At 41.3% G+C, this 72,089-nt stretch overlaps 2 protein-coding genes and 2 pseudogenes across 3 annotated transcripts; 2 read left to right on the top strand and 2 right to left on the bottom strand.

Annotated features, from left to right (window-relative positions):
- Positions 1-6,960: 6,960 nt before the first annotated feature.
- LOC101436345 (DLA class II histocompatibility antigen, DR-1 beta chain-like) lies at positions 6,961-21,172 on the top strand. Of its 2 annotated transcripts, XM_004465517.4 has the most exons (6): positions 6,961-7,120; positions 15,952-16,221; positions 19,101-19,382; positions 19,999-20,109; positions 20,524-20,547; positions 20,843-21,172. In XM_004465517.4, the coding sequence occupies exons 1-6, from the start codon at positions 7,036-7,038 to the stop codon at positions 20,854-20,856; spliced, it is 786 nt and encodes a 261-aa protein (XP_004465574.1). In that variant the 5' UTR covers positions 6,961-7,035; the 3' UTR covers positions 20,857-21,172. The 2 variants fall into 2 exon arrangements, with proteins under 2 accessions (XP_004465574.1, XP_004465575.1); XM_004465518.4 differs by lacking the exon at positions 20,524-20,547.
- A 7,529-nt stretch (positions 21,173-28,701) lies between these two features.
- LOC101441645 (N-alpha-acetyltransferase 50 pseudogene) lies at positions 28,702-35,129 on the bottom strand (annotated as a pseudogene).
- A 5,082-nt stretch (positions 35,130-40,211) lies between these two features.
- LOC111758671 (mamu class II histocompatibility antigen, DR alpha chain-like) lies at positions 40,212-41,559 on the bottom strand (annotated as a pseudogene).
- Positions 41,560-42,060: 501 nt separating this feature from the next.
- Positions 42,061-56,826, top strand: LOC101437028 (DLA class II histocompatibility antigen, DR-1 beta chain-like). The gene is given in 7 exon segments (XM_071218703.1): positions 42,061-42,180; positions 48,241-48,479; positions 48,481-48,554; positions 51,274-51,555; positions 52,168-52,278; positions 52,721-52,744; positions 53,040-56,826. Coding segments are annotated over 7 exon segments (864 nt in total). The 3' UTR covers positions 53,054-56,826.
- Positions 56,827-72,089: the final 15,263 nt, after the last annotated feature.

The following is a 72,089-nucleotide window of genomic DNA, read 5'->3' as shown; positions in this document are numbered from 1 at the left end:
CAGCTGCCTTTCCCCACTCGAGCTACTTTTAGGACATTCACTTTGTCTTCAGCAGTCTCTGGTTTCACTCGGATACTGCTGTGCTTTCCTTTTGTCTACTCCGCTTGTGTTACTGTAAGCTTCTTGAAATATGTGAATTTGTGCTTCATCAGGTCTGGAAACTTTTTCAGGGAGGTAGTCTGGGTCACCAAAGCTCACGAAACAGCCTTTATTAATGAGAACACTGTGAGAATTCTAGTCGTTCTTTCTGTGACTAACCAATAACAGACGTTCTGGTTCTATTAAAAAGTGCTGTATTAAGTTGTTATAAGGCATTGATAAAGTAAGTTAAAAACGATATTCCAAAGTTGAAGAAGCCCCATCAACTGAGAGACAGGCAGTGTCCAGTGACCTGACTAGTGGAAGACTCCACGGAGGCCGCTCAGGGAAGGGCCCTTTCAAGCCTGCGACGGTAGCAGGGCTGCTCAATGGCCCGGTCTCCCACTGAACATACGTGCTTTCCACGGTAAGGAGAAATTCCTTGTTATTTTTATAGTTTTATTTGATACAGGTGCTAGTGACCTGCTTCTCACTCTAAGTTCTAAAGTTCGGTGGAGGCAGTGCTCAGAAAATTCCTGATAATTTTTTGAGGCTGCTTGGACAAGTCACAGACTTTCTATGCCCTATATGGCCACTTTCCCAGACGTGCTGTAGACGCGCAGGCTCACTGTAAGAAAGCCCCATTCTGTGACAAGTGATAAGACTCAAGATGTTCTCTAAAGCTACAAACTTCAACCTGCCTGTTTTTCAACATAAAGTTTGTGCTTCTAATTTCACTTGTTTGTTCCCAACTGTTGTGATTATTTCCAATAAATAAAAACATACAGCCTGATGTAGCAAAGTTTGGAGACTGTAGTCCTTCTGTACTGACAACCACTTTCTTCCAGAAACTAACGTGACTGTCTTCCCCTCAGGAAATAAGCCCTTATGTGGCAGCTCTCACACTCAGCAGGGTTGAGCACCTGGGGAGCGAGTTGCTACAATTGTGCATTCTAAGAACATACTTCAGGACAAAACTGACACTTTCAGCAAATGATCCCTTTACTGCTTGCACAGAATAAAGAGCCCAGAAAGGGCAAATAACCTCTCTGCCACTTACACAGCACAAAGAGTCTAAAAGAGCAGGGGAAGACGTCACAGCCCTCTTTCCATGTGGACAGAACTGCTCCTGGCCGGGGTCTGTAGGAGGCAGCTCTGCACGGCCCGCTTGGCCTCGCCTGCCCTGAGAGTCCTGTTCTGATCAGCGCCTGCAGCCGCTTGTTTGTGTGTAAGGACTGGCCGGGCCTTTTCTCTGGACTTAACGTCTCCCCAGGTCGAGGAACAGCACACGATAGAAACGGAGGTGGGGGGAGTGGAAGGTGGAGGAGGCCACTGAGCAAGTGTTGGTGACTTCCCAAGCAGGAGGTGGGGTAGGTGAGAGCTGGGGGCGGCCGCTTAGCAGGCGTCTGTGATTTTCCTAACAAGCAGATTTGTTTCTCCTCCCTCTTTCAGAGAAGTTCAGCCTAGAGATCACCACCAGGGCTGATGATTCAGTGACTGTTGCTACAAAATTTTACCTGAACGATCCTTTTTTAGAATTACTATTGAAGAAAACTATTGGAATATTACATGTTAAGCAGCACATTTTGGTAGTTATAAATTTATACGCCTTGGGTCACAATGGCCAGAACATCAGTTTATACAGAACTTGGGTCTTTTGAAAAATAAAATTGAATGATTTGCAAATCATTCAAATTTATGCAAACAAGTTTTGATAGAATTCTCTTTAACTGCATTTCAGCATGTTCTTGGAATAGAAATATGTTTCTTTGCCATCCCCTTTAATTCTATAACACTACAATGAGCTTTGACTTGGCTTTCCCAGATCAACACACATTACCATTAGTTTCTGAGTAAATTCTGATTTTCCGTTTGTCAAATTATTGTTGGAGTTGGTGTCTAGGTTCTTGGCTTTGTAGCAAGAAAGAATTCAAGATGAGCCACACATTAATTAAATAAAGAATTTATTGGGGGGTAAAGCAAGAAAACAGAAGTACACCCTCAGACATGGGGGCAGGCATTCTCCAGGGAGTTCTACTCTGGGGTCCCCTGTTTTATGTGTACAGGACTCCAGGGTCTGCACTGATAAGCAAGAGCTTAGGGGTACAGGACCCAGGGGTGTGGAAGACCTAGGGGTGAGGGGGGATGCTGTCCAGTGATGATTGGCTTCTGGCTGCTTTCCCTGACTTCTGCAGGGTGTGTGGACTAGTAGTAACTGACCTCTGGTCACTGCCCACAAGGCCTGAGGCAACCTGAAAACTAGGTGTGCAGGTGGTGGTAATGACCCTTTTGCCCTGCTCTCTTTGCTGGCTGCTTTCTGATAATGCAGCTTTTGGTGTGTGCTGTGAGCTGCAGGGTGTGTGCTGTGAGCTGCAGGGTATGTGCTGTGAGCTGCAGGTCGTGTGCTGTGAGCTGCAGGGTGTGTGCTGTGAGCTGCCCCTTCTTAACTTGCCTGTGTGACTCAGCAGGTTAATGCTGGCCAGCAGGCCACTGCCTCAGTTTTTCTTACCAGGTTTATTAGGCTTTCTGTCCCCTTCCTCCTCAGGTCCCTATTCTATCCTGCCTCAAAAGGAAAGGTGATATCCTCTTGGATTTATGCCACTGCCAACAGTCCTGACTTGCCATGGGGTCTAGGGAAAAAGAGTCTTCTCAAGTCCAGGAATAATGGGGACTACTACCCAACCTGCGCAAGAAATTTTGTATTTTCCACATTAATGAAAATATTTTTCCAAAGTAAGTGAGACACTATTTTTATTTTAGTCTTAGATAGTATTAGAGGTTCCCTCCCACTAGGTTTGCAATAATTAACAAGCTGTGATTCAGTTCCCGCTAACATGCATTGAGGAAAGTCAATCCCACCCCTCACCTGCCAAAGCCTACATGTCTGAAAGCACACACTTTCCCAAAGGTCGAATAAGGAAACCACATTTCCTTGGAGCAAAGGGAGATAGAGACCTTCACTCCCTGCAGATCAAAGCATCACCTGCTCTTCCAGCATTCCAAGAAAATATAACTTCCTAAGCCCCTACCCTCTAACCATACAAGGGAAAATTTTCACTTTTAGGGCTTCCTGTTGGCCCCTGCCCCTCTCTCAGACCCTCGACCCCCTCCCACTGACTATCATTTCCCCACCTAGGTAGGTGCTCTATAAATTCAAATCCCCCCTTTCCAGAAGTGGGCTGAAGTCCGTTCTTTGGACCCCCCTCCATTCTTCCTAATAAACTTTCTGCCTGCAATCAGTCTCTGTGTCCCAGTGAGCACCTTCCCCCTTTTTCTCCAACAGGTAGTCAAGTACACTTGATGTATTGCACTACATTATGTTCAGTAATCTGAAACAATGGTTAAGAACAATCATTGAACTTAGTAACATTGGGGTCACTATTAATCTTTAATAAGGAGCCTTGTGTGGGTTATATTGTAACCATGTAAGTACTGTTGTCACCAGGTAGCCCTCTTCCCTTGGGAAAAGTCTCTGTTACCTTGTAAATCATAGCCACCCCCCACAAGGTTTTGATTGTCGATGTTGTTTTGTTTGCTTTCATTCCTTTTCTTGTTATCTTGTATTTCCCAACATTGCTTTAACTATAACTATATTTGCCCCACCTGGCTTTTGTCAGGTCTTACAGCCCATTTGTTTAACTTAGTTTCCTTACTTGCTATCTTATGTTGAGTGAACTATTTACGAGTCTGCTGTAACTGCATGAACTGCCCCTAGTGGACTTTGTCAGTTCTTAGTAGCCTGTAACCTGTGACCCAATACTTCTGCTGGCTTTGGTCCATCTTCCAGAGCAGCTTCTTGGGCTCCAGTTAAAATCAAACAGTATCTACCGATGTCACTATCTCTACCCGCTTTGTTTAAATCCTGTAAAAGCCTGGAGCTCTTTAGACTCAGGGAGTCAGAGTTGAGCTTACTTAGTTCCTATTACCAGTGTAATAAACCTCTTTCTCTCTTTGAAACCCTGGTGTCACAGAATTGATTTTTGTCTGCACTGGGCTGCGAGCCCATTTTGTGCAGCATCAATATGAATGCCGTTATATAAATAAATGCAGATGTTGCCCCTTCCATGAGAAAATAACAATGCTGATGAGAGGAGTTTTTTTTTTTTAATGAATTAGAATTGCTACAGAGCATCTCCCTAAAGGATCTAAAGTACTGTCATTCATTAAAGGGAGTGGTCTTACTGACAGTTGAAATTCATGAATTAATGTGATAAATTATTTTTAATATCAGGGACACTATTTAGAAATTGAATGTGAGGTAATGATGTAATGGCTGAACTGGTGGACTGTTGAATCACATATAATTTGGTTTAATCTGGAGTGCACTGTTTACTATATTTGTATCTAAAGTTGTTTAATAGCTATCATATTGTTCTCTCCATCAGTGGGATGTAAAGGATACTTATCTCATTGGGTTGCATTAAAAGCCTTTAATACAACTCTGGGTACAAAGCAAATTGCTCAAAAATAGCTCAGCACGTTTTGTCATTTTTATTATAGGAAGTCACTGAATGTACTACAGCACTCAGAGAATAACTGCTTGTCAGACTGTGGTGTAGTGTGAATCAGTGCCAAATTACCAAATTAGTGTAGTAGTTGTCCTTCAAAGTGCACCTGAATCTGAGATATTGCATTTACAATAAAAGAATGCTTAAAAATTTTCTGAAAGTAGTGTTATATGTTTAAATTTATATGGTGGAATGGAACGTAATTCAGTTTTCCACATTATGCTAGTTCTTGACCATTCTTTAACATATTCACTAGCTAAGTCTTCTTATGTCTTTCTTAGGAAAAAGCATGAGAAGGGCATCAATAAGGGGGAATATAACGACCCCCAATAAAGTGAGAAAATCATAATGGGAACCAGGAAAAAAGGATTTAACACTTTTCCACATAAAATATTGTTGTAAGCAGAGTTGCTGTGCCAAAGGCTGACTTTGGGTCCTTTATCAGTCTCTCTGCCCCTTGCACACTTTGATTTAGACAGTTGTCCTTATCACATAAAATTTTTTTGTCTTTATTTATTTTTTTAATATTACATTAAAAAAAATATGAGGTCCCCATAACGACAACCTCCTCCATCATCATGAGACATTCATTGCATTTGGTGAATACATCTCTGAGCATCGCTGCACCTCATGGTCAATGGTCCACATCATAGCCCACACTCTTCCACGTTCCACTCAGTGGGCCATGGGAGAACATACAATGTCCGGTAACTGTCCCTGCAGCACCAACCAGGACAACTCCAAGTCCTGAAAACGCCTCCACATCTCATCTCTTCCTCCCATTCCCTACCCCCAGCAGCTACCATGGCCACTTTCCCCACACCAATGCCACATTTTCTTTGATTACTAATCACAATAGTTCATGAACAGATTATCAGTAAGTCCACTCTAATCCATACTCTATTCCTCCATCCTGTGGACCTCAGAATGGTTGTGTCCACTCCACATCTGTATCAAGAGGGAGCTTAGATTCCACATGGATGCTGGATGCAATCCTCCTGCTTTCAGTTGTAGGCACTCTTGGCTCCATGGTGTGGTGGTTGACATTCTTCAACTCCATCTTAGCTGAGTGAGGTGAGTCCAATAAACCAGAGTGTAGGAGCTGACGTCTGTCTTATCACATAAAATTAAGTGCCACACAAAGGTGCCTTTCAGGCCCTACCATCCACATAGACTACATTTTCTAAGCCTTTAAAAAAAAAAAAAGATAGATTTATTTATTTATTTATTTATTTATTTATTTATTTATTTATTTATTTATTTTCCTCCCTCCCCCTCATCCTGTCCTGCTGTTTTTCCTCTCTGTGTTGTCTTCTCATTTTCTCTCCTCTAGGATTCAATCCTGGACCTCTGATGGGGAGAGAGGTGCCCTGTCAACTGTGCCACCTCAGTTCCTGGTTTCAGCCATGCTTCACCTTGACTCTCCCCTTGTCTCTTTTGATGTGTCATCATCTTGCTGCATGACTCACTTGCGTGGGCACTGGCTCACCACACGGGCACTCGTGCGGGCACTGGCTTGCTGTGCACATGCTTTCTCTTCTTCTTTTTCACCAGGAGGCCTCAGGGAGTGAACCTGGTTGCTCCCATATGGTAGGTGGAAGCTCTATCACTTAAGCCACATCCACTTCCCATCTAAGTATCTTATCTGAGTGTATTCTGGAGATGTCACTAAATTCAGTAAAGGCACCAGGAGACTAACATGATAAATGTTTTCACTCAGGTTAAATTATTACTAACTTCCAATTTCCTTTAGTTTACCAGAGAAATTCTTACTTCTAAGGAAGTACTGCTGTACTCTCCAATTGAAAGCATCCGGGGGATGCTGCTTCTTGCAGAGGCCCCTACTGTCCCCAGAACCAGAGCACTTTCCAGTGCTAACCTAAAAGGTTGCAATGCCTTGACGTTGCCTGCAAGAGGTTAAGTCATTTCCCAAATTGTACCCTGTGTTACAGTGGCATAAAAAAGAGATTAAAAGGCTCCTGACTTGCAGTGATCTTTTTCCACCCCCTTTGCTACTAAACGCACTGACACATACAATTACCCAAACAGCTCTGTCTTCAACCATGAGAAAGATGAGGGTCCTGAAGGGCTCAGACTTGTGTTCACAGTGTGTCCACATCACCAAGCAGCACAATAAGGACCCGATCAAAATGTTTCAGGTACAGTTGGATCAAACTTTTAAAGCACTAAATTAAAACAATCCTTTTAATAAGAAGGAAATTCTAAGTTTCAAAAGAGGACCTTCTCACTGAATCTCTGACCAGTAACTGATGATGCTATTCCTCTCTTGTGCTGATTGGCTCTCCAACACTGAGGTTACCCAATCCAGGGTCAAAGAAAGGAGTTCCTTGTTTCCTATATTTTGGGATGTGGGGGGAGGAGAGTCATTTGTCTCACTGAGTGAAGCTCGCCTGGTTGTCTCACGGCCTGTGGGCTCCTGGTGTCCAGCATGGTGGATGGCCCCTGGATGGCAGCTCTGACCTTGACAATGATGGTGCTGAGCCCGCCCCTGGCTTTGGCCAAGGAGACCGAAGGTAAGTGCACACCTTGGGTGAGGAGCTCTTACGCGGTGGGAAATGAAGGGAAAAAGCTGACTTTGTCACTGTTGTAGGCCACGAGAAGTCATGTCCTTCAAAAAATTGCCACATTTTCTTTAGGGACAATTATTCTTTATTGTGTGGAACCCAAATTCTTTTCATAACTATAAGAGCTTGGATTCTTGTCCTCCCACTATTACTGCTTAAGGAGATTCCTTAAGGGACCTGTCTTCTCACTTCTCAACGCTTCTCAAAAAACTTCTCCAGCTCTGCATCCTATTCCCTCAGGATCTTGAATGGGCTTAAGAAATAATGGTGGTAAGATAATTTGCCATCCAGCTGTTCCCATTATTATGTTGAGCAGTGCTTAAAAAAAAGACAATGTTTGATATTTTCATGGGGAATGAAAGGACAATAGAAAGGCCTCTGCTGGAAGATCCTGTGATGTATCTTCAATGGTGTCTTGATATTGGTGCCTCTCCCTAATATGTGGGGTGCGATCAAGAGGACTCCCCCTTATCTCCTCCCCTTTCTCCCTGAATTCCAGTGATTACAAGGCTTGTATCCCTGACTGGAAGTTTTCTCACAGAATCTGGGTTGGTGCTGTCTCTTTGCTGATGCCGAGCAGCTTCATGCTGGGAGTGACCCTATAAATATGGAGCATCTTAAAGGGCTTAAGGCACCTTCTGCAGCTCTGTCACAGGCTAGTGTTCATTAGGAATCCATTCTGAACCTTTCTATGCTATCAGCTTCTCTACTTCTCTCATTCTTTGGTCTAAACCTACAAGAAGGGATTCAACTAGTACAAGATTAATTACATAATTTTTTTGGTAAGAAAGTGAAAAAATAGTCAAACATCAGCAAATTAATATGGTTCAGCCTATACATCCTGAGCTGGGGCACAGGGGAAATATGAAAAGTGTTCCCATCCCATAAGGCTGAAACAATGAGCAAGTGGAGGGAATCTATTGGCCATCTGGTGTCTTGGTCCCAAATTTCATAGGGTCATTCACTATGGCCACTGTTTTCCTTAATTAGCCATGTCTGGCTACTTTACTTCCAGTTCCTCCTTTTCTTTCCTTGGTTATGTCATCACCATACTTAAAGTTCTCAGAGCTTGCAGAATATCAGTACTATAAGAGATCTACCAGACAAGATAAAATACAACAGAATTCTGCATTTCTTAAAATCAACTTTTCCTTACTTCTGGATGCTTCTTCCAAGTAAGGGACAAGAGAAGGGAAGATTTGTCTGTATTTCTTACAGGAGTTGGAAGAGACATAATATGTCATCAGGATGTGAGTGTTGGAAATTGAGTTCCAAGTACTTTTTCAGGATAGATACCCACTGTGGTGGTTTGGAACTGTACATAACCCAGAGAAACATGTTCCTAAACTGAATACATTCCTGTGGTGTGGGCCATTGTAAGTAGGACTTTGGGATGAGGTCACTTCGGGTAAGGTGTGCCCCAGCTCTATCAGGATGGGTCTTAGTCCCTTTACCTTAGTCCTTCACAAGAGACTGAGATTCATGCACAGAGGGAGCAGCCAGAGCTGATCATCAGTGGACCCAAGAAGAGAAGGGAGAGTCCAGGAAATGTCGCCATGTGCTTTGCCACATAACACACTAAGACCAAGGAGAGCTGGCAGCCAGCCCCCAAAAGCCATAGTCCTAGACACTGGACTTGATTTGCACTTCTATCTTAGCCTCAGAACTGTGAGCCAATGCTTTCCCATTGTGTAATCAAACCCATTACATGGTATCTTTTTGAGCAGGCAAGGAAATTAAACAGCCACAATGATTAGGTTTCAGAACTCTGGTTTATTCATTTAGACCAAAAATTTTCTTAGCAAATACTATGTACTGGACTCTGACATAAGTTTTAAATAATTCAATGTGCGTAAGATAGAAAAGACCCCTAATCTCATGGACCTTACCTAATGGCAGGGGAGAAAGACAATAAAAAAATAAACATTTAACAAAGGAGAAAGTTTCAGCATTAAATAAGTGCTCTGAAGAAAATATGTCAGGGTAGGACAGAGAGCTCAAAATAATAATTACTGATAAAAATGATGGCAGACAATTGCTGAAATCATATAAATCATATAAAGATATTATAGGCTTTCGGAATTTAAGGCTTAGAAAGATCTTATGAGGGTGCATTCAGAGGGTTATAAAAATTAAAATGGTAATAGAGTAATTACTTATGTGATCAGTATTATTTATTTTTATATATATAATAACCCTTTAATGACTAATGTTATTAAATTCATTTGGAGAATAAGAAAAAAAGACTCATAGGCTAAAAAGTGAACCTTAGCAGAAGAACTCATATTCAAACCCAGGTATTCTGGTTCCAGAGCCTGGGCTCTTAGCCACTCTCAGGGCACATGGCTAAGCAGGTCTGAATTATTGGTAATTTTTCTGATATTCACATGTAACAGTATATTTTTTAGGGTGGGGAAAAGATACTAGGCCTACTAGTTAGAATATATAGGAGAAGTTGTAATTTGCTTTTGAATTTATTGTTTGACAGTTTCCATACAGTTCATACAAAACTGATCACAGTCAATTTTGAGAAACACAAAGGAGTATAAAGCTTATTCCTCTGTAACTGATATATTATTATAAACTTGGGCCAGGGCTGCTGAATAAAGACAGGAGCTCAGTTGAATTTGCATTACACATAAACAACATATAATTTATCTGAAATCCAACTTTACCTGGGCAGTCTATATTTATATTCTAAATGTGTTGACCCTAAATTGGGCTTGTGGCCCATATAGACAGAACACAAGTGTAGACAGGGAGCTACCCACAGGAGTGGCTTATACAAGCTAAAGTGAGCAGCAAGTTCATGCGTTTTTATTCTTTAACATTCTCATCTGTAAAGACATTCCTTAGAGAATGTGTGAATAGTGAGGTGGATCCCCTCTGCTGCAGAGCACACACTTACCTGACACCATTTCACAGGGCAAAGAGAGCTTTGAGATGGTCATTACTCAGAGGCTGGATTCTGGTCATATTTAAAGCTCTCTAGATGAGAATGTCACCTAGTTCTCAGTCTCACCTATTCTGAGGGAATTGACTACAGAAAGGAGACTTCTGCACCTGCCCAAGGCTGGTAATTTGATGCTTACTGGTAACATAGGGAGTAGGAGACTAAAAGTTAGAAAATGAGTTATCAGGGCTACTAAACAGGAAGGAAATGGCTGTGGCTGTAGTTTGCTGTTATAGATAAGTAGTGGATAAGTGACAGAGAAATCAAGAAGGAATATTATGTAAGGGATAAATTAATATAACTTCTTAACTGGGGGGAAAGGCAAAAAAATCAATTCTATGATTACAGTTTTATACTTTGTGCAACTGAATATATGCGCGTGTGTGTGTGTGTGTATATAGCATAAACTTAAGAGTAAAGAGAATAAAAGAATAGAAAATACAGAAATAATTGTGTAGAGTGAAATTAGCAGAGCTTCTCCATGAAACACGTATGCTACATTATGGTATACTACTTTACACTTTGGGAGAAAATAAGGCAATAAAGGAAGAGTAGGGAAATAATATAGCAAAGTCTAAGTATTTTAAAAAGATGGGGGGAGATTAGAAGTGGGAGTAGTCAGAATTATTAAAAGCTGCTGAGATATCTGAAAGGATGACAGAAGAGTCTTGGATTTAGGAATTTTGAGGTCTTTGGTATCCTTTTCTAAGAAAATATGCATGGGAACCGTGGTGCAAACACAGAACATATAATTAATCACATGAAGTATTAGTATAATGTAGTGGTGCACTGAAGGATGCCAAAGCTAGAGTTCCCAAGTTAAATCCTTGCTCAATTTACTATGAAATGAGTGACTTTGGGCAAATCATGAACTCCTCTGTGCTTTAGTTGCTTCAACTGTAAAATGAGGAAAACCATATCTACTTTACAGAGTTGTTTTGAGGGTTGAAAGAGATCATTTGTGTAGATTTTAGGAACAGTGCTTGCCCCAGTTCCACTCAATATGTGCGAGTTGCCAACAGACCCAAAGCAGCTCTCGTTGCCCATCCCCTTCTTGGTGCAGGTCCCTGCCCTGTCCAAGCTACTCTCATCTCATTCATAGATTATTCCAGCAAATTCTTCTCTTCCCATCCACACTTGCCTTTTTATCCAATTCACTATCAGCACTGTTGTAAGTAATGCCTAAAAACATATGCAGATCCACAATTCCATGTCTGAAACTCTATGGCCAGATGAATTTGGTAAATTCGCTATTTTACTTTAGGAATGTAGTAGTGCATTTTCCAATTATTAACTAAACAACTTCAGTTAGAAAAAGGGAAGTAACCAATATTCAAACACATCTGTATTTCTATACCCAAACCCATGAACGAATATTCACACTTATGGAATAAAGACAATAAACAGTGTTCTAGATAATTTTTTATTAAGAAAATGATAAATGAAATAGTGGAATAAACATAATGAAAATGCAAGTACATTTTTTCTGAATGAAAATATTGAGTAATACCCTGAATGTACATGCAGCTCACATGAAGCCTTATAGTAAGCTAATGAACATCCACACATATTATATCTGATGACTTGATGGTCTCAAAGAATAGGTACATTAGGGTCCTTATTGTCATCAAGTTGGGGTGATCATTTCATGATTTCAGGGAATGAGGTTCACAGAGGATGCAATAGAACTCTCCCTGGATTTCCATTTTAAGACCCCTCTCAGTGCCATGACCATTGTCTCTCAGCAGTGTCTCTCTGAAACTGCTACATGGTGAACATACTTTGGTCAAGGTCACTAGGTGTAGCAGTTTGATATGGTTATGAATTCCAAAAATAGATATTGGCTTATGTTTGTAATCTGGTCTGTACCTGTGATTAAGTTATGATTAGGGCTTTGATTGGGCCATGTCATTAGGGCATTGAGTCCCCACCCCTTGGTGGGTGGGGACTCACAAATAAAAGGCAAAGGAGAGTTGAGGTTTTTTGATGTTGGAGTTTGATGCTGAAGCCTTAAGCTGGAGTCCTGGGAAGTAAGCTCACAGAGGAAAGAGAAGCCAGCCCCAGGAAGAGAGGAACCCTGAGCCCAGGAAGAAGCAAGCCCTGGGAAGACAGGAGCCCAGGAAGACTGTACCCTAGCAGACGTCGGCAGTCATCTTGTTCCAACACGTGAAAACAGTCTTTGGTGAGGGAAGTAACTTATGGCCTGGTATCTGTAAGCTCCTACCCCAGATAAATACCCTTAATAATGGCCAGTAGGTTTCTGGTATTTTGCACCTTTGGCTAACTAATACACCAGGTAACCGATCCCCTATTCTCATCATGTCATCCTTGGGAACTTTCGTCCTGTGCACTCAGAGTCCCCACTGCCACGTTCCCATCCCTTCAGGAGCCTCATTGTCACAGCAGTTGTTGTCAGCTTCCTCTGACCTACTTAGAATTTTATCTGATAAACTAATGAGGTTTGATAAATTTTCTTCTCAATAGCTACTTAATAGTGAAAATTTAATCTGCTTGTTGATTTCCAAGCATCAGCATAGCCCAAAGTTTATGCCCAACAATTGTTAATGCTGATCGATTAATTATTAGCATCTGGATAAGCACTAGCAACTGGCTTCTTGGATTCCCAGGCCTCTGAGAATCGCAGCAAGCACAGAGGTTTAAACTGTGTATTCCTGCCCTTCATCAACAAAATATTCCATTGTGACAAGGCTTCAGCACAGCTGTCACAGTGGAGGCTATTAAAAGCCAAACGGTTTACTTTTAGCAGGACTTTCAGGAATAGGGTGTGAGGAACAGTTGAAGATACAATAAAATTTTACAGTTTTCTCACCACATAGCTTGCCTTTAATGAACTTAAGCCATTGATGAAAACTGATTATTAAACCAGTAATAAAAAAATCTTTGTTTTTTTTTATTATTTGGAAAATAATAGATAATATATGCTTTTTAGATAACCTGGGTTTGGGCTTTTCCATCTCTGCCCACTGTGTTTCTGTGAAACTGAAGCACATCAGTAGTTTGTGATACTCTCTCCTTAGACCTTATGAATACTTTTTAAGAGATCTGGTCTCAATACAGAGCAGTTCTTCCAGCAAAAATAACTATGTTCAGGGGAAGCGGCTGTGGCTCAGTCAGTTGGGCTCCCGCCTACCATACGGGAGGCCCTGGGTTCGCGGCCCGGGCTGGCTCGGCTGGACACTGGAGAGCCGCTGGCCTCGTGAACCGCAAGCGCTGCAGAGGGCCACCTGACCCACAAGCGCCTCAAGCGCCACCGAGGCCGCCATCCACAAGCGCCTTGGAGAGCCGACTCAGCCAGGTGATGCAACTAGAAGGGAGACAAGCAAAAGCACAGAAAAGCATGCAGGGAATGGACACAGAGAGCAGACAGAAGCAAGCCATGGGATTAAAAAAATATATGTTCAGGGACAAAGTGGTCATTAGGTAAAATATTGGAAAAACACTCAATGTAATTTTCTGCTACTTCATAATTAATAGAAGTGACAGAATAACAGATTTTTCAGATGGTTTATCACAGTGGTTCTCAGCTAGGGACATTTTGCTCTTCCAGGGGACATCTGCCATGCCTGGAACAGTGTTTGGTAGTCACATCTTCGGAACAGGTACTGGTATCAGTGCTAAGTTTGAGAACCCCCATTTATACAGTGAAGCTTCCAAAAATTCTAGGTACTCACATTATATACACACTCATCTTCCCGTTCATTTCTTCAAGCTTTATTTTAGCTTGCTTCAGTACCAAAAAGAATAGATAGTAGAATAAATTTACCACTCTGTTTTTTAATCCATTCAATCAATCCAGTCCAAGATCTTCTCTTTTGTCTTCTCTAATGTGTTTCACTATTTCATGAGTTCTTAGTCATCACTATTTCAGTTACCTTGAAATCACTTGCCATTTTTTAAAAAAGATTTTTAAAAAATTTCTTCCTCTTGTCTCCCATTGTCTGCTTTCTGTGTTCATTCACTGTGTGTTCTTCTGTGTCTGCTTATATTCTCATTAGGTGGCTCTGGGAGCCAACCCTGGAACCTTCCAGCGTGAGAGAGAGGCAATTATTCTCTTGCGCCGCCTCAGCTCTGTCTGCTACGTCTCTAATAGTCTCTCCTCTGCGTCTCTCTTTGTTGCGTCATCTTGCTGCAACACCTCTCCATGTAGGCCAGCACTCCTGCGTGGGGCAGCATTCCTGGTGGGGCAGCACTCTGGCACGGTGTAGCACCCCTGCATGGGGCAGCACTCTGTGTGGACCAGCTCGCCACACAGGCCAGCTTGCCTTTCACCAGGAGGCCCTGGGCATCGAACCCTGGACCTCCTATATGGTAGACGGGAGCCCAATTGCTTAAGCCACATCTGCCTCCTGACTTCCTTTACATTGTTAAGTCATTAATAGCATGACGGCCACAAGTGTTTTTCAGTAAAATGCTTTAAACTTTGGTGGTAGTTCTACATTCTCTAAAATTGATCATATCAGATGCTTCTATTTGTTCTCACTTTTAACCACATTTTGTTTTCTTAACTCTTTTTTGGCTTAATTTAACTTAAAGACAAAGCATTAAAATATGTATATGTATATGTGTCTATATGTATGTACATACACATGCAGATTAACATTCCATCCATGTTTCTATCTTTAAGCTACAGAAGCACATATAACTTGTAAGGTATGGCTGTAGATACATCTGACCCCTTACTTCATCAGTTCAGATTTGCTGAATGAGTTTTAGCACCTAACTTTGCAAGAAAGCTGATTTTTGTGAATTTAGAAATGTAGATAAGAAATTGTGGCCTGTATTGATTTTCATCTGCTTAAAACTCTTCAGTGGTTTCTCATTACATTTAGGATGAATCTAAAACCTAACATTTTCTACAAAGTTCTGAAGTACGTGACTCCATGTCTCCAGTCTAATCTTTACCCTCCTTCCCCTCATTGTCTGTTTTTCAGGGAAATGTTTTTTTCTGGTTTCTTCAAGAAATTCAATCCTTTCACGCCTTTGCACATGAAATAGGTCCCCCTTTTATTCCAGGTGTATTCACTCGCACTCCACCCTTCTAAGGTCTTTCCTGTCACATCTTAAATGTCGCTCTTCAGAGTTCTTCTCTGCTATTCTGACACGATCTAGATCATCCTCTTACTGTTATGGAAATCCACTCTTTTTGGACATTTCTGCTCCTGTATAAATTCTTGCGTGTTTCTTGTCTATCGCTTTGACTGAGTTAAACGCAGCAGAGGGGAGATGTCTGTTTCCAGCTGGTCTGGTTCCCAGTGGGCAGAAAAGTCCAGGCACAAGGTCAGCAGCAAAGTGTTCACAAAAGGAAAGGGGGAGGCCCGTGCAGGGCTCTTAACCTTTTGTTCCCACGGACCCCACTCGAGGCAGGTGAAAATCAGGAACCCACCCAGTCCACACTGCACTGTGTATTATTTAAGAAATACATCACACAGTGCTCCGAAACGTCCCCATGGGAATAACGTTGTTTGAATTTAAATTCAAGTCACGACCCTGTGTTAAGAACCCCTGATTTAGAGGAAAGGGTAGGGAGAGAGCAGGGTCCACTGGGTGGAGCTTCCAGGAGGGGCCAGGCCGCGGTGGGGACAGCCCCGCCCCCAGCCCTCCTGAGGATCCAGCCCAGCAGCCAGCCGGGAGCGGACCCCACAGGCTGCAGGCCTCCCCGCGGGGCGGGGCATCCCTGCCTGGGGGAGGGGCTTCGGGGCAGCCAATCAGAGCGTCCTGAGGCTCCGCCTGGCGCCCCTGATTGGTGGGTGTGGCCGTCAGTCTCTTCCCGGAGGCCGCCCTGTGACTGGCTGCTCCTGTCCCTCAGCCCACTTCACAGAGCAGGTGAAGTCTGAGTGTCGCTTCTTCAACGGGACGGAGCGGGTGCGGTTCTTGGAGAGATACATCCACAACCGGGAGGAGTTCGCGCGCTTCGACAGCGACGTGGGGGAGTACGTGGCGGTGATGGAGCTGGGGCGGCCGGACGCCGAGCTGTGGAACAGCCGGAAGGACCTCGTGGAGCAGAAGCGGGCGCAGGTGGACAGATACTGCAGACACAACTACGGGGTTGTCGAGAGCTTCACGGTGCAGCGGCGAGGTGAGCGCCCGGGCCTGGGGGCAGGACGGGGTTGGGGGGTCACCCAGTCACGGGGCTCCAAGGGGGTGGGGGTGGTCGGCGTGCACGTCACCTGTGTGTGTGTCAGTGTGAGTGTCACTGTGTGTGTGTGTAAGTGAGTGTATGTGGGGTGCGCTGGGGGCGGGCAGCGGCCTGGGGGCGGCCTGGGTTCCTGTGGCCTCTGCAGGGGCGAGGTGGGGGGCTGGGGGGAGGCTAGTGGGGGGGGAGGGGAGGAGGGCAGGAGGGAGGGGCTGCCGAGCCTGTCCTCACCTGTCCTCACCTGCGCTCAGCCCTGAGACCACGAGCTGCTGTCAGGTGTTTCCAGGACGGTTCACTGAGGACAAGAGGGTCTGGCTGATTTGGGGGCATGAGGGTGGGGGCACTTCCGAGTTTGCTTTTAGGTCTAAATCAGAAATTTTGGTGGTTGTTTTTGTACTGAATACGTTTTGATACCTTTGTGACACTAGCGTTTGAATTACAGATTTTTTCTTAACGTCCTTATATACCTCTGTTCTTATAATAATGTTACTATGTTTATAGTAAGGCTCATAGCATTTAAGTAGTCATTCTCTTCTATAGTTTTAACACAACTTACCACACATTCATCTCTGCTAGAACTTATGTCGAAAATATATATTTGTCTTACTTATATTCCTTTGCTTTCTGAGGTTCTTGAACATTGTCACATATTCATTAGCCAATCATAATGACTACCCTAAGAATTATTTGATGTCTATTTTCTCTGGGGTCCTAGGGGTTTTTTCAGTGATTTTATGAGTTCTCTACTCAGTAAGATAATTAACAATTTGCTGATATGTGACTCAGTGTTTTCTGCAATTTGTGGTCTGTATTTTAATTCTGCCTTTTGTTTTCAGTGCAAAGTGTATTTTTTTCTTTTGTGCTCTCCTCATGATAAGAATTTCAAGTTTTGGGAAGTGGACTTGGCTCAATGGGTAGAGCGTCCGCCTACCACATGGGAGGTCCAGGGTTCAAACCCAGGGCCTCCTGACCCGTGTGGTGAGCTGGCCCACACACAGTGCTGATGTGTGCAATGCGTGCCCTGCCATGCAAGGGTGTCCTCCGTGTAGGGGAGCCCCACGTGAAAGGAGTGTGCCCCATAAGGAGAGCCACCCTGTGCGAGAAAAGCGCAGCCTGCCCAGGAGTGACACTGCACACATGGAGAGCTGACACAGCAAGATGACACAAGAAAAAGAGACACAGATTCCCAGTGCTGCTGACAAGAATACAAGCGGACACAGAAGAACATGCAGCAAATGGACACAGAGAGCAGACAACTGGGGGGTGGGGGCAGAAATTAAGAAAAAAAAATTTTCAAGTTTTTATTAATGAAAATATACTGCAAAATGGTTAGCACTGATCTACCAAGAATCTTAAGTCTACCATTTTCTTCTTTTTTTTTTTTTACTCTTTGTGCTTGTTTCTTTTTTTTTTTTTAAGATTTATTTATTATTTATTTCTCTCCCCTTCCCCCCCCCCCACCCTGGTTGTTTGTTCTCTGTGTCTATTTGCTGCGTCTTCTTTGTCCGCTTCTGTTCTTGTCAGGGGCATGGGAATCTGTGTTTCTTTTTGTTGCGTCATCTTGTTGTGTCAGCTCTGTGTGTGCGGTGCCATTCCTGGGCAGGCTGCACTTTCTTTCGCACTGGGAGGCTCTCCTTATGGGGCGCACTACTTGCGTGTGAGGCTCCCCTACACGGGGCACACCGCTGTGTGGCAGGGCACTCCTTGCGTGCATCAGCACTGCGCATGGGCCAGCTGCACACGGGTCAAGGAGGCCTGGGGTTTGAACCACAGACCTCCCATGTGGAAGACGGACGCCCTAACCACTGGGCCTAGTCCGCCACCAAGTCTACCATTTTCTGATAATAAAATGTTTTCTCCAACTTTCTCTTTTTTTCTTTCAAATAATTGTATTTACTGAGGATCTTCTAAAGTCAGGAAAATTTCCCAGGCCTTAAACACACATATCAATGTGTCCCACACCCTGTGCTGACCTCACATGTCAATCTAAAAAGAGCGACAAATCCAGCAGTAGACATGCTTATTTTACAGAGGAGTAGGGTTGATGTGATGAGTGAAAAAATTATTTGTTTTGAGGAACGCCTCCCTTGCTCCTTTCCCTCTCCTGCAGGACCCCTGCTGTCCTACGACTTGGCTCACAGGGATGGAGTCGCCTCTGCCTCTGCCTGATTCATGGGCATAGGCCATTTCTGTGACATTTGGAGGTTCTGCGTTTCGAGATCGCACTCCCAGGATTTAGGCTCTATCTCCATGTCTAACCTATTGCTGTTGTCTGATCTATCAGTGCTTTTAAATCACATTTTCTGTCAATTAACAAGGAAAACAAATAGTTAACACATATTGAATCCGGAGCACCAGTCACTGTTTTACATATCTTAGGTGCATTAATCTTCATCTAAGTCATCCAGACACCCCTTACTGCTGTTACCCCCTTACTGAGGAGAAAGCTGAGCACAGAGGAAGTTAAACACCTCTCCCTGGATCAGCCAGTTAAGAGGCAGAGTTGGGAGAGCATAGTTCCAGAAATCAGGCTTGAATTAATACTCTATGCATCTTACAAATATTTGTAAATACTAAAATTCAACAATGAATAACTATTTTAATATATGAAAAAGCCCAGAAGTTATTTCAACACCCCATAACCCTCATGGGTCCAGCTGTGAGGATTAAACTGAAGGCCCCGACACCCACTCCTGTCTCACTGCAGGACCAGCGTGGAGGCGCCTGCCCACGAGTCAGACGGGGCGTGGAGAGGCAGAGGGCAGCAGCCCAGGAGAGCGGCGTGTCTTCCTCACTCATGTGTTTTACCTTTTCCCTCCTAGCTGAGCCCCTGGTGACTGTGTATCCTGCGAAGCCCCAGCCCCTGCAGCACCACAGCCTCCTGGTCTGCGCCGTGAGCGGCTTCTATCCTGGCAGCATTGAGGTCAGGTGGCTCCGCAACGGCCAGGAGGAGGAGGCGGGGGTGGTCTCCACAGGCCTGATCCGGAACGGAGACTGGACCTTCCAGATCCTGGTGATGCTGGAAGCAGTTCCTCAGAGCGGAGACGTGTACACCTGCCACGTGGAGCACCCCAGCCGGGAGAGCCCCCTCACCGTGGAGTGGAGTGAGCAGCCGCTGCCCCCAACCCCTCACCCCCAGAGGGGACTGTGCCTCACCTGAGTGTCAGGCTCCCTCTTCCCACCCAGACTTTCACTCCCCCCCTCCCTGTGCTAGTTTCACGCACACCTCCACTCCTGGAGGCAGCTGGGCCTGGCAGGTGGAAAAGAGGTTGTCCTGTGCCTGTTCCTCAGGGCACGGCCACCCCACCTGCCCGGGCACCAGCCCCTGCCCTGGGTCTGGGCGCGTCCTTCTGGTCCTGTCGCTCCGAGTGGCTCATTGAGAAGAGGAGCGTGCCCTGCAGTGGAGGGGCTTTTCTGACGAGCAGAGTCAGTCCCCACCTGCTCTTACCAGCTGTGCCAGCCCAGACAGACTGCTGACCCCACCAACCCCAGGTTCCTCCAGCATCAGATGCTGAGGGCACACCTGTCATGGCTGTGACACTTAAATGAGTTCAGTGTCCAAACTTCAGTGTGGTTTTTAACCTTTTTTCCAGAAGTGACCAATTATCCTGGTTCCTCCAGGGCAGGCTTCTCCCCTTTCAAAGCTCTGCATCTAGGGCCTCAGCTGGAAGAGTTGGCTTGGGGATAAAATAAAACCACTGACCCTGGCTTCTTCTGCAGGGGCGCAGGCTGCGTCTGCGCAGAGCAAGCTGCTGAGCGGCGTCGGGGGCTTTGTCCTGGGCCTGCTCTTCCTCGGGGTGGGGCTGTCCATCCACTGCAGGCGCCAGAAAGGTGAGGAGCTGCAGGGGGCTGGCACGCCCCTAGGCTCGGGGGAGAAGTACGGCTTTGCTCAGGTTTGTTCTCTACATTGGTGGCTCTGAATAGAGGTTTTCTTCACCCAGTCCACCTCAGATTTCCTTATGTTGCAGTAAAAGGGATTTTGCCTGTGGGAGATAAGAGGAAGATTAACATATGTTGAGATATTGAGCCGAGGTCCTGGAGCCAAGACTGCTAATGGAATCGCACTAGACTGTGCAGCAGCTCATGGGCACAGCCTCCAGCCTCTGCTCTCCTCTGCCCTGAGCTCATATGATGTGGTTGTGGGGTTGAGAAATCTTTCCTGAGAGGCTGGGCTGAGGACTTGGGGTCTGGGAATAGGTTTGCCTCTGTGTCTTGTAAACATACATCTTCCCTTCTCTTTCCCAGGACAGTCTGGGCTTCAGCCGACAGGTAATGCCATTTAATCCTCTTTCAGAGGCAGATTTTGTTCTCCTAGAACTGGTGGTAGAAGGGACAAGACACGATCAGAAATGATGGAAAGACTTTAGAACCTGCTGTCTGATCAGTCAGTGCTGACCAAAGCCTCTTCTCCCTCTCCCGAGGCCTGCGCTCTAGAGCAGTGTTGGCTCGGGGAGCCCTAAGCCGTGTTCTCCTCTTACTGCACTGCCATAGCGGGTGGTCCTGGGACAGGGAACAGAAGCGCCTGTGGAGTCAGGGCTGAACGAGCCCCTCCTCTCGTCTCCAGGTCTCCTGAGCTGAGGCCCAGAGTGAAGTGGAAGCACCTCTGCCCAGCTCTTCCAGCTCAGAAGGGCTCCTGCTCGGCTCTTCCTCTTCCATGAAGAGGCTCCTCAGGGTCCAGCGTGCTCCTGGTCCAGTGACCCCCAGGAACCCCCTCCCTGCAGAGTCCCGAGCCCTGCCCCTGGCCTGGGGGTCCCCAGTGTCGATGCAGATGCAGTGCCTTGTTGTCCTTTTCAGTTCCCCATTAGTTCAGTCCTTCTGCTTCCCATGCACCTGTCCTCAACTTCTCCCACATTACTTTATAATTTTTTTTGCAAATAAACATGGAGTGAAAATCTTCTGTTTCATATAAAATCAAGAAAAAGAAGCAGAAAGGAGTGGAACGGAGCATTATATTACAATGCAACAAGGGTTTTCATTTGTAGTCCTCGGTTCAGGTCAGATGTGGACCTGGAGGCTTTCCTTGCTTTCTTCCCTGATTTTCCCAGCTTTCCTGCATCTGTAATGAAACATGCTTATCTGAGCTGGGAGACAGCCTTACGCACCCAATCCTTGTGGTCTCCTACATCTTCGCATTCTCAAAGCCAAGCACACATGTCCCTGGCACAAGGAATAAAGAGAGGGGACAGCAAACATGAAAAATGCAGGTAACTTGTTAGGAACATGATGTACTAAAAATCTTGATGTAGTTATATTCTTGGGTCTCTTACTCCCTGATTTAGTAAGAAGAAACCATCTAAAGGTGGGTATTTCGTGAACTCCCTTTTATTAGATTATGGGTAGGCTTTAATCCCTCAACCTTTTTTCTGCCTCTCAACTAAAAGTCACGGGCATGCTGGCCCTATGACTTGGGATTTACTCTTCCTGTAAGTAGATCTCAGAGAAATAAAAATAAATAAATCTTTAAAAAAAAAATCTATCATGATCATCAAAAGTGGTTGTATGGGTTGTTTTGGCACTGACTTGAGTAGTAATGATCAGTTTCTTTAAAAAAAAAAAAGAAGAAGAAGCCATCTGGGCAAACCCAGCTCTAGTGCATGGCAGAGGCCCTTCCACGTGTGTGAGCAACTTAGTGTCTGTCACAGGAGGAATCCTTATGGATCCTACCTTTACAGAAATTCGAGGCAATGCTGGGAAATTATCAAAGGAGCATGACTGCAAGAGTAAACTGATATATGCCCAAACATTGAAATGCTCTGGTGCTGGAAGAAAAAATGAATAGGACTCTGTATGCTGCTATGAAATAATCTCCAAAATATATTTGTAGCAAGGTGCAGGGCAGTCTATATAATATGCACCATTTTGTTTAATAAAACCAGAGGATAATAGAAATATGTAGCAATATCCATTCTATTATATTTTATCTATCTACGTATATCTGGTAATAGAAACAATGAAGAATTTTAAAAATGATTGACTATTTGGCAAATGAAATACGATGGGGACAGAGATAAAAACTATTTTCTTTCCAAATATAACTTAATCATCTTGACTTGGGAAATATGCAAATATTTGTTTTAAATTTTTAAACCAAAAGTTAAAAAATGTACTACATACAACCTGCAAACAAGCTGTAACAATTGACACAAACTTGATAAAAGTATATGATAGGAAAGAAGCTAAAGATGGAAATCAAAATTTTTGAATCTTACATGAAACATTGTGCAGGCATTATTGTAAATCACTATATTTTTCTAAATTCCACAGACTTCAGTAACATACTACTAAAAAGGCCTTGAATTAGAATCAGATAAAGGCAATTAAATTGGTTAAGATGGAGACCGCTGTTATTGTGTTCCACCTGAAGAGCCAGTTTCACGTATAATTCAAATCTAAAGAGTAGATGATTAATTCAGAAGTTTCAAAAATATTCGAATACAATTTCTCCAGAGACTCAGACAATATTATTTTATTTTCAAGAAAATTGATAGTTTATTTCATGCATATTTTGATTGCATTATGCATTATTTGTGTGAAACCGGTTATAATCCTCTAAGATAATAATAAGCTGATAGTAATGATTGTGGTATACATAAAATTGGGATAGGGTCTGTTTGATCCCATGGTTGCAACTTCACGCTCTCTTTTTTCTCTGAGATGAAGAAATGATTTGTCTCAATTTAATTAAGAGCTATCATGTGAAATTATAAGGAAGAACTAAAAGATAATGGCATTAATATTTTAATAAAGATGTTTCCTGTCCCTAGTGGGAGAAAATCCAATGTAATTGGCTTAATTTTTTTAAACTTACAGCCTCCAGTAGTAGACGGCCCCAAGGTAGGGCATCTCCAGGTTGGCCAGTTCCCCAGACCAGGCATCACCTGTGTCCTTGGAACTCGTATCTCATCCCTCTATCGACTCAACATTACAGCTTCCTGAGATGGTAGTAAGATTCCTGCAGCTCTTGGTTTTCTATTCCCTTGCAACACATTCCAAAGGCAGGAAAAGGAGACTTAATTGCTGTGTGCTTCTAGGAGGAGAAAATGAACTTTTCCTAGAGTGTTTCCACACAATGGCAGGCGCAGACGAACCCGTTCACCCTTCATGGAGTGAGCCTGCCTCCCTGCCACTGGGGAAGAGAATAAGCAAAATATGCCTTTTTTAGGAAGAAAGAAATGGTAGATGGAGTAGGGACAATAATTTTAGAATAGAGAAAAATAGTGTCTGGCTCTGTTAGATTGCTAGTTTTTAAATTAACTTCCTCAAGAAGGTCTGCAGAGTCCTGCTGGGCGGCTTCAGCTAGAGGTTTTCTCTCTCTCTTTTTTAAAAAAATCATATTGAGTATTAAATGGCAGTTGTTTACAATGCATTACAATTTTGAAGAAAACAAGCGTATTATTTGCTTTTAGAACTTAAGCTAATTCTTAATTTTAGAGGAAAAATATATTTTCCAAATGTTTGATAAAGAAGCATGATGAAGAGAAGTGACTGGCACTATAAGATGCTAAAATGTGTTAAACATATGTTTAAATAAACACATTTCTGGTATTGATTCACTGTTGTTAAATACACCGGTGCATCAGTGGCCCTAACTGTGGGATCCCATAACACGTGAGGTTAGGTTTAGATAAAGTGAGGATTTCAGGTTATGGAAAAGTGTATCCCAAATACATTCTCCTCAGCAAAATGGATCTCTGATGAATGAAAATAGAAAGATAAAGGAAAGTCTAAAATTAATAAACAGATATTATTATTTCTAGTGCTGTCATCACAATTATTATAATTATAATTGAGGACACAAGCCTTTCTACACCAGCTCCTTTGGTGGTGGGAATGTTTAACGTTACAACCACTTTGGGAAACAGTCTGGCAATTTCTTAAAAATTTTGTAAAGAATATTTGCCATATGACTCCGCAAATCCACTCTTTGGATGAGAAATGAAAATATATGTCCTCTTGAAGATAAACATTCAAATGGTCATTTCAGCATTAGCCATAAAAGCCAAAAATGAAACCATTCCAAGTACAACTTATGAATGGCCAAACAAAATGTGTTCTATCCATTCAATGGAATACTATTCAACAATACAAAGGAGCACAATGCTGGGATAAGCTACAAGCTAATGACCTTCAAAACAGTATACTAAGTTAAAGAAGCCAGACACAAAAGATTACACATCATAGGATTCTTTTACATGACTACATGACTTGTCTAGAAAAGGCAAATTGATAGTTACAGAAGGCAGTTAGTTGTTACTAGGACTTGGGGTGGAGATGGAGATTAACTGTAAACGGGAAACTTTTGGGGTGTTAGAAATGTTTGAAAGTGAATTGTGACAGTTGAACAAATCTAAATTTTCTAAAATCATTGAATTTTACATGTGCAATGGGTTGAATTTGTGACATGGAAAATGTGGTTTAATAAATTGGTTAAAGTTATCTTTAAAAAATAAAATAATATTTCTAAGTAAGCAGAAATGCAAAAAATAAGGAAAAAAAGAAGATATTTGAATAGCACTTGAAAATTTCTTTGCGTGGGAGAAAATACCAAAATTAAAAGAAATATGAAAGGCTCAGGGAAAATTTTTCAAAACCCAAGGGAGACATTTGACTATTTTCTCATTATAGAAAATTTCCAGCAAATCAATAAAAAGGAACCAAAACCCAAAGAAATTTGGCAAAAGATATAGACTACTTACTGGAGGGAATAGCCAATGGTTAATAAACAAAGAAGATATCCTTAAATTCATGAAAAATCAGAAAAATGTAAGCTCAAATAGCAATATGATGTAACATTTCTCCTCCCATATTAGAAAATATATTTATTTTTAATGAAGTAGTTGGAGGAGTCTACGGGATTTATTCTCTCATGTATTATTAGTAGGGTTTTGAATGATTCTTACCTTGGCAGTAGGTATTAAAATTCAGTTGGAAGGAGCTGATGTGGCTCAAGTGGTTGAGCCCCTGCCTCCCATGTGGGAGGTCCCAGTGCATCCTGAATAAATAAAAACAAATGACAAGCAGAAATGAAACGAAAAATCCAACCCAGGGAAGCCAATGTGGCTCAAATGTTGTTACAATACAAGGTTCTGGTTTCAATCCCTGCCCCTGGTACTTAAAAAAAAAATTCAATTAGAAATTTTATATGGTTGACAGCAGAAACAATCACTCACTGCTTCATATCTGTCCTGAAGAAAAAATCTTATATAAGGCTAAGAAAACATAAAACTGAATATTTTTTGTACATAGGTTTGTAATAATAAAAATATCTCCAAATTCCAAAAATGAGAGACTGATACATTTGTCTTATCAAAAATAATTCTCTACATCAAAAAACTATACCATATATGAAGTGCAATGTAATATTTGGGTATTGTATTGGTGGTGTGTATATAAAATGTTATAACTTTTTTTTTTCACCACAACATCACTTAAGTTTATTTCAGATGTAATAGCAATGTTAAAATTGACAAATTTAATTCTTAACTGCACCAAGTAAAACTTAGCCATTTAAGTATTTTTAGTTATTCCCTCCAAAAAACTGAGGGAGCTTTTCTTTTCCACCACCACACACAATGCTTTCCCTATAGTTCTATTTTTGGAGGACTTTCAAATGATAAGTAAAATGCTTTGGTGATATTTCAGAACTTACTTACCCAAATGAAAACTAATCTTGATAAATTACATATTGCATAGATTTACCTGCAGATTCTTTCTTTAGAATCTAAATGCAATTACCCTATAATTTTTACCTATTCACACCACAGTAACAGCAATCTGTCCCAAAAAATATGATGGACACATTCTGTCATCTTTCAGTTAATGGAATTATTATTTTTCTTATATGTATCAAAACTACCAACTCAACATGAGACCCTCACTCAGTCTTTACTGACTCACAGACATATGAACAAGTGCCCAGCTTCTGCCTCCTCTACAGTCTCCTCTGTAAGTGGATGGAATTATTTAATACAAGTTTGATGCAGGACAATTAACCCTTCACAACATTTACAATTTAGGTTAAATCATTGACTAGTGTGGAAAAAGAAATTGTGCCAGGGAGCCTACACACTCAATTCAAAATTTAATTTTTTCCTCTCTTTAAATAACATGTACTTAATTGTCATGAGGCAGTTATTCTGTTTTCAATAACCACATTTAGGGATATATTCATAGGACTGATTAGATAGTCCAGGCAAATGGTTAGAATTACACGCAGTGTCATCTCAGAAAACTCATTTACCTATCAAAATCTATTTTGATATCTGTAAGATTACAAAAAGTGAATTCTTCAAAGTATTGTCTTCTGTAACTCAAGCACTCTTCTCTTGGCAAGAGCAAGCTGAAGCTTTCCATGAAGGTTAAAGGTGCTTTATGTGAAACACTTCTTCTCAGCTTAAATTTGGATTGCTTAAGAAACTGCTGCTCAAGAAACTGGTCTTTCTAGATTTTTACTATCTTAAGATTAGACCTATATATTCATTCATCAACTACCTTCCTTTTCTTTATTATTCTTGGCACTCAACATATTAGACTGTTTAAGTCTATTATACTTTCACATTCTCAAATAAGAACTTAGGATTATAAAATGTGCATAAACATTTTGTCAATAGTGTATCTGGAGAGATGAGACTTTCATATCAGAATTTTACTGTAAGAGGATAGACATGAATCAACATTCCTTTTAAGTTGAACAGAAAACTCAAGCCATGTGCAGTCTTTTAAAAATCAAGTGAGACATTTTAATGGGCCATCAATATTGGCAATCTAAAAATTTATAAATATTTAAGATGGGACTATAGGAGGAAAACAAGAAACCTTGGACGTTTCCCATCTTACAAAAATTGATCAACCCATTAAAGTCACTTGCCTATGTGCCAGAAAATGTTCTGGCATAAACCAGTTCTGTCTACAGAGGCGGTCACAGTGACATGTGCATCATTAACACTTCCAGGTTTCTACATTTGCAAGAATAGAAGCAATATGTTTAACAATTCCACTCTCCCCCAAATCCTTACACTTAACATTGTAGGCACACAGCACAATCAACTCTAGGATGTTCTCCAGAAGGTAAGCAACGGCATGGCTATGTTCACAAAAACACTGCCTCTTCTTCCTATATAATCAAACACTCAGTGGCCACAGGTTTAGCAGCCTGCATTAGCTGACATTAAATGCATTTTTAGTGTGTGCCACAAGTTCATCTATACTTCCTTTTAAGTTCTTTTTAATATGTCCAAGAGAAAACACCTGCTTCAGGTTTAATTAGGAGTCTTGAGTAGAAGGACACAAACTCCATTTTTAACGATTTTCACTAAAACTACTCTTGGGTTTACTGAAGAAAAAGGACAAGAGAATAATGGATAGATGCATGACATTATGCATTTGTTAAAATCCATAGAAATGTACAACACAGAGAGCAAACCCTTTAGACTATGGAGCTTAAATAATAACAATCTATCAATAAAGGTTCAATAATTTTAACTGTCCCACACTAGTGCAACAGGTTAAAAATTAGAGAAACTGTGTGCAATGGGGTGGATAGTAGAAACTGTACTTTCTAAACAATTTTTCTGTAAACCTAGAACTTCTATAAAAATAAAATCTACTAAAAAATATGACCATAGAATAAAAATTAAAAAAAAAAGGACAAGAGAAAAAACGTAAATCAGAATATACCTTGTTAGTCACTTAAAGGCCATATCTGTAGGTGGGATATTAAAATAATTTTACCAGCCCACACTCTAAAAGTTAATGCCACTAGTAACAATCAGCAGGAAAATCAACCTGCTACCAACGAGCCCATTCATTAGCAAAAAGGAGTTTAACAGAAATACTAAGATCAAAGTTTTAATACTACTTAACCAAACTGCCCCATCTACCCAAAACCACCAGCAAGGAAGAGAGGAAATAATTGCTTTTTTTAAAAAAGTGCAATATTTCTTGCAAGAATAATGGTCCAACTCCTGAGATACTGCTAAGAAGGACTAAAGGCAGAGTGAAGGCAAAGTATAGGGATTAGTATCCCACAAATAGTCTTAACCTAAAATACCACAACACACTAAATTTATCTATGAATTAGAGAACAAGATATTGCTGCTGTTTCTATTTGTCTTTTGAAATATACAATATTTTGTAGGCTCTGCCCTTCAATGTGAAAGCAGGACACTTAAAAAATTAGCTAAAAAATTTGAAATTAACACCCTAATTTTGGGACCATATATCTTAACTGTGAAACTAAACATATCTATACCTTCTCCTCTTCCTTCAATGAAACCACCTCAAGAATGTCAGAAAACTAAAACAATCCAAACATAATTAAAAGTATTAAAACTTACAGAGGAAAAGGATGGAAAGGTAGAAAGAAAGAAAGAGAAACAAGGGGATGGGGGCTTTAAAAGAAAGAAGGGAAAAATCAAGGGGCCTCTCTTCATTTGGCGACGAGCAAGCACAAGAAAGTTCATTTGTAATTTGTTCAGTTGTCTGTTTTTTGCACATCTGCATTCTGGCCAGAAGGGACCTTGAGGTTTTTCTGTAGCACATGAGCATCTGCAGGCTCTATCCTCTTACAATAGTTCTTCTTTGTCTCCATAATCTCAAAGCCAAACTTCCTGTAGAAGTCAATTGCCGGCTCATTGCTGATTTGGACATGCAGATAGATATTTGTCAAAAGTGCCATCTTTTTCACAGATGTTTAAGACACGATTTAACGTTTTAGTTCCTATTCCTAGCCTTCGGTAAGGTCCAGACATCCTAGTGTCATGAGGTAAAGTCTCTTCTGATTCTGTGAATGATCCACCTACCGCATACTGCACCTACAAGTTTTGCTAGCTCGCCAACCTCCAGCACATCCTTATGGAACTTGTCATTGTAGCTGACTGGAAAGATGACCTGGTTTAATCTCTTCAACTGTTTAATATTGTGTGGTGTCACATCTCCCAGCTAGATCCCGCTGTAGTCTATTTTCACGTGTTGGAGCAAGGTGGCTGCCGAGGTCTGCGAGGGTTCAGGTTTCCTGGGTTCCTCCCTTCCTGGGTCTCCAGCTTAAGGCTTCCTGTTATACCTTTTTGTTAGCTGGATTATCCAGGACTACCATTCTACCTGTCTAAGTGCTCGATGAATTTTCTATTGAATGCCCAAGATTATATATAAAAATGGTTTGTTTTAGTGCTGTAAAGAGAAAAGAAACAATCTGAGTTTCAAATGGAGAATGGATATATTTTGCACAGCCATATAACAGAATAATATACAGATTTTTAAATAAACTAGGACTATCAATGTGGACAGCAAAAAAAATCCTAAGCCACAGTGCCAATTAGGATGTAGAAAGTTACAAGGACCATCACAACACCATGAGAACAAGAGAAAAAATATGAAATAAATTAAAGGGTAAATTAGAGAATTTGTAATTTTTCAGACTTCTGGGAGCTATAGATGCAAAGTCTAAAATGCCAAATTCCAGGAATGGACAAATTCTGCTTAGGTGAGCAGGGATGTATATCCACTCTCTTTCCTTGGGGCAACTGCTGAAAATCAACATAGGTGAAAGAAAGATTGTACCTGACACAGACAGGGAGATTTTCATGTAATTATGAAAAACAGCAAAGCTTGAAATAGCCTCGTGGGCTTGTGTAATGGATTAGAATCTACAGAGACACCACGTAGAGCTAGCTGTCCCTCCCAGCTGATTCTCCTCCCAGAATGTTTCCTGCATTCATGGTGGTGATGTGAGAACTTGGAAGGTGAATAAAAGGCAGAAAAACATCTCTATAGTTTCATGCAGAAAACATTAATAAGAAAATCAATGATATGAACAACATTTTCAACTATCGTAGCCTAATTGATATTTAAAATTTTCACATATATTGACTACATCCAATAAATACAGACAATGTATCCCTTTTAATTTCACAAAGAATACCCATGAAATTGACCATGTATTGGACCATTAAATAAAGTCTCAAGAAATTTCACAGGACTGAAACAATCCCAAATATATTCTCTGACTATAATCTCATTAAATTGCAAATCAAAAGATTGAAAATATACCCAAATATTTGGAAGTGAAGCAACTCAAAGAAATCAAAAGGAAAATTAGAAAATATTTTCAAATAAAGGAATATTAAAACATTTCATAATTTATGAGATGCAACCAAAGCAGTTCTTAAAAGAAAAGCTGTTGCTTTAAATGCTGGTATTTTATATATATATATGTAAAAGAAGTATATATAAATTAGAGATCTGAGCTTCTAAGTTATCAAATCTAGGAAAAGCAGAAGAGAATTTAACTTGAAGAGGAAATTAGTAGATATAAAATAAGAAAATCAACAAAATAAGGAAGTCTTTTTGTTAGTGTTTTGTGTTTCTGTATGTGTTTTTTTAATAAACCACAAGCAAAACTAAGAAAGAAGATAAAAATATCAAAATTTTGAATTATCAACCTCTTGAATGAAAAAGATGGTGTTCTAACACATTCTACAGACATTAAAAAAGTAATTAGGGTATTAGAACAAATTTATTGACAATAGATTTATTTGATACCTTAGATGAAATTCCTTGGATAACCCACTGTTTCATTGTTTCTGTAGGACAAATCATCCCAAAACGTAGTGGCACAAAACCACAGTCATTAGTGATTTCTCTCACTGGAGGTTGAGCTCAGCGGGGTGGTTCTCCCTGGAGCTTCCTGTGGTGCCCTCAGGGGCTGCTGGCTGAGGTCCTCTGGGGCTGCTGGCTGAGGTCCTCTGGGGCTCACTCTCTCCCTCCGCCTGCAGTTCAGTGTCTCTAACAAGGTCTCTATGTGGCCTCATCCGCAGGGAAGAGACTCTTACCTGGAAGTCCAGGGCTGCCAAGGGCAGGTGCTTCAAGAGGGGAAAGCAAGACTTCTTTACACCTAGTCTTGGAAGCTGGGTAGCATCATTTCCACATATTCTATTGATCAAAGCAAGTACAGGGCCAAGCCAGATTTAGGAGCAGGGAAATACAATCCACCTCTCCACAAAATGAATGGCAAATAAGTTGCCTCCTTCTTTACCCCACAAAATTTATCAAAACTGACACAAAAAGTCGACATTTTAAATGACCTTACACATGATAAAGTAATTGTAACTGTTAATAGAACCATCCCTTAAAGGAAATGCAAGGCCCAGTTTGCTTCAATGTTGAATTCTACCAAAGATCTTCAGTCCATTTGGAATAACTTCCTAATGATGGTTTCTGTAGATGTCATGGCAAATTTTTCAGATGACTCTCTGAATGACCTAGCAGCATTTATTAAAAAGGCTGTCTTTCCCACATTGGTCTAAAGCGCACTAGAAGCCAGGTATTGTATTTGGAAGGGGTTCTGTCTCTGGAATTTCTACTTTGTTCCCTTGTCCAGCATATCTACTTTTAAGCCAGTACCAAACTGTATGAACAAATAGAGCTTTAGAGTATGTTTTCTTATCCTTTGCAAAATTTTCTCCATTTTTATTTTCTCCCTAACTTTCCTTGGTTAATCTAAGACCATAGCAATTGTATAGGAATTTAAAATTCAGCTTTACAGTCCCTCTTTACCATCCCCCAATGAGAAAAAAAGGAAATATAAAGAAACAGACATAACAAGAAGCAGGTTAAAAAAAAAGCTTGCAGGATTTCAAAGTGATTTTACTGAATATAATTTAATTGGAAGAAAACTGCAACCATTAATATATTTTATCTTACATTCTCCAAATTGGGCATTGTCTCCATTTATTTAGGTTCATTAATATCTGCAAATGATGTGTGAGCGTTTTCAGTATAAATGAATTACTTATATTTTGTTGGATTTTTTACTAGATATGTGATGGTATTTTTTGTTTTTGTTTTCTACTTTCTGAGTAGAATATAATTGATGCATGCATGGATTTTGTACTCCACCAACATTACTAAATTTACTTATTAATTCTATTAGTATATCCATAATTCTTTTTTAAAATACATTATCGTGTCAAGAGTAAATAATCAGTTTCCCCTTTTTGAAAACCATATGCCTTTATTTTTCATGGTATTTTCATTGATTAACTTCTGCAGTATGCCAGATATTAAGGGGAAATTTTAAAATATCTCACCATTGAATATTATTTGTGTGGTAGGATTGGTATCCTTCTTTTGATTAAGGAAATTCCTAATTAATACTAGTTTGTTAGCACCTTGAAAAGAATAAGAATAGGCAGTGACTTCTGTCCAATGACTTTGATGCTTCTCTCAAAGTGGTTTGAGCGAGTGGAGGTGGCTCAAGCAAAGTGACCTCGTGCTTTTTGTCCTTTCAGTTAATGTAGTGAATTGCATTAATTAATTGTCAAATGATTAAACAATCCTGCATTTATGTGTCATTTGCCAGCTTTGGTGAAATTGTACATTTGGAGTAATATACAATTCATATAAAATTTTTTATAAAGATGTTTATAATACTTACTATTATTTCATGCTAAAAAATGCATAGGACTATAATACAAATATAAAAGTTGTGCCATTGAGATCCAGAATTCCATGAGAAAAAGAGTGATGTTGAAAAAGTTTTTGAAGGAAATTGGCTATTTCCCAAATTTGACAAAAGACATCAATGTAAGATTTGAGAAGCTGAGACAACCCCCAATGGGATAAACCCAAAGAGATCTACGTCAAGTTACATTATAGTCCACTAGTGAGTTCTTCTGCATTCACCAGATGGGTCCCCTACCCAGCTAGTTCCCAGGTCAACTGGACACCTACATTCTACAAGTTCTTCCACTAAAGGGTTTCAGAATTTTTCAAACCAACCAATTATTATCCCACAGTAATCAGGGGCACCTTGAGCTTTTGTTACTACAAAGCTTCTCTCCCACAGCCCCGATGGTTCAACTTATTTCCAAGTAGAACCCCTGTGTGCCTCTACATGGTATGTAGTGCCCCGCCCCCCGTCCTGGATTGTGGTCATATGTGGCTGGTAAATTGCTGCCAACTCATCTGTCTGGCATCAGTGTCCTGTTTGGCAATCTCAGATCATTTTGGATGGAGAAATCTTCCTTCACCAACAGGGTGAATAGAGGTGTCAGAACACATGTAGATCAGAATGAAGAAGTAAAACTTCTCAGCTGACATGATGGTCTACTTTAAAAATCCAAAGTAAAGAGCAGATGAGACTCAAGGGTTTGAGGGCTTGCTTCCCACATGGGATGTCCCGGGTTCAATCCCCGTTGCCTCCTAAAGATAAAAACAACAAGCAAACAAACAAAGAAACCAACTCAGGGGCTCTGGGGAAATGATGTCGCTCAGTGGCTGAGTGTTGACTTCCCACGTACAAGGTCCTGGGTTCAATCCCTGGCCCTGATACAATTAAAAAAAAAAAACTCAAGTAATCTATTAAACAAATGAACAAACAAACAAAAACCTCTTGGCAGTAATAATGGGTTCAGCATGGTTGCATATTGCATACTTAGAGATCAAGAGAAAAAATAAATTGTATTTCCATATACGTCAATGAAGTTATAAAAACAAGAGTTAAAAGTACAATAACATTTACAATCACACACAAAAAGGAAACACTTAAGTATGACTCTAACAAAACACATATGCAATATGTATTCTGCAATGCTGATGAAGGAAGATCTAAACGAGTGGAGAGACAAACTGTGTTTATCAACTGCAAAACAGATACCCAGCATAACCATCCCAAATTTATATCTAAGTTTAACACAATATCTATCCAGATCCAAGCAAAGATTTTAGTAGAGATACACAAGGATAGTCTAAATTTTATATGTAAATGTAAAGCATCTAGGAGAGCTGAAATAAAAAAGAAAGTTGGTGAAATCATTATAATCAATTTAAGCTTCCATAAAGATACAGTAATCACAACTGATTGATATTTCCATAAGTATAGATGCCTAGATCCATTGAACAGTGGAAAGCATTGAGAAATAGACCGATAGGATTTAGAACCAATTCATTTTTTACAATGGTGCAGAGCAGTTCAAGGGAGGGAGAATAATCTTTTTAAACAATATTGCTGGAATAAGTGGTTATCAAAAGGCAAAGAGAGAAAGAGAAAAAGAAACCCAATCTTATTCTCACACCTTCTGCCCAAATTCACTGAAATATATTAAAAAGTTAAATGAAAAATATGAAACTATAAACATTTTTTAAGGAAGTATAAGAGAAATTCTTTGGGACCTAGGACTTGGTGAAGAATTCTTAGACATGACACAAAAAGCATGATCCACAAAAGAAAAACACCAGTAAATGGAGCTTTACCAAAATTTAAATTCTTACTCTGCAAAAGCCTGTGAAAAGGATGAAAAGATTACCTAGAGACAGGGAGAAAATGCTTGTAAACCACACATTTCACAATGTGCATGTAGGTAGTTTATATAAAGAAAACTTGAAACTCCACAGTAAAAATGCAAAAATGAACAACAATTCCAAATGGCAAAAGACATGGAGGCATTTTATCAAAGAGGATATACAGATGGCAGATAAGAACAAAAGATGTTCAGCATCAATAAAAATTAGAACAATGCAAATTAAGAACATGATGAGATATCACTATACACTTAGGAGAACAGCTAAAACATAAAAAATATTGACAGTGCCAAATGCCAGTGAGGAGGTAGAAAAACTGGATCACTCATGAACGGATGGTGGGAATGTAAAATTGTATAACTCCTCTGGAAAACTGTCTAAATGCAAAACACTCTCACCACATGACCCAGGAATCAATGAGAAGTGAAAACTTAGGATCACACAGAAACCTGGCACAAATGTTCACAGCAGCTTTATTGGTAATATCTCTGAATTAGATACCTTAAAAATATTCTTCTGTAGGTGAACAGTTCAATGAACTGGGGTACATCCATAGCGTGGAATATTCCTCAGCACCCTCATCAAGGATATTATGGGGAGTGAAAAAAGCCAATCTCAAAAGCTCATATACTGTTTGATTTCATTTATATATCATTCTTGAGATGTCAACATTATACAAATGGAGAACAGATTAGGAGTTGACAGGTTTAGAGACGGGGAGACGTGAGGATTCTGACTGTAGAGGGGCATCAGGTGGGAGACCTCTGGGGAAAGAAACACTTCTGCACTTCATGTGGTGGTGGCCACATAGACCTACAGACAGGACAAGAGGGCATGGCACTATGCACACACATTGTAGCCGTGTCAGTTGCCTGGCTTCCATATTGTCCTAAAGTTACTTAGGATATAACCATTTGGAGAAATTGGGTGAAAGGTATGCAAGACCTCTCTGTATTGTTTTTGCAATATCTTAAGAATCTGTAAGTTTTCCAAAATGAATTTTTTTAAAAGAGTGACTTTCTGGCTGAATTGAAACCACTGGCAACACAAATGCTGGTGAGGATCTGGAACAAGAGGGATTCTCATTCAAACTACAGTCTTGTCGTTTCATGCAAAGCTAAACATAGGCTTATTACACGTCCAGCAGTCACTCTCAGGTATTTACCCAAATGAATTGGAAAAGTATATCCATACCAAAACCTGCACACAAATGTTTAGAGTAGCTTTATATATAATTACCAGAAAATGGAAGCAACCAATGTGTCCTTCAACAGGTGAACGAAAAGCAAACGGTGGCACATCCACACAACGGGATGTTATTCAGCAATCAGAAGAAACGAGTTACCAAGAAATGAAAACATGTGGATGACTCTCACATGCACTTTGCTAAGTATAAGAAGTCAGCCTGAAAAAGTTATATACACTGTCTGATTCCAACTTTATGAAATTCTGAAAAAGGCACAATTTTAGAGACAATAAAAAGATCAAAGGTTGCCAGAGGATTGAAGGAGAGGAGGGATGACTAGATGGAGCACAGAACAGTTTAAGGGTTGAAAAACCGAAGTATTGGATACATGACATTAAGCATTTGTCAAAACCCCAGAAATGTGCAACACAAGCATTTAATCCGAAAGTATACCATAGACTTCAGTTAGGAATCATGGTTCATAAATTGTAACAAATGTACCAAACTGTTAAAAATAGGAAAATTTTGATGTAAGTAGAAGAGGGGAAGGTATATAGGAACTCCATGCTTTCTGTACAACTTTTCTGTAGTGTTACAATGGCACTAACAAAAATAGTCCATTAAAAAAAAGGCTTTCTTACATGGTAAGAAATGAATTTAGCTTTTGCTTTTTTATTCCATACATGTCTGCATTTTACTGTGTTATCTACTGTGAATTTGCTGTTTTTGTAAGTCTCATATGATCTTGCTCCTTCTGTGCTGGCTTTGCTTGTTTCTCATACAATTTATTTAATCACCAGGTTTTAGAAATTTTGAGGAAAAATAATGGAACATAAAATTTTGCTATATTGTTATGACTAAGTATAGTTTCTATGAACTCTGCTCACATTTTCTCATTTAATTCTGAATATAACTCAGTGAAGTAAATATTAACATCAGTATTTTCACAGAAGAAATCTTTGGAGTGAAATAATATTCCAATAAATGGAAAGCTAATTAATAGGAGGGCCTAGATGAAGCCCAAGTCTCACTTCTTTCAACAGCATGCATTTTGCAGTCTACCACACTGTCATGGATGATTTAATTTTATGGTTTAGGGTAGATTCTAGTAGCCATTCTAGAATAAATATCCAATCATAGCTTCCCTACTGTTGTGGCACATGACTCCCAGGGATGAGCCTCCCTGGCACCAAGGCATTATTACCAAGAGGAAACTAGCAAACTGTCTAGAAAGAAGCCCTATGCAAAAGTGGGAAATACTAAATAAAAATGAGCTTTTATGGCTCAGAGGTTTCAAAGTGAGTCAGGAGGTCATTCCAGAGGTTACAATCATGCATGTCTCCGCAGGATGTTATTGACTGCCACAGTAAACAATGCCTCAAAGAGTGGGACTCTTGAGGGCTCTAGAGGCCTCTAGATACTATAAGCAGGGCAGACAAGCTCTGGAATTTTGCATATTGTAGTTGGACTAACTTCAGAATATATGCTCTCCAGTGTAACAGAGTTAGACATTTACTGTTTCCCCAAACATGGCTCTTCTGCTTTTATTTCACTTTTATTTCAACTTATAATTAGTACTATACTTGTTAAATATATGTTTCAGAGACTTAAATCTTCCAGGTGTTCATGTGCTGGTTGATCACTGATTACCAGAAGCATTGCAACACCCATTCCCCAGTTCCTGGGACTCCCCAGGAAAATCAACAAGAAGATGATGATGGACAAGGACCATCCCAAGGAACAGAGAGTGTCTGCAACTACAAGCAAGATAGTTGCATCCATTTACCCTATGGGACCTAAGCACCCTCTCAATTAGCAATAGACTGGGCATGACCACCCCAAAATCCTGAAGATTCAGAAATAAACACTGGACAAAAGCAGAATTATTATTAAGCTTGTACAGACATTCATATTCTAGCAGTGGAAGAAATTTTATTATTGATATAAAGGCATGGCCACCAGAGGTTCTGAGGGGAGGGAGAGGGAAGAATAGGTGTTACATGGGGGCATATTTGGGACACTGGAATTGTCCTGCATGACATTGCAGTGATGAATACAAGCCATTGCATTTTGTCATAATCTATAAATTTGCATAGGGAAGAGTGTAAATTATAATGTTAACTGTAGTCCACAGTTAGTAGTAATGCTTCAATAAGTGTTCATCAACTGTAACAAATGTACCTCAATAATGAAAGATTTTGCTAACGTCGGAAAGAGTGGGAGGGAATCAGATTGAGCATATGGCAATTCCCTATATTTTTATGTAACATTTATGTAACCTAAAACTTCTTTTACACTAAAAAAATTTTTCTTAATTTAAAAAATATGTCCACAATATGTCCAAAATAGTTTCACAAACATATGAGCAATTGCTCACTGTGTCTCAACTATTTTTTCCTCCCATTTTTCTGCTACACCTTCCCACTTTACTGTGTTTTTCCACTTAGGGCACATCTCTAAATATAATATGGTTCCAAAAAGAAGTCAGAATCTTCTGGTAATGACAATGGCATATAGGACTATGGCTACTGAAATTGGTAATGCCATTCCTCAGTGTCCAAACTCACTCCTCATTCAGTCTGAAATGGGTTGATATGTAATCCGTGTAATGTATGGATCCTTATCTCACTCTGTTCCCAACACACCCTCTCCCATACACTCCACCATCTGTCTCACCCATTGTCAGAGGTCAAATCCTGTGCTCTGTAATTCCTTTTACTGAAGATCAGGATATCTCATTGAATTGAGATACAAGAAGCAAAAACAGGTTCTGAACCCAGTCATAAGTAGAGCACTCCCAACAAATAAACTGTGCTCTAGGATTTTCCAGATGAGGACTGGGCCACAGCAGCTAGATTGCCTGAAGTTTCCCTAAATGAGATCAAGTCGTAATGAACCTGGGTATTCGTTATTAGTCACAGATCTTATAAGATTAACTCCACATTCAGAACATTTAAGATGGAGAAATCATACATATTCCAGACCATAAAGAATTGTCTCAGACACACTGAAAACTCTACCTCGCAAACTGTATACAGAAAAATCATGGTTCAGAGAAATTCCAAGGAATACGTATATAAAAGATGTCCCCACAGAATGTTCACAAGGCTGTGGAGCAGAAAAGATCCTATAAGTCATTCCAGGGCAATAGTATGGAGGTAATAAAACAATGGCGGAAAATGAAAGGCAACAGCTACAGGAAGGGGTGATAGGCAGGGAAACCCAATAGATGTTAGAGAATGGAGCGATCAAGGTTGGCTTCCCCTCTCTTGCGGTGGCTGGAGGGTCCTGAAGAATGACTGTCTTCATTTAGGTGAACCTGTTGTGTATTGCTGGCTTTGTAAGGCTATTAAAAAGGAAATTCTTCATCGAGCTTCTCTTTAAGAAAGACCATTAGCTGTAGCACAGCACATATGGTAAAGAGTTTAAGATGACTAATTTAAGCTCTTTTCCTTCAGGTTCCCACCTCTTCTCCCTTAATCCTTTGACTTTAGAAGTCTCACTATCCATTGACCTCTAGTAAATAGAGCTTTTCCAACATGAACCCTATTTTCCAAGTGAACATGAATGAGCAGACCATGGTTTACCTTCTCTTAGAGCTCCTGATACCACTTCTCAGGCTGAGTGAGTAAAAACAGACATTAACTTCTAGAGGATTTCTATTTAAATGAAAAGAAAGGGGCCAGACTATGGGAATGCTACACAACCGATGGCTTGCCTAAGGAAATTTAAGCCCAGAGGCACTCAAATCTGAAAGCTGACTTTTCTAGGTCATAGGACTTGGTAATTGAATGTGAAACAATATCTTAGGTGTGAGATATAATTTTCAATATTGAAGGTATGGCCTGGTGCACATCTATGAAATGGGATATGGACCCTGAAGCTTTGGGATGCCAGATGAGGCCAATGTCTGGTGCTGACCTAGGAAGGAGAGATGGAGTCCCAACTTTCCCCAACCTTTTCCCTTAAGGAACCACATGTCACTTCCTCCACCATGTTTCCTACCTTGGATAACCCAGAGATGTCTTCCTATGACCATGGCAAACCTACCTCCAGGTATCTCACAGAGCTCCTGTGCACTCAGCAGCATTGCCTTTGTGCATCCCCTTAATGATGAAGGTGGTTATGATAAAGATGCCCACCAGAACGACAACCAGCCCAGGGCACACACCAGATTCTCTGTTGTCTCTGGAAGGGGGGTTGTTCTTTTAAATTCTGAGAAGAAATAAAAACAGGAGACAGTAATGAACAATGCTGGAGAGCTGCCTTTAGGAACAAATGTAGTGTACTTAGGCAAGAGAGTTGTCATTAACAAATTAAAGAGGAGGAAGGAGGTGTGATCTATTGATGGAATTGCAGATTAAAAACGTGAGAAGCTGAGTATTGAGAAAAGACAAGGTTTAGGACTGGAGCAGATGTCATGAAACTGGGTTCTAAGCATCATGGGAGGTCACCATGAAATAAAGGACATTGAAGGACAGTCCATACCCCAGTGTTTGAGGACAGAGAGACTCATCCAGACTCCATTGCTCCTGCTTGCAGTTATAGACGTCCTCAGTTGAGGGCAGGAAGTGGAGGTAGTGAAACTTGTGGAAAAAGTGATCCTCCCTGGGAAGGAAGACTGTTCTGACACTCCTGTGGTGACAGGTTTTCCATTTTGAAGAATTGTGACTTTCATCACCAGTGGTGAGAACTTGATGATGAAACAGATGAGAATGTTGGGCTGTCCCAGTTTCACAGGTCTGTTCAGGAGCACCATCCCCTCTGGAGGTACTGGGGAGCACATGAAGGAAATTAGCCTTCATAGTTTGGCTGATCCCTTCCCCTCCCACATTGAATCATGGTCCAAACCTTATCAATAGACCATAGAGTTGGAAAAACAGTTGAAATGGTGTTCTGCAGATTCAATGTGACAGCATCACCCTGGGACTGGAAACAAGATGGAGATACAAGATATCCAGGGACCTCATTCTTGGGTCTCCCAGCATGAATTCAGGGAAAGGATTTTTGTGAGTGAATGTGCATGGCAGAGGCCAGACAATGAACATCAATAAAGGAACAAAACCGTGAGGATCTTGGGCCTGTGACATGAGAATCTGGGCTTGCTGATGACAAGGTTAGGCTTGTGGAAGAGAATCCAGTAAATAGAAACAAGGAGGCCCTGCCCAGCAGGGACAGGTACCACTGGTGTCAGGAGTGAGGTTGGAGTGTTTCATCATCATGTCCAGGTTGGCTTTGTCCACAGCAATGTTGGACAATGTGCCCTGAGCCTCAAAGATGGCAAAACGTCCAAATTCTTTAAGCCACCAGACTGTCTCCTTTTTTCCAAATCCACATGAAAAATCTCATCACCATCAATGTCAAACATAAACTCTCCTGATGGGTTAGGGGTCTGATAGAACTCATCATGGATGAGCACATGTTCCTCTGAAAAGAAAGGAAAGGGAGTTATGGTGGGAAACAGGAGAGAGGGATGAGGAAGAACCTGGGATGTGAGACACACACTTGTGGGCAGGTGTGGGGAAGAGGGGCCACACCAAGTAGAATGGAAGAGTCATGGAGGGCAGGGACAGGTGGAAGTTAAGGTCTGGATGGGGCACATGGATGCTGAACAGTGCTGGGAGGGCAGATTTAGAGAGGGTGGAGTGAGGGAAATGAAGGATGAAAAATCCCAGAGGATTGTAAAGTTGTATTTGACTCCATGCTCCTAGAAGACACAAGATTTCTTTTTCACAAAACCAGCCACAGCTCCTAAAAGAGAAATGTTCTCTCTCTTTCACAAAGGCTTTAATACCCATAGTTCCAGGGCGCCTTTTTCAGTCTTGCTCTAAGAAGAGAGAAGATTAAAAGGTTGCCTTCTGAGCTCTGAATTCAAATCTGCCCTTTCCAGTACTAAACTCATACATAACCCTTGTACAAACAGCTCTATCTTCAACCTAGAGATATGACGGTCCTGAAAGGCTCAAACTTGTGTTCACAGTGTGTCCACATCACTGACCAGCACAATAGAGACCCAGTCAAAGGTTTCAGGTGCATTGGCTCAAAGTTTTAAAGGACTAAATTAAAACAATCCTTTTAATGGGAGGGAAATTCTAAGTTTCAGAACAGGACCTTCTTACAGAATCTCTGACCAACAACCAGTGATGCTATTTCTCTCTCTTGCTGATTGGTTGTCCAAAACTGAGGTTACCAAATGTGGGGTCAAAGAAAGGAGTTCCTTGTTTCCTGTATTTTGGGATGTGAGGGAAGGAGGGTCATTGGTTTCATGGTGAGGCTCGCCTGGTTATCTCACAACCGGCATGCTCCTGGTGTCCAGCATGGTGGATGGCCCCTGGATGGCAGCGCTGACCGTGACAATGATGGTGCTGAACCCTCTCCTGATTTTGGCCAAAGAGATCGAACATAAGTGCACACCTTGGGTGGGGAGCTCTTACGGGGTGGGAAAAGGAAGGTAAAGAGTCAACTCTGTCACTGTGTCCAGGCCATGAGAATTCATGTCCTTCAAAAAACTGACATTTTCTTTAGCGACAATTATTCTTTATTGTCTAGACCCCAAATACTTTCAATAACTATAAGAGCTTGGATTTCTGTCCTCCCCACTATTACTGCTTAAGGAGTTTCCTTAAAGCCCCTTTCTTCTCAACAGTCGTCCAAAACAATGTCTCCAGCTCTGCATCTATTCCCTCAGGATCTTGAGATCATGTAGAAATAATGGTGGTAAGATAATTTGCCATCAGCTCTTCCCATTATAAGTTGAGCAGTGCCAAAGAAAGAGACAATTTCTCTGATATTTAATGGGGAATGGAAGGACAATAGAAGGGCCTCTGTGGAAGATCCTGTGTTAGATCTTCAAAGGTATCTGTGATGTTGGTGCTTCTCCCTAATATGTGGTGTGCTATCAAGAGGCCTCCCCATATTTCCTCCCCCCTCTCCCTGAATCCCTATGTTTAAGGCCTATATCCTTGTATTGGAGGTTTTCTGATGGAAGTTGGGGTTAGGGCTATCTTGTTGCTAACACAGAGCATGCTGGGAGTTACCCTGTAAATATGGAGCATCTGTGGAGTGTTTATAGACCTTAAGGCACCTTCTGTAAACCTGGCACAGGTTAGTGTTCATTATGAATCTATTCTGAACTTTTCTATGCAACCAGGTTCTCTGACTTCTCTCTGAATGAAGGGGGGGTCTTAATCCTATTACCTTAGTCCTTTATTTTAGAATGAGATTGAGACACAGACAGAGAAAGCCACAGAGGGAGCAGGCAGAAGGTGAACGTCAATGGACCCTAGAAGGGAGGGATAGATCAGGAAATGTTGCCATGTGACTTGTCATATGACAAGCCAAGGACCAAAGAGAGCTGGCAGCCAGTCCCAAAAAGCCATAGTCCTCTACATTCGGCTTAATTTGTATTTCTATCTTAGCCTCAAATCTGTGAGCAAATAAATTCCCATTGTGTAAGTAACCCAACCCATTTCATGGTATTTTCTTGAGCAGGCAAGGAAATTAAAACAGCCACGACGACCAGGTCTCAGAACCCTAGCTTTATTCATTTAGACCAATAATTTTTTTCTGAGCTAATACTATGTACTGGACTCTGATCTAAGTTTTAAATAATTCAAGGTGAGTAAGGTAGAAAAGACCTCCAATCTCATGGAAGTACCTCATGGTAGGGGAGAAAGATAATAAACTAACAAACATTTAACAAAGGAGAAAGTTTAAGCACAAAATAAGTTCTCTGAAGAAATATGTCAGGGATGGGACAGAGAGCTCAAAACAGTAATTACTGATAAATATAATGGCAGACAATTGCCAAAATCATATAAATCATATAAAGTTATTACAGGCTTTGGGAATTTAAGGAGTAGAATGGTCTTTGGAGCTTATATTCATAGTGATCATAAAAAATGAAAATGTTAATATAGTAACCACTTATTATGTGATCAATATTATGAAGAGTCATTATTTACTTTTATATCTATAATAGCCCTGTAAGGACTATGTTACTAAATCCATTTTAGATATAAAGGAAAAAGATTCATAGGTTAAAAGGTGAGACTTAGTAGAACTCATTCAAATCCAGATGTTCTGATTCTAGAACCTGGGCTCTTAGCTACTGTCAGGGCATATGACCAAGTGGATCTGAGTTACTGAAAATTTTTCTGATGTTCACATGTACCAGTGTATTTCTTAGCTCCAGTATACAGGGAAAGTTTTGATTCATTTTGACTTTATTGTTTAAGTTTCCATATGGGTTCACACAAAACTGATCACGGTCATTTGTTGAGAAACATAAAGAAATCTTAAACTCAGTCCTTCTTCACTGAGGTCTTTTTATATTCTTGGCTAAGTGTAGTCAAATAAAACACAGGATGCTCAGTCGAATTTTGAATATCACATAAAAAACAAATAATTTACCTGAAATCCAAATTTGACTGGGCATCCTATATTTGTATTTTCTAAATCTGTTGAGCCTAATTGGGGCCCATTTCCATATAGACACAACACAGGAGTGGCGTATACAAGCTAAAGTGATAAAATAACTAGGTTTGATAAATTTCCTTCTCATTAGTAACTTAGTGAAAATTTCATCTGCCTGTTGATTTGCAAATAAAAACATAGCCCAAAGTTTGTGCTAAATATTTGTTAAGGTTGATTAATTATTAGCATCATGACCAGCACTAGCAACTGATTTCTTGGATTCCCAGGCCTCTGTAAATTGCAGCAAGCCATAGGTTTTAAACTGCTTCTTCTTGCCCTTCATGTAACAAAACATTCAATACAGGTGTCACTCTGCTGGGTATTAAAAGCCTAACACTTTACTTTCAGCAGGAAGGTCACGAGTCAGATGTATGGAACAGTTGAAAGATACAATAAAATTTTACACTTTTCTCACCATCTAGCTTGCCTTTAATGAACTTAAGCCACTGATAAAAAGTGACTATTAAACCAGTCATAAAATATATCTCTGGGTATTATTATTTGGAAAATAATGCATAAGTAAAATCCACTTTTTAGACAACCTGAATTTGGGCTTTTCTAAGCACTGCCCACTGTGTTTTGTGTCAAACTGAAGCGCATCCATAGTTTTTTTTCTTCCCCTCCCCCCCTCCCCCGTCCTTGTCCTGCTGTTTTTCGCTGTCTGTGTCCATTCGCTGTGTGATCTTCTGTATCTATTTCTCTCCTTGTCTTCTCTTCTCATCTTCCTCCTCTAAGATTCACCAGGACCCTATCCTAGGGACCTCTGATGTGGAGAGAGGTTCCCTGTCAATCGTGCCACCTCAGTTCCTGGTCTCTGCTGCGCTTCTCCTTCACTCTCCCTTTCATCTCTCTTTTGTCGTGTCATCATCTTGCTGCGTGACTCACTTGCGTGGGCACTGGCTCACCATGTGGGCGCTCAGCTGGCTGCACAGGTGCTCGGCTCACCACGTGGGCACTGGCTCACCATGTGGGCGCTCAGCTGGCTGCACAGGTGCTCGGCTCACCACGTGGCACTGGCTCACCATGTGGGCGCTCAGCTGGCTGCACAGGTGCTCGGCTCACCACGTGGGCACTGGCTCACCATGTGGGCGCTCAGCTGGCTGCACAGGTGCTCGGCTCACCACGTGGGCACTGGCTCACCATGTGGGCGCTCAGCTGGCTGCACAGGTGCTCGGCTCACCACGTGGGCACTGGCTCACCATGTGGGCGCTCAGCTGGCTGCACAGGTGCTCGGCTCACCACGTGGGCACTGGCTCACCATGTGGGCGCTCAGCTGGCTGCACAGGTGCTCGGCTCACCACGTGGGCACTGGCTCACCATGTGGGCGCTCAGCTGGCTGCACAGGTGCTCGGCTCACCACGTGGGCACTGGCTCACCATGTGGGCGCTCAGCTGGCTGCACAGGTGCTTGGCTCACCACGTGGGCACTGGCTCACCATGTGGGCGCTCAGCTTGCTGCACAGGTGCTCGGCTCACCACGTGGGCACTGGATCACCATGTGGGCGCTCAGCTGGCTGCACAGGTGCTCGGCTCACCACGTGGGCACTGGCTCACCATGTGGGCGCTCAGCTGGCTGCACAGGTGCTCGGCTCACCACGTGGGCACTGGATCACCATGTGGGCGCTCAGCTGGCTGCACAGGTGCTCGGCTCACCACGTGGGCACTGGCTCACCATGTGGGCACTCGCAAGGGCGCTCAGCTCACCATGCGGGCACTCGACTTGCCATGCAGGCACTCGCTCACCGTGTGGGCACTTGGCTCCCCAAGCAGGCACTGGCTCGCCACACAGGCATGCTTTCTCTTCTTCTTTTTCACCAGGAGGCCCCAGGGATCAAACCTGGATCCTTCCATGTGGTAGGCAGAGGCCTTATCACTTGAGCCACATCTGCCTCCCAATAGTTTTTGATACTCTCTCATTAGAACTTATGAATGTTTTTTTAAAAGATATCTGGTCTAAAAACAGAGACTTTTTTTTTTTTAAATAAATTTGTTTAGGACCAAAGTTCTTATCAGGTAAAATACTGGGAAAGCATTCACTGTATTTTCTGCTACCTCATTTATAATAGAGGCTTTACAGATTAACAGATTTTTCAGATGGTTTATCACATTGGTCCTCACCTAGGGATAATTTTGCTCTTCCAGGGGACAATTTACCATGCCTGGAAACAGTGTTTGGTTGTCACATCTGTGGAGGAGTTGCTGGTAGCTAGTGGGTGGAGGCCAAGATGCTGGTAAGCCTTCTTCAATGCACAGGACGCTCCTGTGGGCATGAAGAAACATCTTGCCCAACTTTAATAGCGTCGAGGTTGGGAACACCCACTTATACAGGGAAGTTTCTAAACATTCTAGACGCTCACGTTATATACACACTCACCTTCCATGTCATTTCTTCAAGGTTTATTTTAGCTTGTTTCAGCAAAAAAATCAAGAACATAAAACTAGATAGTAGCATAACTTTACCACTTTGCTGTTGAATCGTTCAATCAATCAAGGTCAAGATCTTCTTTTTTGCCTTTTGTAGTGTTTTCACTATTTCATGAGTTCCTGGTCATTGCTATTCCTGTTAAATTGCCATGATTTGCCTTTATATTTTTAAATCATTAATGGGATGACTGCCGCAAATGTTTTCCTGCAAAATGCCTCAAACGTTAATGGTAGTTCTACATTCTCTAAAACTGATTTTGTCAGATGTTTCTATTTATTCTCACTTTTAACCACAGGTTATTTTTTTTTAACTCTTTTTGGAATTATCATAGTTCAATTAAACTTAAAGACTAAAAGCATTAAAGTATTTATTTGTCCATATATATCTATATGTACATACATACACATCTGTAGATTTACATTTCAATCTATCATATACCTTTCTATCTTCAAGCTACAGAAGCACATGTAACAGTAAGTCTTAGATATATCTCTAAATACATCAGTTCAGATTTGCCAAATGAGTTTTAGCACCAGACTTTGAAAAAAGATGTTTTTTTGAATTTAGACACGTAGAAAATAAATCGTGGCCCTGTATTGATTAGAATCTCCTTAAAACTCTTCAACGGTTTCTCATTACATTTAGGAGAAACCTAAAACCTAACATTGTCTACCAAGCTTTGAAGTACCTAACTCCACGTCTCCAGTCTAATCCTTTACCCTCTCTCCCCTCATTCTGTTTTTCCAGTGAAACTTTTTGCCGGTTTCAAGAAATTCAATCCTTTCAGGCCTTTGCCCATGAAATACGCCCCCGTTTTATTCGTAATGTATACATCCACACTCCACCCTTCCCCCAGCTAAGATATTTCATGTCACATCTTAAATGTCACTCTTCAGAGTTCCTCTCTGGTAGTTATATAATTTAGATCATCCTATTACTCTCTTATGGAAATCCACTCTTTACTTTTTAGACATTTCTCATTCCTGTATAAATTCCTGTGGCTTTTTGTCTATCGCTCTCACTGAGTTAAAGGGAGCAGAGGGGAGATGTCTGTTTCCAGCTTGTGGGGTTCCCAGTGGGCAGCAAATCCAGGCTCAAGGTCAGCACCGAAGGGTTCACAGAAGGAAGGGGGGAGGCACGTGCAGGGCTCTTAATCTTTTTTTCCCACGGACCCCATTCCAGGCTGGTGAAAATCACGGAACCCACCAAGCCCACACTGCACTGTGTATTATTTAAGAAATAGATCACACAGCGCTGCAACAGGTCCCCATGAGAATAACGTTGTTTGAATTTAAATTCAAGTCACAGACGGTGTTAAGAAGCGCTGATTTAGAGGAAGGGGTAGGGAGAGAGCAGGATCCACTGGGTGGAGCTTCCAGGAGGGGTCAGGCCGCGTGGGGACAGCCGCTTCCCCAGCTCTCCCTGAGGATCCAGCCCAGCCCCCAGCAGGGAGCGGACCCCACAGGCAGCAGGCCTCCCCGTGGGGCGGGGCCTTCCTGTTGGCGGAGGGTTTGGGGCAGCCAATCAGAGCGCCCTGGGCCTCGGCCCAGGTGTTCCTGATTGGTGGGTGTGGCTGTCAGTCTCTTCCCGGAGGCCGCCCTGTGACTGGCTGCTCCTGTCCCTCAGCCCACTTCACCCGGCAGGCAGAGTCTGAGTGTCGCTTCTCCAACTGGACGGAGCGGGTGCGGTACCTGGTCAGATACGCCCACAACCGCGAGGGGCTCGCGCGCTTCGACAGCGACGTGGGGGAGCACGTGGCCCTGACGGAGCTGGGGCGGCGGATCGCCGAGTACTTCAACAGCCAGAAGGACCTCCTGGAGGGTTCGCGCGCAGGTGGACATGGTGTGTAGACACAACTACCGCGTTGCCGAGAGCTTCACGGTGCAGCGGCGAGGTGAGCGCCCGGGCCTGGGGGCAGGACGGGGTTGGGGGGGTCGCCCAGGACAGGGGGTGCCGGTGGGAGGAGGGGTGTCAGGGAGAGGCGTGCAGGTCACCTGTGTGTGTATGTGTTAGTGTGAGTGTGCATGTGTTATATGTGTCAGGGTGTGTGAGAATGTGTGTGTGTGAATGAGTGTGTGAATGAGTGTGCGTGTGGGGGGGTGCGCTGGGGGCGGGCAGCGGCCTGGGGGCGGCCCGAGGACCTGCGGGGGGCTTGGGGGGTTCCCGGTCCTGTGGCCTCTGCGGCGGCCAGGTGGGGGGCTGAGGGGAAGCTAGTGATGGGGGGGAGGACCCCAGGGTGCAGGGGGGGAGGGAGCAGGGCAGGAGGGAGGGGGTGCCGAGCCTGTCCTCACCTGTCCTCACCTGTCCTCACCTGTCCTCACCTGCGCTCAGCCCTGAGACCACGAGCTGCTGTCAGGTGTTTCCAGGACGGTTCACTGAGGAAAAGAGGGTCTGGCTGATTCCCGGGCATGTGGTGGGGGCATTTTTGAGTAAGTTTGCTTTTTGGTCTAAATCAGAAATTTTGGTCTTGTTTTCATAATATTTTTACATATTTGTGAAAATAACCTTTTGAATTATAATTTTGTTAACATGTCCATGCCATACTATTTTTATCATAATGCTACATAGCCTGCTACTATTTTTATAATGACGCTGGTAGCATTTAGGTGGTTGTTCTTTTGTATAGCTGTAACACAATCTACACCATATTCATCTTTTTCCATTGAAAATTTAAATCTATATTTTCTTAATTTATATTTCCTTGATTTCTGAGTTTCTCGAATATTTTCACATATTCATTGGCCAATCATAATGACTGCTCTAAGATTACGTTTTGTCTATTATCTCTGGGGTCCTAGTGTTTTTTTCAGTGATTTTATGGGTTCTCTATGCCTTAGTAATATTAACACTCAGCTGATATGTGATTCAGCATTTTCTGCGATTTGTGGTTTGTATTTTAATTTTGTTTATTATTTTCCATGTTAAGGATTTTTTTCTTTTGTGCCTTCTTCATGTTAAGAATTTGAACTTTTCCAATAATGAAAATATCCTGCAAAATTGTTAGCAATGATTTATCAAGATCTTTTATTTTTGAGATTTATTTATTTATTTCTCCCACGCACACCCCATTGTCAGCTCTCTGTGTCCATTCTCTGGGTGTTCTTTCCTGTGTCTGCTTATCTTCTACATAGGAGGCACCTGGGACTGACCCTGAGACCTTCCAGAATGGGAGAGAGGTGCTCAGTCTCAGAGAACTTGAGCTCCCTGGTTTACTGCATCTCTTATTATTTCTCCTCTGTGTCTATTTTTGTTGCGTCATCTTGCTGTGCCAGCTCTCCACTCAGTCCAGCTTGCCGTGCTGACCACCACTCCTTCATGGGCCAGCCCTCTCCTTGGGTCAGCTTGTCACATGGCCCAGCACTCCATGTGGGCCGCTCTCCACTTAGGCCAGCTCACTGTGCGGGCCAGCTTGCGTTCACATGGAGTCCCTGGGAACAGAGCCCTGGACCACGTATGTAGTAGACAAGAACCCAGTTGCTTGAGCCACATCCGCTTCCCAATGTTTTTTTTTTTTTGAGGAACCAGGGATTGAACCTGGGACCTTGCACATGGGACGCAGACCCTCAATCACCTGGGCGACATCTGCCTGATTTACCAAGATCGTAAGTCTACCATTTTGTGATACAGTAAAATGATTTCCCCAGCTTTCTCTGTCTTTCCATAAAATAGTTGTTTTTACCGAGGATCTGATAAAGTCGGGAATTTTCCCAAGCATTAAGCACACATATTAATGTGTCCCCTACCCTGTACTGACCTCACATGTCAATCCAGAGAGAGCGACAAAACCAACAGTAGACATGCTTCTTTTAAAGAGGGGTGGGGTTGATCTGATAAGGACAAATAAAATAACGTGTTTTAATGAATAACTCTCCTTGCTCCTTTCCCTCCCCTTCAGGACTCCTGCTTTCCTAGGACTCAGCTCAGGGACAGAGTCACCTCTGCCTCTGCCTGACTCGCAGGGATAGAGCCATTTCTGTGGCATTTTGAGGTTTGAGAGTTTCGAGAGAGCACTCCCAGGATTTCATGCTCTGTCTCTGCATCTACCCCACTGCTGCTTTCTGATCTATCCATTCTTTTAAAATCACATCTTTTCTCAGTTAACAAGGAAAATAAATAGCACATACTGAATCCTAACTGCAGTCATTGCTTTACATGTTTTAGGTGCATTAATATTCATCTTAGTCATTCAGATGCAGCGTGATGTTACTGTCCCCTTTACTGAGGACAGAGCTGAGCACACAGGAAGTTGCCCAAACCTGCCTGGATCAGCCACTTCAGAGGCAGGGCCTGGATATGAAGCTGGGCAGCCTGGCTCCAGAAATCAGCCTTCAATTAAAACTCTATACATCATACAAATATCTATAAATACTTAAATTCAACAACGGATAACTGTTAATATATAAAAACCTCACCGTTTTCCTCAACACCCCATAACCCTGATGGGTCCAGCTGTGAGGATTAAACTGAAGGCCCCTACACCCACTCCTGTCTCACTGCAGGACCAGCGTGGAGGCGCCTGCCCACGAGTCAGACGGGGCGTGGAGAGGCAGAGGGCAGCAGCCCAGGAGAGCGGCGTGTCTTCCTCACTCATGGTTTTACCTTTTCCCTCCTAGTGGAGCCCCTGGTGACTGTGTATCCTGCGAAGCCCCAGCCCCTGCAGCGCCACAGCCTCCTGGTCTGCGCCGTGAGCGGCTTCTATCCTGGCAGCATTGAGGTCAGGTGGCTCTGCAATGGCCAGGAGGAGGAGGCGGGGGTGGTCTCCAAAGGCCTGATCCGGAACGGAGACGGGACCTTCCAGATCCTGGTGATGCTGGAAGCAGTTCCTCAGAGCGGAGACGTGTACACCTGCCACGTGGAGCACCCCAGCCGGGAGAGCCCCCCCACCATGGAGTGGAGTGAGCAGCCGCTGCCCCCAGCTCCTCACCCCCAGAGGGGACTGTGCCTCACCTGAGTGTCAGGCTCCCTCTTCCCACCCAAACTTTGACTCCCCCCCTCCCTGTGCTAGTTTCCACGCACACCTCCACTCCTGGAGGCAGCTGGGCCTGGCAGGTGGAAGAGGTTGTCCTGTGCCTGTTCCTCAGGGCACGGCCACCCCCCCTGCCCGGGCACCAGCCCCTCCCTGGGTCTGGGCTCGTCCTTCTGGTCCTGTCGCTCCGAGTGGCTCATTGAGAAGAGGAGCGTCCCCTGCAGTGGAGGGGCTTTTCTGATGAGCAGAGTCCATCCCCACCTGCTCTTACCAGCTCTGCCAGCCCAGACAGACTGCTGACCCCACCAACCCAGGTTCCTCCAGCATCAGATGCTGAGGGCACACCTGTCACAGCTGTGACACTTAAATGAGTTCAGTGTCCAAACTTCAGTGTGGTTTTTAATCTCTTTTCCAGAAGTGGCCAATTATCCTAGTTCCTCCAGGGCAGGCTTCTCCCCTTTCAAAGCTCTGCATCTAGGGCCTCAGCTGGAAGAGTTGCTTAGGGATGAAATAAAACCACTGACCCTGGCTTCTTCCGCAGGGGCGCAGGCTGCGTCTGCGCAGAGCAAGCTGCTGAGCGGCGTCGGGGGCTTTGTCCTGGGCCTGCTCTTCCTCGGGGTGGGGCTGTACGTCCACTGCAGGCGCCAGAAAGGTGAGGAGCTGCAGGGGGCTGGCACGCCCCCAGACTCGGGGGAAACATGGCTTAGCTCAGGTTAGCTCTCTACATTGGTGGCTCTGAATAGAGGTTTTCATCACCCAGTTGACCTCAGATTTCCTCAAAATCTAACATCAACAGTCCAGGGTTTTTACGTTGTAGTATAAGGGAATATGGCCTGTGGGAGATAGAGGAAGATTAAAATGTGTTTAGCTATTAGCTGAGATCTTGGAGCCAGGATGGCTAATGGGTTTGAACTAGACTGTGTGCAGCAGCAGCTCATGGGCACAGCCTCCAGCCTCTGCTCTCCTCTGTCCTGAGCTCACTTGATGTGGTTGTGGGGTTGGAGAAATCTTACCTGAGAGGCTGAGGACTTGGTGTCTGGGAATAGATTTTCCTCTGTGTCTTGTAAACATACATCTTCCCTTCTCTTTCCCAGGACAGTCTGGACTTCAGCCGACAGGTAATGCCATTTAATCCTCTTTCAGAGGCAGATTTTGTTCTCCTGGAACTGAGGGTGGAAGGGACAAGACAGGATCGGAAACGATGGAAAAACTTTACAACCTGACATCTAATCAGTCAGTGTTGACCAAAGCCTCTTCCCCTCTCCCGAGGCCTGCGCTCTAGAGCAGTGTTGGCTCGGGGAGCCCTAAGCCGTGTTCTCTTCTTACTGCACTGCCGTAGCGGGTGGTCCTGGGACAGGGAACAGAAGCGCCGTGTGGAGTCAGGTCTGAACGAGCCCCTCCTCTCGTCTCCAGGTCTCCTGAGCTGAGGCCCAGAGTGAAGTGGAAGCACCTCTGCCCAGCTCTTCCAGCTCAGAAGGGCTCCTGCCCGGCTCTTCCTCCTTTATGAAGAGGCTCCTCAGGGTCCAGCGTGCTCCTGGTCCAGTGACCCTCAGGAACCCCCTCCCTGCAGGGTCCTGGGCCCTGCCCCTGGCCTGGGGGTCCCCGGTATCCATGCAGGACCTCCTCATCATCCTTCTCTGTCCTCCGTGTTTGTTCAGTCCTTACTGCCTCTTATGCATCTGACCCCACACTTTGCCACGTTACTTTATAAAATTTTTCCCAAACAAGAGTCAAAATCATCTGTTCCATACGGCTTCAAGGAATAGAAGGAGAAGGAAGAGTGGAAGGGAGGATTGTACTACAGTGTAGCAATGGTTTTCATTTATAGTCCTCAGTGTCCGTCAGGTGTGGATATGGAAGATTTCCTTGATTTCTTTCCTAATTTTCCTTGGTTGTCTGCATTCTGTATTTAATCTGTTATCTGAGCTGTGAGATAGCCTTCAGTGCACACAAATCCTTGTGGTCTCCTACATCTTTGCTTTCTCAAAACAAGCCCATGCCTCCCTGGCACCAAGGAATAAAGAGAGGGGACAGCAAATAGAAAGTGTAGGTGACTTGAAAGGGACGTGTCTTCATAATCTTTATATAGCTATGTTCTTGGGTCTCATGTTCCCTGATTTAGTAAAAACAAACTAAACCTGAGTGTTTCTTAAACTCCCCTTTTATTAGTTTAAGGGTGATCTCTAACACCTCAGCCTTTTTTCTGCCCCTCAAGTAAAAATCACAGGCACACTGGCTCTGTTGCTGGGATTTACTCTTTGCCTAAGGAGGTCATGGGAAGACATCTGGGCAAACCCCAACTGTTGTGCCGTGCAGAGGCCCTTCCAAGTGTGTGTCAGACTTACTATTTGACACAGGAAGAATCCTGTATGGATCAAACCCCAGCAGAAATTGGAGGTGGGAAAGGATCAAAGGATAATGGCTGCATGAGTGAACTAATGTAGCCCAAACACTGAAATGCTCGGCTGCTGGAGGAAAAATGAATAGCTCTCTGTACCCTGCTATGGAATAGTCTCCAAAATATACTTGTAGGAAGGTACAGGATATTTTGTATAATATGCAACATTTTGTTTAATAAAACAGGAGGCTATTAGGAATATATAACAATGCCCATTCTATTTTATCTGTCTTGTACATCTGTAAATAGAAACAGGAATTTTAAAAACTATTATCTATTGAACAAATGAGGAAATAGCTGGGGACAGAGATAAAAGCTATATTCTTTCCCAGTATAGCTTACTTAATATCTTGACTTGGTAAATATGCAAATATTTGCATTAAATTTTTAAATCAAAAGTTTAAAAAAGTAGTACATAAAAATGGCAAACAGCTATAACAATTGAAACAAACAATAAAAAATATGTGATTGGAAAGAAGCTAGAAAAGTAAATCAAAATTTTTGACATATAAAATATTGGGCAACCATTATTAGAAATCAGTATGTAGTTCTAACATCAATAACATACTACTAAAAGGCCTTGGATGGGATTCAGATAAAGGCGACTAAATTAGCTAAGAGGATGGAGGCTGCTGCTCTTGTGTTCCACCTGCAGAGCCACTTTTACATACAAATCAAATCTGAAGAGTAGGGGATCAATTCAGAAGTTTCAAAGACTTTTGAACACAATTTCTCCAGCGATGCAAGGACAATTATCCTTTTATTTTCAAGAAAATTGAAAGTTTATTTCATGCATATTTTATGTTATTATTTGCGTGAAACTGGTTATAATCCTATAAGATATTAATAAGTTGATAATAATGATTGTGATATACATAAAATTGGGATAAGGTCTGTTTGATCCCAGGGTTGCACCTTTTGTGTAACTTTTTCTCTGAGATGAAGGAATGATATTTCTAATTTCAATTGGGAGCCACCGTGTGAAATTATAAAGTAGAATTAAAATATATGGCATTCATATTTAAATGAAGATGTGTTTTGCTGCTGGTGGGAGATTGTGATTGGCTTAATTTTTTAAACCCTTGCTCTCACATAGTAGACGGCCCCACAGCAGGGCATCTCCAGGGCTGGCCAGTTCATCAGGCCAGGCATCCCCTGTGCCTCTAGAACGAGTCTCTCATCCGTTGTCAGAACATTAGCTTCTGGAGGGTAGTAAGATTCCTGCAGCTCTAGGTTTCCTATTCTCTTGTAACACCTTCCAAAGGCAGGGAAAGGAGACTTAATTGTTGTGTGCTTCCAAGAGGTGAAAACGAACTTCTCCTAGAGTGTTTCCACCCAATGGCAGGCTCAGACAAACATTCATCCTGTATGGAGTGAGCCTGCCTCCCTGCCACCGGGAAAAGAATGAGCAAACACAGGCCTTTTTTAGGATGAAAGAAAAAAGATGGAGTAGGGGAGAATGATTTGAGAATAGAGAAAAAATAGTGTAGGACACTGAAAAATTAACTGCCTCAAGAAGGTTTGCAGATTCCTGCTGGGCAGCTTCAGTTAAAGGTGTTTTTTGTTTTTTTTTTTTGTCTCTCTCGCTCTCTGCCTTTTTTAAAAAAAATCATACTGAATAGTAAGTGCCAGCTCTTTACAATTGATTACAATTTTGAAGAAAACAATCAGAATTATTTGCTTTTAGAACTTAAGCTGATTCTTAATTTTAGAGGAAAATATATTTTCCAGGAATGTTTGATAAAGAAAAATAATGAAGAGAAGTGACTAGCACTATAAGATGCTAAAACATACTAAACACATATTTAAAAAATTTTTTTTGGTGTTGATTGATTACTGGTTAAATAAACCAGTGGATCAGAGGCCCTAATTAGATCTTGAAACATCTGAGGTTTAGTTTCAGATAAAGGGAGAGTTTCAGGTTGTTGGAAAGGTGTACCCCAGATGAATTCCTTTCAATGAAATGGATCTCTGATGACTGAAAATTGAAACAAAGAAAACTAAAATTAGTAGATATTACGATTATTATTTCTATTCCTCTCATCACAATTATTATAATTATATTTGAGTATACAGGTTCTACCTACACCCTGCTCCTTTGGTGGTGGGAATGTATAATGATACAACCACTTTGGGAAACAGTTTGGCAATTTCTTGAAAATTTTGCAGATTACATTTGCCATATGACTCCACAAATATACTACTTGGATAAGAAATGAAAACCTGTACCCTCATGAAGATAAACATTCAAATGTTCAGTTCAGCATTACCCATACAAGCCCAAAACTGCAAACTTTCCAAGTACCCAACAACTTGGTGAATGGACAAACAAAATGTGTTTCATTCTTTCAATGGAATAGTATTCAACAATAAAAAGGAACACAATGCAGGTACATGCTACAAACTGATGAACTTCAAAAACAATACACTGAGTTAAAGAAGCCAGACACAAAGATTACACATCATAGGATTCCTTTACATGACATGTCTAGAAATGCAAATTGGTAGTTACAGAAGGCAATTAGTTGCTACCTAGGGCTTGGGGTGGACATGGAGATTAACTGTAAAGGGGAAACTTTTGGGGGATTGAAAATGTTTGAAAGTCAAATTGTGATAGTTGCACAAATCTAAATTTTTGAAAATCATTGAGTTTTACATGTGCAATATGGGAATTGTATTGTATGATACTGGAATTGTAGTTCAATAAATTGGTTAAAATTTTCTTTATCAAATAAAATAAGTTTCAAAGCAAGAGAGAAAATGCAGAAGAAATAAAGGAAAAAGTAAGATATTTGAATAAAATTTGAGAATTTCTTTGCATGGGAGAAAATAACAAAATTAAAAGAAATAGGAAAGGCTCAGGGAATATTTAGCAAAACCCAAGGCACACATTGGACTATTTCTACATTATATAAAATTGCCAGAAAAACAATAAATAAATCAACAAAAACCCAAAAGAAATTTGCAAAGAATATCGACTGCTTACTGGAGAGAAGAGTCAATGGTTAATAAACATAGCCTTAAGCTCATGAAAAATCAGAAAAATGCAAGCTCAAATAGCAATATGATGAAATATTTCTCCTCCCATATTGGAACATATATTTACTTTTAATCAAGCAGTTAGAAGATTTTATGGGAATTATTCTCTCATGTATTACTAGTCAGGACTGGGAATGGTTGAAAGGAGCTCATGTTGCTCAAGAGGCTGAGTTCCCACCTCGCACATGGGAGGTCCCAAGTTTGGTTCCCTGGGCATCCTGACAAAACAAAATCTAACGACATCCAACAAACGGAGGGAAAAAACACATCAGAAAAGTCATTGTGGCTCAATGGTTGAGCGCCAGCTTCTCATGACTGAGGTCCTGGTTCTAATGCCCTGCCCCAGTACTTAAAAAGGAAAAAAAAAAAATGCAATCAGAAATATTATATGTCTGACAACAAAAGCAGCCACTCACTGCTAGATGTCTATCTTAAAGAAAAAAATCTTATATGAAACCAAGAAGACATAAAATTGAATGTCTTTTGTATTAGGGTTTGTAAAAATAAAAATATCTCCAAATTTCAAAAATGAGAGACTGATACATTTGTCTTATCACAAAAATTCTCTGCATCAAAAAACTATAGCCTTAAAGAAAAAAGTCTTATATGAAACCAAGAAGACATAAAATTGAATGCCTTTTGTATTAGGGTTTGTAAAAATAAAAATATCTCCAAATTTCAAAAATGAGACTGATACATTTGTCTTATCACAAAAATTCTCTGCATCAAAAAACTATAGCATAGATGAAATGCAATATAATATTGGGGCATTGTATTGGTGGTGTGAGCATAAACTGGTACACCTTTTAGATAGCTGGATTATCCAGTACTTCCATCCTACATGTCCACATGCTTAATGAACAATATGCCCAAGTTTATATATAAAAATGGTTTGCTGTAACGCTGTAATATGAGAAAAGAAACAATCTGAGTCTCAAATGGAGAAGAGGTAAATTTTGTGCAGCCATATAAAAGAATAATATACAGATTTTTAAGTAAACTAGGACTATCAATACAGATATCAAAAGAATCATAAGCCACAGTGCCAGTTAAGATGTAGAAAGTTACAAGGGCCATTACAGCCACCATGAGCACAAGAAAAAATATATTAAATAAATTCATGGGTAAACTAGAGAATTTGTAATTTTTCAGACTTCAGGGAGCTATAGATGCCAAGTCTAAAATGCCGAATTCCAGAGGTGGGCAAATTCTGCGTAGGTGAGCAGGGATGTGTGTCCACTCTCTCTCCTTGGGGCATCTGAGGAAAATCAACACAGGTGCAGGAAAGACTAGACCTGACAGAGACAGGAGCTTTACATGGGATTATGATATTTCAACAAAGCTTGAAACAGCCTGGTGGGCTTGCGTAATGGATTGGAATCTGTAGAGACACCACATGTAGAGGCAGCTGTACCTTCCCGCTGATTCTCCTCCCAGAATGTTCACTGCATTGTGGTGACGTAAGAAATTAGATGGTGGATAAAAGGCAGAAAAATGTCTCTAAAGTTCATGCAGAAAATATCAATGAAAAAGCAATGATTGACGGGACTAGGCCCCATCCCAGCCCCCATAACAGCCACAGCTTGCAGAAGCTGCCAGTGTGTTATCACCTGCCCCCTGTGGAAGGGCATCCAGCCATTTACTCAGAAGGAGCCGCGCCCCACGACAGAGACCAGCCCCACCAGAGCCTAGTGCCCAGATGCAGTTCATTTCCTCACAGGAATAGACAGAGAAGCCACGTGGCCCACCAGCCCCTCCCACCCCTAGAGTTCACTGCCCTGCCCTCCCCCACCAACCCCTCCCACCCCTAGAGTTCACCGCCCTGCCCGCCCCCACCAACCCCTCCCACCCCTAGAGCTCACTGCCCTGCCCACCCCCCACCACCCTACAGGCCCGCGAGTCCTCCCCAAGCCCCCCCCCCCACTGACTGCGCATGCTCCCGCTGTGGATGTGCTGTGTACACTCATGACTGCCTCTGCCAGGGGCGGCTGATGTTTCCCTCCAGACCCCCCCATGCGGGCGGTGGGGGGGCTGAATTTTATTCTTTAACCCCCTCCGTTGGGAGGGCTTCCCAATAAATCCTTGCTTGAAATCCCTGGTCTCTGTGTCCCAATTTTCTTCATCCCGACGTTTAATGATGATATGAACAATATTTTCAACTATCTTGACCTTAATGATATTCAAAATTCACATATATTGATTACATCCAATAAATATAGACAATATACCACTTTTATTATCACAAAGAATAACAATGAAATTGACCATATACTAGGCCATTTAAAAAAGTCTCAATAACTTCCACAGGACTGAAGCAATCCAGAGTATATTCTCTGAACACAATCTCATTAAACTGCAAATCAAAAGATTGAAAAAATCCCCAAATATTTGGAAGAAAGAAACAAAAGGAATATTTGAAAATATGTAAAATAAAGAAATATTAAAACACGTTTCATAATTTATGAGATGTAATCAAAACAGTTCTTAAAGGAAAATATAGCTTTAAATGCGGGTATTATTTTCTTTTTAAGTATATAAAAATTAGAGTTCTAAACTAAGTTCTCAAATCTTGGAAAAGAAGAGGAAAATTTTAAAAATAAGGGGAAATTAATAGAATTGCAAATAGATTTAAAATAAAATCAGCAAAATTAGGAAGGTTTCTGTTTGCTTTCTGTGTTTGGGTATGTGTTTTTTTTATTTTAAATAAACCACCAGCAAGACTAAGATAAAAGATCAACATATTAAAATGATGAATTATCAACCTCTTGAATGAAAAAGAAGTTATTCCAACAGATCCTACAGAAATTAAAAAGGTAATTAGAGGATTACAACACATTTTTTGCCAATAGATTTGATACTTTAGATGACCCCCTTGGATTGTGGGTAATCTGTAGAACAATCATCCCAAAACGTAGTGGCATAAAACCACGGTCATTAGTGATTTCTCTCACTGGAGGTTGGGCTCAGCAGGGTGGTTCTCCCTGGAGCTTCCTGTGGTGCCCTCAGGGGCTGCTGGCTGAGGTCCTCTGGGGCTCACTCTCTCCCTCTGCCTGCAGTTCAGTGTCTCTAACAAGGTCTCTATGTGGCCTCATCTGCAGGGTAGAGACTTCTTACCTGGAAGTCCAGGGCTGCCAAGCGCATGCTTTCTAAGAGGGGAAAGCAAGACTTCTTTACACCCAGCCTTGGAAGTTGGTGGCCTCATTTGCAAACATTCTATTGGCCAAAGCAAGTACAGGGCCAGCACAGATTTACGAGCAGGGAAAATACAATCCACCTCTACACGAGATGAAGGGCAAATAACTTGCATCCTTCTTTAATCTACCTGGCATAATTTATCAAAACTGGGACACAAATAGATAATCTTTATATGATATGGTATGTTTAACTTACTTATGATAAAGTAAATGTAAAAGAAATATAAATGAACAAAACAAAACAAGAAGCATGGAAAGAAAAAAGCTTGCAGGATTTCGATGTGATTTTAGTGGATATCACTTAATTGGAAGAAAGCAGTCACTATTCTTACATTCCCCAAATTGGGTGTTCTTTCCATTATTTAGGTTCATTAATTTCCACAAATAATGTATGGTTGTTTTCAGTATAAATGTATTACTTAGTTTTCTTGGATTTCTTACTACATATGTGATATTTTCAGATGCTCTTGTGAATGGTATTGTCTTGGTTTTATTTTCTACTTCTTTCTAGTAGACCAGAATATAACTAGTGTATGCATGGACTTTGTACCCCATCAACATTACCAAATTTACTTATTAATTCCATTAGTTTGTCCGCAATTCTTTTTTTAGATATATTACCATGTCAAGAGTAAATAAAGTCAATTTTCCCTTTTTGGAAACCATATGCATTTTCTTTATTTTTCATGCCATTTTCATTGCTTAACTCCTGCAGTACACCAGATATTAAGGGGAAATTTTAAAATATTTTACCATTGAGTCTGAGTTGTGTGGTAGGGTAGGTGTCCTTCCTTTGGTGGAGGAAACTGCTAATTAATACTAGTTTGCTAATACATTTTTTAAAAACATCAGAACAGGCAGGGAATTCTGACCAATGACTCTGATGCTTCTATCAAATGACCTTAGGGAGTGCAGGTGGCCCAAGTAAAAAGACCTCATGCTTTTTGTACTTTCAGTTAATGTAGTGAATTCAATTAATTAATTGTCAAATGATTAAGCAATCGTGCATTTTATATCATTTGCCAGCTTTGGTGAATTGTACATTCTGAGTAATATACTATTCATATTAAATTTTTTATAAAGTTGTTTACTATACTTATTATTATTTCATGCTGGAGAATTTGTGGGACTATTAATATAAATAGAAATTTTGTGTCATGGAGACTCAGAATTCCATGAGATAAAGAGTGATGTTGAAAAACTTTTTGAGGAAATTGGCTATTTCCCAAATTTGTCAAAAGACATCAATATAGGATTTGATCTGAGACAATGCCAATTGGGATAAACCCAAAGAGATCTATGTCAAGTTACATCATAGTCAACTAGAGAGTTCTCCTACGCTCACCAGAGGGGCTCCCTACCCAGGTCCCAGGTCAACTGGACACCTACACTCCACAAGGTCTTCAACTGAAGGGTTTCAGAATTATTCCAACAAGCCAGTCATCATCCCACAGTAATCAGGGGCACCTTACAGTTTTGTTTCTACAAAGCTTCTCTCCCACAGTCCCGATGGATCAATTTATTCCCAAGTACAACCCCTGTGTGCCTCTCCATGGTATGTAGTGCCCTCCTCTCCTGGACTTGGGCATATGTGACTGGTAAATTGCTGCCAACTCATCTGTCTAGCTTCAGTGTCATGTTTGGTCATCTCAGATCATTATGGATGGAGGATTCTTCCTTCAGCAATAGTGTAAATAGGGGTCATCAACACAAGTAGATCAGAACAAAGTAAAACTTACCCTACTCTCAGCTTACATGGGTCCACTTGAAAGATTCCAAGTAGAGAGCAGATGTGACTCAAAGGTTTGAACACCTGTTTGCCTCACAGGAGGTCCCAGGTTCAGTCCCTGGTGCCTCCTAGAAATAAAACCAAACAACGAGTAAACAAACAAAGAAACTAACTCAGGCGAGCGCATGTAGCTCAGTGGTAGAGTGTTAGCTTCCCATGTACGAGGGCTCTGGTCCAATCCCCAGCCCTGATACAAAAAAAAAAAGAGAAAAAATTAAAATTAAAATTAATCAAGTAATGTACAAAGCAAATGAAAAGCAAATAAAAACCTCTTAGCAGTAATAAGGGAGTTAAGCAAGGTTGCATACTTGGAGATGAGGAGAAAAAAAATTGTATTTCCATATACATCAATGAAAGCATAAAAATAAGAATTAAAAATATGGTAACATTTACAGTCATCCAATTAAAAGGAAGTACTTAGGAAAAACCCTATCAAAACACATGTCCAATATGCATTCTGCAATGCTGATGAAGGAAGATCCAAAACGAGTGGAGAGACAAATTGTGTTTATAACTGGATAACTGATGCAAAGCCTTATCTCCCCAAACTGATATGCAAGTTAGGCACAATATCTATCTAAATCCAAGCTAACATTTTTGTAGATATACAGAAAGATAGTCTAAAATTTTTATGGAATTGCAAAGGATCTGGAAGAGTAGAAATGAGTACAATGAAAAATAAAATAGGAGAAATCACTGTAACTAACTTAACCTTCCACAAAACTAATCAAGACTGATGAATATTTTCAGAATGATAGATGCATAGATCCATGAAAGGTATAAAGAATCCACAAACAGATCCACAAGATTAGATCCAATTGTTTTTGTTTTTGTTTTTTTTTTGCAGTCAAGCAGGAGTTTATTGGGAAGCTCCCCCATTGGAGGGGGTCTGAAGAAAGACTTCAGCCCACTAGTGGAAGGTGCAGATGTGATTTTATACAGTACATCACCAGTCAGGAAAATGTTAGCTTGAGGGAAGGGGATTAGACTGTTTTGTATAACCTTGGTTAAAAGTGCATTCTTCTTGTGCATGTGTTGGTGGGTAGTGGGCTAGGAGGTAGGGTATTTTTGGAATGCGAGGGTCTGGATGGGATGGGTACTTATCTGCTCCATTCCCACTGTGATAAGGCTCATCTTTGGGGGGAAATACACTGTTCTCCACCCAAAGGCATCTTGCTCAATCGATCAGAATGTAGTCACAGCCTTATGACCTCTTAATCATTGCCAATCTTGTAAGGGGGAAATTCTAACATTCCTGACTCTTTGATTATAATATATGACGAAGGACCTAAGTAATGGGTATAGTGGGTAGAATGAAAGGGTGAGGGGATTTCGGATGTCCACTCAGTCTGGTTACTTCCTACTGTCATGGGGTGGTTAGGGGTTTCATTCCATCCTGTCCAGTGGGTTCTCATTTCTGGTTCTGAAGAGGTTGGTACTGGCATTCATGTAGCAAAATGATGTTGCCTACATATTCCTGAATAGTTGATTGTATGATTTCATGTATGAATCAGATGAGAACCTGTTAGAGAGACAAGTATCGAAAAGAAGCTGCAGCAATACTATCAGTAATGGTGTTGTAATAGATTAAAGGATTGATTTTAGGGGTGAGGAGGAAAGAGAGAAATGAGGATAACCATGATTGATTTCTGTAGCTGTTGTCTTGGGCCCTCTGAATGATTTCTATGTTGTCCTTTAAAGTTCTGAGATTTTTTTTCTACCTTCCCAGTTTTGTTAATATAAAACAAATTTCTTTTATGATTGCACAGGTGCTTAGTACATCCCATTGAATTAGGGACAAAGTGTGGGTTTGGGGTCTTCTGCTATCAGTGCAGGGGAGACCTGCTGGAAATGAGTGGGGTCACACAGGATTATTTTGCTAAATGGGGATAACATTTCCAACTCTTTTTTTTCTTGGTTGGGTGGACAGCGAGAGCAGGAAGGCATTGTGGGATTCAGTTATTGTTCCTCTTTCGGCATTGAGGTATTTTGGCTTCTGGCTTGGGGGCTGGCACTGTATTTTTGCAGCAAGAAAAGATCATGTACCTGATCATGGGTGACATCTTGGACGGTTGTCAGATAAACTGAGTTATTGCATGGAAGATGTGTGGACCTGCTGATAGGAGGAGAAGGAGAGTTATAATTGTGGTAAGGATAGGAATTGACCATGCAATTTTGGGTGGGCTGTGAGGTTATCGCCTCCAGGATTCTAAGGAGAAGGAATGATAAGATTATACATTCAGCATTAAACATTAATGGCATTAATTGTTGACAGTGAAATTACATGATCTGATGGGTTTATACACATAGAGTTTTAGCTGGAATAGGAGACTTTAGATTATTTTTTCTTAATTAATTAATTTATTTTTAATGTTACATTAAAAAAATATGAGGTCCACATATATCCCCCCAACCCCCCTCACCCTACTCCTCCCATAACCACAACCTCCTCCATCATCATGGGACATTCATCGCACTTGGTGAATACATCTCTGGGCACTGCTGCACCACATGGTCAATGGTCCACATTACAGTCTACACTCTCCCCCAGTCCACCCAGTGGGCCATGGGAGGACATACAATATCCAGTAGCTGTCCCTGCCATACCACCCAGGACACCTCCAAGTTCTGAAAATGCCCCCATATCACATCTCCCCTTTCCATTCCTACCCTCAGCAGGTACCATGGCCACTCTCTCCATCTCAGTGCCACATTTACTTCCATTACTAATCACATTAGTTCCAGAATAGAGTACCAGTAAGTCCACTCTAATCTATACTCTATTCCTCCATTCTGTGGACCCTGGTATGGTTATGTCCACTTCACCTCTGTATCGAGAGGTGCTTCGACTCCACTTGGATGATGGATGCAATTCTTCTGTTTGTAGTTGTAGGCACTCTTGGCTCTCTGGTGTGGTGGTGGACTTTCTTCACCTCCCTGTTAGCTGGCTGGGGTAAGTCCAATAGACTAGAGGGTAGGAGTTGCAAGTCTGTTGAGGCTCAGAACCTGGCTATCACATGGTCAGTCCAGAGATTCAGGTCACCTGAGTATACACAAACCCAGCGACAACTGCAGGTCTGGTAAAAGTGACAGGAGAGGCTTGTGAACAAAGATTGATCATGCCTGAGTCCAACTCCATCACACTCAGGACCACAAACTCCAAAGTAGGGCCAACTGACATGGCACTGAAGTCCATCTACCATGACCATAGAACCTGTGGGTCTCTGTAGCCCTCAGAAGAACCAATACCTGGGGTTGTATCGACTTTAGCTGTCTCTGGGACTCTGCTGAGGTGTGCATAAGGGCGACCCCTCTGATGACCTCCCAGCTCTTTTTTGGAGACTCATAGCCATATAAACTCATTTGTCCTTTCCATTTCCCCCTATTATTCAGGGTCAAAAAGCATTTTTAACTCCTGATATTACATGTAGGCTGAGATATTCTGCTGGTCTGAGTTGGCCCTTTTATTCAAGGACGTTCTCCAGCCACATCATCAGCTGGTACTTGGTAGTAATCCCTCAGTGCCAGGGAGGCTAAGCCCCAGGAGTCATGTCCCACACTGGGGGGAAGGCAATGCATTTATATGCTGAGTTTGGCTTAGAGACTGGTCACATTTGAGCAACACAGAGGTTCTCAGGAGGTAACTCTTAGGCACCCTGCAGCTCTAGGCCTAGTTCTTATTTCAGGCCCACAGGCCCATAAGCATAGTCATTAGCATCAAGGGCTCATTGTTGGACCATCCTTCCTTATTGGTCTTAGCCATCGCACTCGGAGAATTGTTGCTGTTCCATTAGGGAATGCGACAGAGCTCCCCTGGCCAGGAACTCAGCACTCCCCCAGCCATCATTCCCAGCTGTAAACACTATGAAAATATCCAAACATATTTATGCAACTCCCTCCCAACCATGTGCCCCCCACCAATAACACCCCACACCAGTATTCCTTCCCCACCACCATCAAAACCCTCTGTGATCCAAAACCTCCTGAAAACGAAGCCCAATATATTGCCAGTTTCCATTAATAGTAAAATTGAATATAGTAATGGGTTTAGAGGTTAGATATAGAATACATACTAATTGAGAAAAATTAAAGTAAAAATAAATTGGGGTATCAAAAAATTAAAAAATGAAAAAGCTTTGTTTTTGATGTTTTACCTTTCATCACTGCAATAAGTGTTGCCCTGTATGCACACTGGCAAGGCAACTTCTTCCATCTCTTCCTCAGGGTCTACGTCCTTTCTTTTTCTTTTTCTTTTTTCCTAATTATTAACCTTGTCTTCACAAAAGTTTTAGATCACAGTAATTCATATATACAATATACAATACTCCCACATATTCAACATCAGACACTTTGTCCCTTCCCCAGCAATAATCTTTTTACATGTTCATAGTATATTTACTGCAACTGATGTACAGATATTGAGACAATAGCTTTCAAACAAGGTTACACTTGGGTTTACATTGTGCTCTATATTTTAGACTATACAATTTTCTAAAATTTTAGTTATCTTATGTTTTACATTATGATTTACATTTTAGCCTATAGTCCCCTCTACATTTTTGGTGTAATTTAACATGTCCTATATCTATCCTTGCATAATCTTGTGGAACACTTCCATTGCCCCACAGTTACACTGATTCCACCTATTCAATACCTCTTTCCCCCTCCCTTCAGGGCCCACAGTGACAATCACTCTTCATTGCTTGAAGGGTCATGTTCAGAGATAATTGCAACAATGTTGAGGGCTTGACATGCTCGACTGCCCTAATCCATTGGGAGCCACGATTTCTCTTGAGAGATACAATTCCCTCTATTTGAGAACATCAGTCCTCCCCAGGATGTGAGTATACCTTCACTCTCATTATGTGGGTTTCCATCCAATGTTATAACCCACTATGACAAAATGAGCACTCACACACTCCCTAGAAGCCTATCACGTGTCAGATTCTCCCCTTTAAGCATCTTAAACAGGTAACCTTCCTTATTATATTTTTGAAAAAGTTTTCTCAACAATATACTTTCAACCACATACCTGACAATCTCCTATGTTCATATGTTCCCCCATGCACCCCCCAATTTCTTGGGCAATATTACCCATCCTCCCACCCCTAGCCCCCCTCAAGCCCACAAAGCCCCACCCAAAGGTATCCCTATGCCACCATTTTATCCCTTCCCTCTACAAAAACTTACCTCCAGCTTATCATAGAGTTCGCCCAGGTAGGTGTCAGTTTGCAACCTTTCTCTACCCCCCAAATTCCTTTAAGCCTATCGTCCAGTCTCTAGCTCTCTGAGACAGCTTGGTTTACTTATTTCATATCATTGAGGTCATGTAGTATTTGCCCTTCAATGCCTGCATTGCTTCAGTCAGCATAAAGTTCTCAAGATTCATCCATGTTATTCCATGTGTTTGTAGCGTATTTGTTCTTACAGCTGAGTAGTATTTCATTGTATGTATATACCACATTTTATTTATCCATTCATCTGTTGATGGGCATTTGGGTTGATTCCAACTTTTGGCAATAGTGAACAATGCTGCTACAAACATTGGTGTGCATATATTTGTTTGTGTCCTTGTTTTCAATTCTACTGGGTATATACCCAGAAGTGGAATTGCTGGGTCATATGGCAAATCTATAGCTAGTATTTTGAGAAACCACCAAACTGTCCTCCAGAATGGCTGGATCCTTCTGCGTTCCCACCCTCAGTGGATGAGTGTTTCCATTCCTCCACATCCTCTCCACCACTGTAGTCTTCTGTTTTTTCATAGCTACCAGTCTTAGGGGAGTAAGATGGTATCTCATCGTAGTTTTGATTTGCATTTCCCTAATAGCTAGAGATTTGGAGCATTCTTTCATGTGCTTTTTAGCCATTTGTATTTCTTCTTTGGAGAAGTGTATGTTTAAATCTTTTTCCCATTTTTAAAATGGTTTGTTTGTCTTTTTCTTTCCAAGATATAGGATTTCTTTATATATGCAGGATATAAGTCTCTTATCAGATAAATGTTTACCAAATATTTTCTCCCATTGTGTAGGCTCTTTTCCCTTTCTTGACAAACTCCTTTGAGGTGCTGAAGGCTTTAATTCTGAGGAAGTCCCATTTATCTATTTGTTCTTTTGCTGCTCATGCTTTGGGTGTGAAGTTCATGAAGCCATTTCCTATCACAAGGTCCTGTAGATGGTTCCCAACATTGCTTTCCAAAGTCTTTATGGTCTTAGTTCTTATATTTAGGTCTCTGATCCATCTTGAGTTGATTTTTGTATAAGGTGTGAGCTGGTAATCATCTTTCATTCTTTTACATATGGATATCCAGTTCTCCAGGCACCATATGTTGAAGAGGCCATTCTCTCCCAGTTGAGAGGGTTTGGTGGCCTTATTGAATATAGATATATGAGGATCTATATCAGAACTCTCAATTCAGTTCCATTGGTCAGTGTGTCTATCCTTGTGCCATTACAATGCTGTTTTCACTACTGTAGCATTGTAGTATGTTTTGAAGTCAGGTAGTGTGATTCCTCCAATTTCAATATGTCTTTGGCTATTCGGGGCCTCTTTCCTTTCCAAATAAACTTCATAGATAGTTTTTCTAGTTCATTAAAGAATGCTCTGTTGATTTTAATTGGGATTGCATTGAATGTATAGATCAGTTTTGGTAGGATACACATCTTAATAATATTTAGTCTTCCTATCCATGAACAGGGAATGTTCTTCCATTTATTTAGGTCTTCTTTGATTTCCTTGAACAGTGTTGTGTACTTCTCTGTGTATAAGTTTTTTACATCTTTAGTTAAATTTATTCCCGAATATTTGATTTTTTTATTTACTATTGTAAATGGTATTTGTTTCTTGATTTCCTCCTGAGATTGCTCATTATTGGTGTACAGAAATGCTGCTGATTATTGCACATTGATCTTATAACCTGCGACTGTACTGAACTCATTTATGAGTTCTAGAAGCTTTGTTGTAGATCTCTCAGGGTTTTCTATGTATAGGATCATGTCATCTGCAAATAATGAAATTTTGACTTCTTCCTTTCCAATTTGGATGCCCTTTATATCTGGTTCTTGCCTCAGTGCTTGAGCAAGTACTTCTAAGACAATGTTAAATAGAAGTGATGATAGTGGGCATCCTTGTCTTGTTCCTGATTTTAGAAGGGAAGATTTTAGGATTTATCACATTGTAAATCATGTTGGCTGTGGGTTTTCCATATATATCCTTTATCATGTTCAGAAACTTTCCTTGTATTCCAATCTTTTGCAGTGTTTTTATCAAGAAAGGGTGCTGTAGTTTGTCAAATGCTTTTTCTGCATCTATAGATATGATCATGTGATTTTTTTCCCTTCAATCTGTTTATATGGTGTATTACATTAATTGATTTTCTTATGTTGAACCATCCTTGCATCCCCAGAATGAATCCCACTTGGTCATGGTGTATAATTCATTTAATGTATTGTTGAGTATGATTAGCAAGTATTTTGTTGAGGATTTTTGCATCTAAGTTCATTAGAGAAATTGGTCTGTAATTTTCCTTTCTTGTGGTGTTTTTGTTTGGCTTTGGTACTAGGGTAATGTTGGCATCATAGAGTGAGTTAGGCAATGTTCCTTTTGTTTCAATTTTTTGGAAGAGTTTCAGCAAGATTGGCATTAGTTCTTTCTGGAATATTTTGTAGAATTCATCTGTGAAGCCATTTGGCCCAGGGATCTTCTTAGTTGGGAGGTTTTTAATGACTGATTCAATCTCTTTACTTGTGATTGGTTTGTTGAAATCATCAATTTCTTCTTCCATCAATAGAGGTTGCTTATATGTTTCTAGGAATTTGTCCATTTCCTCCAAATTGTCATTTTTGTTGGAATATAGTTTTTCAAAGCATCCTCTTTGATAGTCTTTATTTCTGTGGGGTAAGTGGTAATATCTCCTTTCTCATTTCTTATTTTGTGTATTTGTATCTTCTCTCTTTTTTTCTTTGTTATTCTAGCTAAGGAGTTGTCAATTTTATTGATCTTCTCAAAGAACAAGTTTTTGGTTTTGTTTAACTTTTCAAGTGATTTCTTATTTTCTATTTCATTTAGTTCTGCTCTTATCTTTGTTATTTCTTTTAATTTCTTCTTCCTTTGGGGTTACTTTGTTGTTGGTTTTTTTTTTACTAATTCCTCCAAGTGTGCAGTTAGTTCTTCAATTTTAGGTTTTTCTTCTTTTTTGACGTATGAATTTATGGCTATAAATTTCCCTCTCAGTACTGCTTTTGCTATATCCCATAAGTTTTGGTATGCTGTTTTATCATTTTCATCAGTTTCAAGGTAGTTATTAATTTCTTTTGAGATTTCCTCCTTGACCCACTGTTTTTCTAAGAGTGTGCTGTTTAATTTCCATATCTTGTTGTGAAATCTGTGCCTCTGGCCCTTGCATATTTCCAGCTTTACTCCACTATGGTCAGAAAAATTATTTTGTATGATTTAGATCTTTCTGAATTCATTGAGACTTTCTTTCTGGCCTAGCAGATGGTCTATCTTGGAGAATGATCCATGTGCACTTGAGAAAAATATATATCCTGCTGTATTTGGGTGTAATGTTCTATATATGTCTATTAGGTCCAGCTCCTTTAATATACTGTTCAAAGTTTTTGTTTCTTTATTGATTCTCTTTTGAGATGTTCTGCCCAAAGTTGATAGTGCTGTATTAAAATCCCCCCCTATAATTGCAGAGGCATCTATTCTTTCACTTAGTTTTTCCAGTTTTTGCCTCACATATTTGGAGACACCCTTGTTAGGAGCATAAATGTTTATGATTGTTCGTTTTTCTTGAAAATTTATCCCTTTCACTAATATGTAGTGTCCATCTTTGTCTCTCACAATTGTTTTGCATTCAAAGTCTATCTTGTCTGATATTAATATAGCTACTCCTGCCCTTTTTTGGTTATTGTTTGCTTGTATGATTGTTTTCCAGCCATTCAATTTCAACCTCCTTAAATCCCTGAGTCTAAGATGAGTTTCTCGTAGACAACATATAGATGGGTCTTATTTCCTTATCCAGTCTTCCAATCTCTGTCTCTTAACAGGCAAGTTTAATCCATTGACATTTAGTGTTATTACTTTCAAGGAATTACTGATATTAGCCATGTTTTCTTTGGATTTGTGTTTGTCTTATGTTGTTTGATTTTTTTTTTTATAGTTTTAGTTGTTCTTACACTCTCCTCCAACTCTGTCTCTCCTATTTGTTTCTTTCCTCCTGCAGAACCCCCTTAAGTACTTCTTGAAGGGCAGGTTTCTTGTTGGCATACTCTCTTAGTTTCTGTTTTCTGTGAATATTTTGAACTCTCCATCATTTTTGAATGCTAATTTAGCTGGATAGTGTATTCTTGGTTGGAAATACTTTTCTTTTAGTACCTTGACTATGTCATACCACTGCCTTCTTGCTTCCATGGTTTCAGATGAGAGATCAGCACTTAATCTTATGGAGCCTCCCTTGTATGTGATGGTTCTCTTTTCTCTTGCTGCTTTTAGTATTTTCTCTATGTCTTGTGCATTGGATAATTTGACAAGTATACGTCTTGGGGTAGGCCTGTTCAGATTTATGCTATTTGGGGTGCATTGTGCTTCCTGGACATATACATCCATCTCCCTCAATAGGTTTGGGAGGTTTTCAGCCATTATTTCCTCCAACACCCCTTCTGTCCCCTTTCCCTTCTCTTCTCCTTCTGGGATGCCTATAATGTGTATGTTTGTGCATTTTGTGCATTTTGCATTGTCATTCAGGTCCCTAAGTCCCTGCTGGATTTTTTCTGTCTTTTTAGCAATTAATTCTATTAACTGTTTGATTTCAGATGTACTGTCTTCCACATCACTAATTCTTTCCTCTGCCTCTTCAAATCGGCTGTTATTCACTGAAAGTATATTTTTGATTTCTTGGATTGTGCTATTGATCTCCATCATATCTGTGATATTTTTGTGCATGATCACAATTTCTTCTGTATGATCTCCAAGTGTTTTCTTAATATGCTTAATCTCTTCTTTTACTTCATTGAATTGGTCCATGATACATGTTTTGA

This window comes from Dasypus novemcinctus, chromosome 11 (genome assembly GCF_030445035.2).
Source record: "Dasypus novemcinctus isolate mDasNov1 chromosome 11, mDasNov1.1.hap2, whole genome shotgun sequence".
NCBI lineage: Eukaryota > Metazoa > Chordata > Mammalia > Cingulata > Dasypodidae > Dasypus > Dasypus novemcinctus.
This window is presented reverse-complemented; position numbering and strand designations above follow the sequence as displayed.

What these genes read in the sequence shown, in the direction of transcription:
- LOC101436345 (XM_004465517.4), top strand. Translation starts at nt 7,036, where the DNA reads ATGGTGGATGGCCCCTGGATGGCAGCTCTGACCTTGACAATGATGGTG. An exon ending in TTTGGCCAAGGAGACCGAAG is followed by an intron (nt 7,121 to 15,951) that starts GTAAGTGCACAC and finishes CCTGTCCCTCAG; the next exon opens with CCCACTTCACAGAGCAGGTG. An exon ending in CCACTGCAGGCGCCAGAAAG is followed by an intron (nt 20,110 to 20,523) that starts GTGAGGAGCTGC and finishes TCTCTTTCCCAG; the next exon opens with GACAGTCTGGGCTTCAGCCG.